Source organism: Phoca vitulina, unplaced genomic scaffold (assembly GCF_004348235.1).
Source record: "Phoca vitulina isolate PV1807 unplaced genomic scaffold, GSC_HSeal_1.0 scaffold20, whole genome shotgun sequence".
Lineage (NCBI taxonomy): Eukaryota > Metazoa > Chordata > Mammalia > Carnivora > Phocidae > Phoca > Phoca vitulina.
Window position 1 is genome coordinate 25,972,090 of NW_022589723.1, and position 72,089 is coordinate 26,044,178.

The following is a 72,089-nucleotide window of genomic DNA, read 5'->3' on the forward strand; positions in this document are numbered from 1 at the left end:
GAAATGCCTTGTCCCAAACCCCATGCAAACCCTATCTATGTACTAGGAAATTAAGATCCTATTACTATCACAGCATGTAAAAATAAATAATAATAAAATAGCTGGGTGAATTTTCACCAAATTAGAGGGCATTTTTAGAATGGATTGACAAAACAAAGGCTTTAAAATTTACTGGAGGGTCCTGAAAGGCTCCATATGCCATGATAGTAAGAAAAAGTGGACACAGAAAACAAGGGTAAAAAGCCCTAAATATAATACTTTAGGCCAAATTCTACACATTACAAGCATTGACTTTAGGGGAAAAAATCCTTTAAGAAATTTTCTAACATATATTCAACTAGATGAGTATAATGAATCCCATTTGTTTATTACTAAATTTTAACAACTATCATTGCATGGTTAATTTTATTAATATCCCCCCCACCCATCACTTCCCTCATTTGTTTTTGAAGTAAGTGCCAGGCATCATGTAATTTCATTCAAAAATATTTAGTAGCAAGCATGGATTTTGATTGAGTTCTCACTTGGATACTTCCATGTAATATGCTCCTACATGAGTAGCAGCAAGGACTTTTTAAAAACTTAAAATTTTTTAAATTTAAATTCAATTAACATATAGTGTATTATTAGTTTCAGAGGCAGAGTTCAGTGACTCATCAGTCTTATGTAATACCCAGTGCTCATTACATCCCATGCCCTCCTTAATGTCCATCACCCATTTATGTCATCCCCCCTCCAGCAACCCTCAGTTTGTTTCCTACGATTAAGAATCTCTTATGGTTTATCTCCCTCTCTGATTTCACCTTTATTTTTTTTTTTAAGATTTTAAAAAATTTATTTGAGAATGAGCACAAGAGGGGGTAGGGTCAGAGGGAGAAGCAGACTCCCTGCTGAGCGGGGAGCCCAACGTGGGGCTTGATTCCAGGACTCCGGGATCATGATCTGAGCCGAAGGCAGATGTTTAACTGACTGAGCCACCCAGGAGCCCCTGATTTCAACTTTTTATTTTTCCTTCCCTTCCCCTATGATCCTGTTTTGTTTCTGAAATTCCACAAGAGTGAGATTGTATGATAATTATCTTTCTCTGACTTATTTCGCTTCGCATAATACCCTCTAATTCCATCCATGTCATTGCAAATGGCAAGACAGGTTTTTTTTATGGCTGCGTAGTATTCCATTGTATATACATACCACATCTTCTTTATCCATCAGCAAGGACTTATGTAAAGATGTTTAAATAATAAGCGATGCTGTGAAGGACAGCTTGTATTTTCATGCACTCTAGTTTTATAGCTTTTGGGGTTTTACACTCAGCTCTCCTGACTGGCTCTTTGGGCTTGGAGAAGTGGACCCCCTCTAGACCTTAACTTTCTAGTGCACCGAATGAGGCTGGATTCATTGGTTGATCTTTGAGGTTCCATCAGCTTTGAAGTCTCTGATCTGTGAACCTCATCATATCGTGGCCAGCAGGTCCGGACAGATGTCTATATATTTGTTAACACCCTGAACTCCCAGCTCTGTTGACTTTTTTTTTTTTAAGTGAAATTTCCGTTCTGGAGGTCTTGAATTCCCACAATTATTTCTCTAGGCCAAATTTTAACTCCTGCATGGATACTCTCCTATCTTTCCTGCATTATTTCAGCTTTGTTTCATGTGTCTCCCCTCCCCAAAGACCACTAAAGGCTCTAAGAATTTCTCTGCCCAGCTTTCAAGACCTCTGGTAATCTCTCATTCTCATGTTAACTCTATCTTCCACTTTCCCTTACTCTGTGCTCTATTTTATTGAGTCCAAATTTCATAACAAGGCTACAAATAATGGCTTCTCCAATTGAGAAATATACATGTTAATAATACATGTATAGAAACTTTCAAAATTTTACTATTAGTAGGAATCTAATTATAACCCACTCAAAACTGAAGGCAACCTACCTTCACATTGTAATTGATGTCTACCAAGAAAGAAACTATTCACTTTTTTTTTCAAAATTAGCTGAAGATAGATCAAAATAAGCCAAACAATGACCAATCCAATAAAGTCAGAGGGTACTCTTTGCCTACTATTTGGGTGTTAAAGTAGCATTAGTAATGCATCTGCAGTGGACTGACTCTACATTACCACAAAAGCCCAGCTTTTACTTAGTCCTAACAGTAGAAAAACTAATGGATTTTTTCTTCTGCCGCATTAACAGGCAAGTAAACTTACTATCATTGGAGCCCGTGGCTGGCTGGGAAAGCACAAAGTGGAGTGAGTTCTTGCTGAGACCCTTTTGTAACTCCAGTAAAGTGTGAGTACCACTATGGGACCATTAGAACACCTACTGCAATTAAGGGTCAGCTATGCAAGTAATGAGAACTGACAGGAGGAAATGTGAGGTAGGATTACTGCACTCCTGCCCAGGCGAAAGAAGGTGTATATGGTGACTAACCTAAGTACAAGAACAGACTTCAACTGATGGAAGGAAGTTCCAATAAAGTCACCTGGATTGAGCACCTGAGTGAGTAGTGAAACGGACCATGTTCTTCCAATCTCTTGTGTCTTTTCATGTATTTAAAGGACTCCTTTGTAAGAGGAGATCAATATTAGTTACACTCAGAGACAAAACTGGGTTTAAGTTTTGAAGGCTGGGTAGGATGTTGATTTTTAAAAGGAAAGCCATGAGATATGGAGGAAACAACATAACCAAGCTTGACTGGAGCAGATTATGTGCTGGGTGGTAGGGAAGGCTAGGAAGAGAACCCTGGAGTCGATTACTAGAATGGACTGCAAATATAAAAGTTAAGTGTTAACGTGAGAGACAAGGATTACACTAACATGCTGAGGAAATGCTACAGAAGCACCCAGAGCATGACATAAGTCACTATTACTCCAGTTAGTAGGTCAGGCCAGCCAACCATGTCTTACAACAAACCCCTCACCCAGGGAGGAGAAATGCTTCTGCATTTCTTGGAAACACAATCTATTGATAGGCTTTACAGGATTTTAAATTCCCAAACAAGTATACAACTCCAGCCCTGTTGTTCCTTCTGTAAGAGCTCAGTGACTACTACAAGCAAAAAAAGAAAAGTTTAAATCATGACTTACTCTTTAAGAACCAGAAATTTCAACAACTACTGTTCACTATCAACATACCTGTCCCCTAACCATTATGTTGAACCTCCAAAGTAAAAAGGTTTCGGTTTTGATTAATTACAATTAAGAAAAGTCCTAGTTATGTACACTTTGGTAATACAGAGAGGTTGAGTTTGTTTCTTAATTTGTAAAAAGGGAACAAAGGTCTTCTGAGGTTGTTAAGATCATCCAGGAGAATCTATGTAACACATATAGCACTTGGTCTCACTCATAATAGTCAGTTATGCTTGCTATTATTTTACAAAGTCTGTGCTGCTAACTCGATCAGACTTGAGCACTGGTTGCTTAAAAATGACACTTGTTATATAATGTGCTTCTACAAATGAAAAAACGGGGACTATGTGTAATACAAAGACCTATTTAACATTTTAATAGGTTTATAAAAAGCTATTTTGCTAAAGATTACTGACAACTCTATTATCTCTCAGCAGCATTATCTTTCAGATAGAGAAAAAGGTAATTTTTCATCCCATTGTAGCTTTGGCACACTAACTGCAGGTGACCACAGGATGGGACTGTCAAGAGCCTACCCTCACTAAATGATAAACAGTGTCAGATCCTTATTAAAAATAGTTGGTCTTGACTCCTCTATAGTCAGCTGCTGAATTTCAGTTACTTAACTACCCGGTGCCCGATAGTCTCCCTCTGATATTTTAGAAAAGCCACATTCTTCATTAGATATACCCAGACTGACAAACAAGGAAAACTTTTTTCCTTCAAGTACACAAAGATATGGCATATATTCAGTAGGACTTTTTATTGGAAATGTAGTAACTGTTAAGATGTAGATAATTTTTAAAATGTATGAAATATGACCAAGAGGGCCAGCTTAAGAAATTATTTACATGTCATGTGGAGACTATTTTATGTTGCTAGGTTTTTTTAAAAAGTTTTATGGAAGCTGTGTAAAGATTGTCTTAACTTTTCCTAATTGAGTTGTACTTAGGTTTTCACACCAATGATTGGTTTTATATTTTTAAAAAAGACATATCCCAATCCAGAATTTGGTTTTTGCCCTAATGATGAAACTAATTTCCCTTTACTGAAAAGAATGCATTTCCTAATTCCCTTTGTAAGGAAGATGGTGCGCTTTCAAAATGCTTATCTAATCTCTTCATATTGCTAGCTTAATAGCTCTACCATTTACTACTCACACTGAGTTTTAAAATGAGTTTATTCAAGAATGTTCTTAGGAAGGCAACAATGTTTGTTATTAAAAAAAACTTCTGTTTCTTCATGCTGAAAAGGTAATGTAAGAGGCTAGAGTTGTAAGCTTCTTTCTATTGGAATTCTGATAGTATATATAGCACAGTGTAGTCATTTCTGCGATGCCAGAATAAATAAAAAAAAAAATCTCTTCTATGCTTCTCTTCAAAAAAGCGATGAATAATAACAGAAGATGGCATTAAAAAAAAGCCATTTTTTCAATTCATTCTGTAGTATTGGAGCCAGTATCTAGGAAACAGAGGAGAGAAAGAGTAAATTCAAGGAGCAACTTAAAATTTAAATATTTTTGAGAATATTTTTAAAAAATAAAACAGGAACTAATGGTGGTGTTGGTGTGAAGGATGCGGAAGAAGAGAAGACTGAGGGAAGCTGATCAAGGAACTGCCCTGAGAACTTAAATACCTTTCCCTTTAAGGCACAGGTGAGAAGATAAGATAATTCTTAGCTCTCCATATTTATGCTATTGAAAAACCAAATTGTATTACTTGGTTCATTATATAAGTTATACTGGTTTGGTTCCTAGAGCTACTACATGACCACTTTTTTCGCTTAGGTCTTCTACTGTCCCCAAATTTTAAACCACAAAGGACCATAACATATATAATCAGGAGAAAATTGTATGTTAATTGCTGGTGACATACAGACCAAAATTCTAGCTTCCTATTTCAGAAAGCTGACTTTTAGAAAAAATGGGCTTATTTCATAGTAGCACTCCATTTATCTGGTTACTAAGGAATGGAAGTTTCTCAGTTACTTATATTTTAATTTTGAAAAGAAAATATTCCAAGATTGTATTCTTTTGTGATGACAGAATACATGGAACACAACTTGAATACTCAACAGTTTTTTTCTTCGAGATCAGTTAATACTATGTGAGGGAAGCAGGGCAAACTTCTCAGAAGCTATGGCAATAGGTAAGGCTGATTTGCTACTTTTCATCTACTGAATTTTGAAAAAAAAAAAGATAATCTTGCATGTTTAGGCAAGAGTATCTGTGCTGTCCAACATGGCTAGCTATGTGTGGTTATTTAGTTAACTGATAAATAAAAAATAAAACATTAAATTTCTTAGTTGCCCTAACACATTTATATGTGGCTACTGGAAAGTACAGATAGAGAACATTTCCATAGGTACAGGTTTTACTGAATAGTACTGGTCTACATCATTAACTTACTTTGAAAGATACAGAAGTTATGAATTAATGCCCAAATTCCACAGTCTAGTAAAAACTTAATCTCAGGGTTATGAGGATGCTATTAGCCCAAATTATGAGAAAAATATGAAACAAGTATACATTATCTGACATGCAGAAATGTTATCATCTTGTAATCCAGAACTATAAAATTACATAGATCTTTTCTGTCCTTATAACAAGGAAACAAAGTATTTGATAACTATATTAAAAAGTTATCTTTGCTTAAAGTTCTTAGAATGATTACTCCTAGCTAACCTTCTGAAAAGTACAAGTCATTGAAGTGTTGCTAATTTCAGAGACTTTCTGATCTCCGGAAGAGACTAGTTCTTTAAAAAAAAAAAAAAAAAAAAAAGGGCCAAAAGTATAATTTTATACAGCCGGTGAGAAATGATGTATTTGTAAATGTGTACACATGTAAATGTACATCACTGTAAAAACAGATAAGACTAGAAAGTTATACAATAAAATATAAGTGATGTTATCTCCAGATGGTGTTACAAATTTTCTGTCCTCTCTAAATTTTTTCATTGATTAGCTATTTCTTTTGAAACCCAAAATACATAAAACCAAATAATCTGAGAAATTTAGGGTATTTCCACATTTTCTTTTGCTTTTCAAAACTCCCCTTCTTAGAGAGTAATAGTCTTCTCTATTTAATTTTAGGAACAGCTGTTTAGACACAAATGGTTCAGATCATAAAGAAAATATATTTAAAATATAATTAGCAAAAAGGAAATAACTAATCATGGAAGAGAAAGATGTATAGTTTTTGAAACATTTGACTTAAACAAGGTCCTAGGTCTGCCATGGAAAATATGTCTGCATAGATGTAATAGATCAGGAATGGATATTTACCATTATATCTGATAAGGTTCTTATGGTTATTTTAAAATCTTTTAAATGATTACTTTAAAAATATAAAATGTATAGGTATCCAGCAACACAGAAACTAGGATAAATTTCAAAATTAAACACTTCAAATCTGTGGAAGCAGTCTAAATGTTCACACCTAAAGTCATTAAGAGGACTGTTTGAGAATTGAGATCTGGAATTCAGAATCCAGCTGAGATGGAAGCCATTTCCCCCATAATTTCAGACAAAGATTTTCTAAAGACTCACAAAAAGAAGATTTCAAGTAGCTTTGCTTTCACAGTAATTAGGTAAACACTTACTTTTACCATCACAGGCTACAATTTTCACTTTATCCACTTTAATAAGTTCTGTCACCTCTCTGAATTCAACATCATTCAATACAAAAGTCCACACGTTATCGCAGAATCTGTATGTATTTAGAGAGCCCTTTAAAACAAAACATTTAGACATACCATGAAGTCATTTTTTTCCCCAAAGCAATTTGAGAACTCAGCTACCAACTCCCTAATTCTTAGGAGTTTCCTTAATTTTCATTCTATCACTTAAAAAAACACCCTAGATAAATTTACTAAGAGTTAAATACTGTATACTTTAAGCTCTGTTAAGAGTCTGCAAATTACTTACCTGAAAGGTGAAGAAAAGTTGAAAGGAAATTTGAATTTGTACTTCTACTGCCCTCTTGTGGCAATATGATAAAAGTTCACCTCTCACAGAAAATCCACACAACTTTTGATTCCACCCAAATTTAACGATTAATAGGCTATTATGTGTAATGTTACACCGATAATAACACATTTTGTAACATTCTATGCATTATATTCTGTATTTTTACAATAAAGCTACAGAAAAGAAAGTTAAGAAAATCATGAGAAAATACCTTTTACAGGACTGTATTTATTGAGAAAATCTATATATAAGTGGATCCATGCAGTTCAAACCCATGTTGTTCAAGGGTCAACTGCATTTTATTGTATGTGTTAACTCTCCGAACTTGTACAGAAGCAGGGACTACCCAGAAACATTCAATTTTAACGCTGTGCTTCCCTCAGATCAATTACTGTATTAGCCACAGAAACTACGATATTACTGTCCTGTGCAACTGATAAAAAGTTATTTTGTTTTCTTTTTTTAGGAGCAGGAATAATTGCTTAAACATTAAAAGGAAATTTTTGAAGAATGGGGTGAAAGGTGCAAGGATAGACACCAACTGAATACAATCAAAGCTTGACACATACATACACACAGAATCTTCACAAATGAAATTTAGTGTTTGGTAAGAGATTTATATGCCCCAAACCTTCAATTCAGAAAAACATTCTCTGCAGTGTTACCCATAATAGTAAAAACTACAGCCTATCTAAATGTTCTATCAAGTGAGAATGATCAGGGAAACTATGATGCTATGAATGACTTAACACAATTTTAAAAATATGAGTAATTACTATTTGTTGGACTATGCTAGGCTCTGAGGATACAAAATATGATTCCTGTCATCAACAACAAGCTTCAGGAAGCAGGGGAGAGCATTAAAACAACAGCAGTATTATGAAAGAGTAATAAGCTAGGGGCACCCAAGGGTACGGAACACATGGGGCACAGAAGGCTTCTCTCACAAAGTGAAGTTTGAGTTTTGAAAAATGAGTAAAAGTCAACTGTGTCAGGAGGTCCCAACGGGAAGGAGATCCTGGAGAACCTTAGAAAGCTTTTGCTGTATCCTCAATGTCTTAGGTCAATGAAGGATTTTGAGCAGAGTAGTAACATCAGATTTGCACTTCTCATGCTAACATGAAGAACTGATGGGCGGGGGTGCTGAATGAGAGGTGAGAGTGCCTTTACTATAGCAGCAAAGAGGTCAATAGAAGTGGAGAGAGGGGCGCAGCTGGTTGAGCGTCTGACTCTTGAGTTCTGCTCAGGTCATGATCTCAGGGTCATGGGATTCAGCCCTGTGTCTGGCTCCAGGCTGGGTGTGGAGTCTGCTTGTCCCTCTCCCTCTGCTCCTCTCCCACTCTCTCTAAAATAAGTAAGTAAAATCTTAAAAAAAAAAAAAAAAAATTTCCTGTTAGGACCTGACAACCAACTGGCTATGGTGGGGAGACAAAATTTGTTCTCTCTCAAGATTCTGGCTCCATAACAGTGCAATCATAGGAAAAGACAGTTTGATAAATTGGAAACTTGTTGAGTTTGAGATCTAAATCACCATGTGCAATAAGCAGCTGGTGTGTGGAAGAAAGCCTAGGAGCATAGGCCTATTGACTTTAGAGCCACAGGGTTGGATTCATTCATTCAAGGAGAATATGTGGATCCCTAGCTAAACCTAAGGAATACCAACAATTAAACTACAAAGGGTCTGAGAAAGAGAGGGGTCAGAGAATGGAAGCTAGGACAGTATGGTTTCAAGGGAAGTATGGGTTTCAACAGAGACTAATCAATAGTATCACAAATTATGCATTAGGTTTAGCAATAATAGGGCAAGAAAAGTTTCAGTGGAGTGGTAAGATTAATGCATGGAAAACCACATAAGACATGTTGGGTTAACAAAGAATTATTAAAAAAAAAATAGATCTCATTAGCTACAGCCTGAGCCTTTGGAAGGCTACACAGCCAAATGCCAATAATCATTGGGATTTATGCTTAGTGTGGGAACATTCACTTTCAAATATAAGTATGTTTCACTTATTTTATTGCTATATTAAATGCTTTCTAATATTTAGATTAAAATAGACAACATAATTAAGAGAGCTCATTGGCTAGATAACTTTTGAGCCAACAAAAGCTTAATAAAATGTGAACACAAGAAGAAATTAGATGATGATATAATCTTTTAAGAATTTTTTTTTTTTTTTAATTTGAATGAGCACAGTGGGGGCAGAGGGGAGAGGAAGAGAAAGAGGGACGAGCACGCTCCGAGGTGGGGCTCATCCCAGGGACCATGACCTGAGCTGAAGGCAGAGGCTTAACTGACTGAGTCACCCCTCTCTTTAGAATTGTTTTGCGAGCTAGAATCCCTAATAAATATAAAATATTACAACATGTTTAGTTATTTAAATATCTTCTTCACTGTGTTCATGAGAAAGTCATAATCTAGTATCTCAAGAATCAAAAATTTTATTTAAAAGAAGTATTGGAAGGAACTTTTTAAATATTAAAAAATATGATATTTGGCTTTGGTCAAGTAACTGATTATCTTAAATGCACCTTTAATAAATACATGTGTTTTTTTAACATTAATCTACAACTGGGCAACATTGTTGTAGTTAAAATATCATAATGCATGTTAATTGTAGAAATGGAACAGATAGGGATTTCAGAAGGGTGATTTTTCTTGACCATTAAATCTTTTAATACTTCCTTAATTACTATCTGAAGTTTAGTATTTTAACATTAATTGTAAACTCTCACCTGCCAGCATACATTCTATCAAAAGCATACGCTGACTCTTTAAACGACTAGTTCAATATGAATGTTCTCCCTAAAAATTAGTTCAAGGTTCTCGGTAAACATATATTTTGACTTTTTTTGCTAATAAATTTTAACATAGAAATTAAAATCTTAATTCCCATACTCAAGGAGATTTTTTCCCCTGTAAGATTCTACTAAATGATCTCAGTTATATGAAATTCATATGAGGATTTAAAGCAAACTTTACAATGTTACCTAAGATTGCTTCAATGGGCCGTCAGGCCAGTAAAATATAGATTTAAACGTTATCTAGCAAAATGTCTTTGAAAATTAGAAATTACCAATGTGTGATCTCTTCTGCCTTTGTCATATGTCCCACCAAACAAAACAAGTTATTTGCAAACATTTTGGACTTAAAATTGATCAAGTCTGCTGTAATGGGAGAGGTAGGTAATGAAAGCCTAGGCTTAAAACAGTAGGAAAAGAAAAAAAACAAGAATGGGAAAGTCAGATCTGCTCAAAAACTAATTATTTCTAGCTTTTGGAAAACAGACAAACTTACAAAACACTACGCAAGAGAAATGCAATGTCCAATTATGTTTAACTTTAGCTAAATAGATCCAAACTGGAAACCGACAATAATATAATTAGAAAACTATTAGGTATCAACATGGATCGGTTTCAAATTAAAGCATCTTGGCAGATTTGCACACATAGTTAAACAAAACAGCAAACAACTTTTGCCAGAATAGTTACTGTTAAAAATTCAAGAATCTATTGATAAAATTTTATAAAGATACATTTTACCCAGATAACTTTTAAGCATGTGAAATTAGTAAGAGACTTATTATACAACATACATGCAGACTTTATCCCTTCACTAAATTCGTTCTCTGCCAACCCAATATTCACAGCAATGCCTGGTTTGTAACAGGCACTGAAATGTTTGTTGAATAAATTTTAAATAAATTTAAAATTTTTTTAAGAAACCCCCAAACACTATGCTCTTAAAAGCAAATTAACCTCTATGTTCTTTTAATATACTGTAACCTTTTAATTTCTACTTTATGGTATCCCTTAAAACAACATAAGCATAAATATTATATAACAGTGTACAGTGATATTTGATTATATATATCTGACTCCATCAATATCAATGTGGTAAAATTACTTCTATTCACCATGATACTTTCAATGGGCCTTTAATTTGAATTTACCATCTTTTGTTCAGTTTGGGGTTACTGTTCAAATGAGATCAAGCTATCAGAACAGATCATTACCTACCACCAGTTCAGGTCTTCATAAGAGTAGGTGGGAGGCAACATGAATGTACTTCCATGGAATGGGTGAAGATCAGAGTTTGAAAAACATAAGTGAGCTTTAGGGACTACTCTGTCACTTACCTTCAATCCTGCAGGTAATGGTTTGGGCGTTTGAAATCTCAGTAACTCTTCAGGGAAGGCAGCGAAACATACATAGGCTGATTTGTGAAACAATGGAATAAAAATCTAAAAACAATTCTCTCTCACATTAAGTGAATAAACTTAGTATAGAGGTCATTTAAAAGTAAAGTATAATTATAAAACAAACTCCAATATTTGATTAAACCATCGCTTCCTATTATGATTCATAAATATGTAGGGGTCCTCAAAAGCACTGTTGTTAACAACCACTGGTGCAAGCTTCTAGATTTAGGAAAATATCCTTACCCTGAAATTGACTCTGTTCCTGACCCTCTGCGCCAATGCTGAATTTATAGCTTTATCAAACTGAAGTAGAACTTGAAGGGCAAGTTGGGGGGTGATCTGTTGAGACTGAGAAAAAGTAAAGGTCATAAATCCTCTTAGAGAAGGACATTAAAGACAAAATATGTATGAATTATCATCTAACATTTAACTGAGGTTAACAGAGAGCCTCTTAAACTAGACTCCCTTCTTTGCCATACTGACAATTAAGGAGTAAAGCCTGACAATATTTTCTTGCATTGTCTTGACACAAACATAATTTTGAAAAGAAAACATGCAGTGATCTTACACTGCCAGGATAAAACTCTATCACTCCTTTACAGTGTCTGGAAAGAGGCATTTGATAGACTGAAAGAATGCAGTGTCTTTAAAAAAAAAAAAAAAAATGCAGGCCCAGTAATCTATTTTTTTAAAAACCTAATCTCATCAAAGCTCATCAACTGTATGAAAACAAATGGAATACTTAATATGTTCTTAGATGAGCTTTATTTTAAAAGGTTATTTCTCCTAAAACTGAACTATAAATTCAAATTTAAATCTCAAAAGACTTTATCAAATTATCCAAAGTTACCTTAAAGCTACACAGACTATGCCTTATAAATAAAAGAAAACCAATAATCTCAATTTTTATGTTTAGGCATGTTAAACTATGTCATTTGATCTTCATTATATTTTATGCCCTGTAGTCAGGATGGGATAAATACTGACTTGCTGGGTCAAAGATTCTAAGATCCTTTACCTCTTAGCTCTCTGCCTGAGAGAAGAGATCTAACAAAACTTATTATAGACTCCTCTAAATAAAAATTGGTTTTAGTCTCCCACCTGTATGAGCTCATCAAGGCTCTCCTGGAGACTGTTTCCCAAAGTGGTATTTCTGTATAACTGATATGCCATGGCTTAGGAGGAAGAAATTGTTTTTCTTATTCAGGCTTGCATTGATGTCCTAAAAATTTAATATGAAAGTATTAAACATTATAAACCACTAATGTAATATAGTCTACTTCATACATTCTAATATATGATATCACAACTCTTAATAATTGCAAACTGCTATATAATTAACACAAAGAACAGTTAAAAATGATTTTTCTATTTTTTGTTATTCTGACATAGGCATTTATACTCCTTTATACAAAGCACAGATATATCTATTAAAAGGTACATCTTTACCATCTCTTTTAAAAGCCTGCCTTTTGACCTAATCTAGAATCAATTTACTGTGTACTACCATTCCTTTCTCCTGTCAGTCCAGTGATCCAGACAATCTTTTGGCTCACACTTGCATGCCCTCTGCTTCATTTTTTTCCCTTAACATTTGGTATTTATAGAGTGCTTACCAAGAAGATAGCACTGTGATAGGCAGGAGGGAGAGGAAGATGAATAAGGATATGCTCCTGGACTCTAAAAAACATATTCTACAGAGGGTAACAGATATACAAAACAGTATTTAACTCAATAAAGAATAAGCACCGTGACAAATGTACACGTGTATGATGGAGGCTACCTGTGGACTGAGTGAACTCGTTAACAAAGGCTTCCTGATTCTTTAAGCTAGACTTCAGCCAAACAAAGGTGGAAGATCATCTTAGGCTGAAAGAACAGAACGAGTAAAGCCATAGGAGTATGAAATGATACAGTCTGTAGAGAGAACTATAAATTGTTCCGCAGGATTAAGGTGTAATTATGAATAGGAAGTGGTAGGAGATGGAGCTGAAAAAGATGGCATGGTGTATTTGTTCCAACAGGAGGGATGCCAGGGAGAATGTACTGGAAGATGAGAAGGAGATGAGGGCTTGAATAGGGTGGCAGTAGTATAGATTCAACAAATACTGAGCTACAAGTCATACACAAGATCCCTGACCTCATGGCACTTTCAGCTTAGAGATGGACAGGAGACATATTCAGGGAGTTATCAGGAAAAACTCAGCAAAAATAATGGCTAGTTACCAGTCTTCACATTATATACCTGCAAACACTTGAAACCTTTTCTTTGGCTTTTTGGGGCCCCACACTCCGTTCTCTCCTCCCCACTCACTGGATACTACTATATTTGTTTTCTTTGGTCCCTCCGCAGGTACCTGACTTCTACTTGAGTGCCCTAAGGCTTCTTAGGTCTTCTCTAGATGCTTTACTCCCTTAGTATTAGGCTATCTGCTGATGACTCCCAAATGTATATCCCCAGTCCTTCTCCTCTTGTTGCCCTATATAAAATTGCCTCCTTGCCACTGAATGGAAATATCAAGTAGGTAGCTCAAATGAAATGTGTCAAAACCCAAATTCCTGATACCATGTCCTCCAAACCTTTTCTGCCCTCACCTTGCCCACCTTAGTAAACAGTAAATCTGGTCTAGGGTAAGACACCCCCCAAATTTCACATTTGGCATTAGTTTCTCTCTCACTCTGCATCTAATCTGTCGGTCAATCTTTTCAACTCTTCTAAGTATAGCCGGAAGCTGACTTTTACCAACTCTAGTACTACCACCAAATCCCCATCATCTACCAGCAAGAGCACTGTGATAGCCCCGTAAGGGCTATCAGGGCTAAGGGCTAACAGGTCTCCCTGTTTCTACAACTGCCTGTAACACCCTTGCCCCTGCCCCTAGAGCAGCCACACTGAGCCTTTTAAAACATAAATCAAACCACATCACTCATTTATTCAAAACCTCCAATAGCAGCATCCTGTTTCAGAATAAAAAAAGTCCTTCTAATGATTTGCAAGGCCAATATGATCGGGGTTCTCCACTACCTCAAGGAATTTACCTTCTGCCCCTTACTCCTTCATTCCCTCTGCTGCAGTCATACTGGTCCCTTGCTGGTTTTCAATATGGCAAGATAGTCTTGCTTTAAGGTCTTCGCACTGTCTGTCCTTTTTGCTTCAAATGTTCTTCCCAGATCCCTTCATGGTTCACTCTCTGATTTAATTCAGATCTCTGCTCAAATATCACTTCATCAGAAAGAACTTCTGTGACCAACCTATAAAAAGGAACTACCTCCCTTCCCCCTTATACTACTTTATTTTAATTCATACCATTAACTGAAGCTGACATATACATGCTTATTGTTTACATCCACTAAAACAGATGTTCCATAAGGATGGGGGCTTTTGTTCACAGTTATATATTTGCCATCTAGAACAATGCCTAGTATATAGTATGTATTCAATAAGTATTTATTAGTGAATAAGTAACTTGAATAAGAATAAATGCTGTTATCAATTATTGTTAATTTGTCTAAGTGTGATACAAAGTTTTCTACTTTACTGAGGAAAATGAAGCAATGAAAACTTCCAGACTCTCAAAACGGCATCAAACCACCTTCCAATACCTATAACCACATACACTCTGCCTCCCTGCCTGTCACAATAGCCAAACTATCCATGCTGTTATCCAAATACAATCTTTCTACCTCTACATCAAGCCTATTCTCTCTAGTACACTCAAGAATATTGTTCCAACAGCTGAATTAGTCCTCCTCTCCCTCACCATCACATTTCCCATCTCTGTGGATTATTGCCATCAGCAAACAGGTGGCTACTTCTCACATCTTCAAAAAAAAAAAAGTCTCTACTCCCTTTCCTCACTAGCTACACCGTATTCCTTTGTTCCTCTGTGCAGCAACGCTCCTAAGAGTTGTCTGTACTGTCTTCTCATTCCTTTTCTCCCATTTTCTCTTATATTCACTCTTCACTCCTCTTATATACTCCTCACTCACTCACTCATAGGCTTTTGCCTCCAACACTCAAAAGAAACAGATGGTGAAGGTCACCAATGGCACTGGTAAAGCTAATCCAAAATTTTCAGTCCTCACCAGACTTAATCATTTGACACAGCTAATTACTCCCTCCTCTTTAATAAAGGATCTTGGCTTAGCTCCTGGGACCCACACTTTTTGGGTTGTTCTCTTAAACTCACTGGTTCATCCTTTTCCTATACCTTGCCCTTGAACTCACTCCTGGATCCAACTGCTTACTCAACATCTTTATTTTTTGTCTTTCCCATTTCAGTTGATATAACTCCATACTTCTGTGGGCTTACGCAAAAACCTTTGAAATTATCCCCCACTCCCCTCATCTCACCTTCACATCCAATCCCTAGCAAATCCTGTACACTCTATCTTCAAAATGCATTCAGAATTCACCCATTTCTCACCATTTCCATTGTTATCACCCTGGTCTGTGCTATGATCATCTGCCACTGGATTACTGAAATAGCTTCCTAATTGGTTTCCCTGCTTCCACACTGTCCCTACACTTTATTTTATTTTATTTTATTTTAAAGATTTTTTATTTATTTATCTGAGAGAGAGAATGGGAGACAGAGAGCATGAGAGGGAGGAGGGTCAGAGGGAGAAGCAGACTCCCTGCTGAGCAGGGAGCCCGATGCGGGACTCAATCCCGGGACTCCAGGATCATGACCTGAGCCGAAGGCAGTTGCTTAACCAACTGAGCCACCCAGGCGCCCCTGTCCCTACACTTTAATCCCAACCCAGCAGCCCATATCTCTTTTTTGCTCCAAACCTCCCATGGCTTCCATTTCACTCAACCCTTACAAGAATCTGGCTACGTATAATCTCTCCAACCATATCTACCATCTCTCCCTTGCTCTCCCTTCTACAGACACACTGCCTTCCATGTTATTCTTAGAACATGACAGACATGTACCTCCCTATGTAAGCCTTTGTAAAGGCTGATCTTTCTACCTAGAATACTCTTCCTCCAGATATCCACTTGGTTCTTTTAATTCCTTCAAGTAGAATATGTACTTAATGAGGCTTAAACTGATGGCCATACTTAAAACACCAATTTCCACCTCCACCCTGGAACTCCCCAACCCCCCTTTTCCTGCTGTGTTTGTGATGGCACCATCACCTTCTAACACATTATTTATTTATGTTTATTTCCTGCATCCTCCAACAGGGACTTTTGTCTGTTTTGTTCACTGAAGTAAAGCAAGTGTCTAGAACAAACAATAACTGACTCATAATGGAAGCCAAATAAAATATCTGTTCAGTAAATTAATGAGGGCAAAAATTAAGTATGTGGGTAGGTGGGGGAGGGTTAAAAAGGGCAAGAAGAGGTCCCAGTGGAGATACACACTTGTGTCGTACTCACCTGACAACAGTCTAAGAGTTATCTAGACAAGAGCTATAATTTAACAGTGAACTATCAGAGAAATTAAGAAAACAATCCCATTTACAATTGCATCAAAAAGAATAAAATACCTAAAAATAAATTTAACCAAGGTGAAAGCCCTATACACTGACCACTGTAAGATACTAAAGAAAGAAATTGAAGACAACAAAAATGAATGGGAAGATATTCCATGCTCATGGATTGGAAGAATATTGTTAAAATCCCCATACTACCCAAAGCAATCTACATGTTCAATGCAATCCATATCAAAATTCCAATCCCATTTTTCATAGAACTACAACAAACAATCCTAAAATTTGTATGGAACAACAAAAACCCACATAGCCAAAGCAATCCTGACAAAGACAAACAATGCTTCCTGATTTCAAACTACATTACAAAGTTAAAGTAATTAAGACATTATGGTATTGGCAAAAAACAGACAAATCAATGGAATAGAATAGAGAGCACAGAAATAAACCCACATTTATATGGTCAATTAACTTATCACAAAGGAGGCAAGAATATACAATGGGGAAGAGTATCTTCAATAAATGGTGCTGGACCACTTTCTTACACCATACACAAAAATAAACAGAAAATGGATTAAAGACCTAAATGTGAGACCTGAAATCATAAAACTCCTGGAAGAAAACATAGGCAGTCCGACCTCTTGGGACAATACCCCTACCAACTTATTTATGCATAGGTCTCCTCAGGCACAGGGAACAAAAGCAAAAATTAAACTACTGGAACTACACCAAAACAAAGAGCTTTTACAAAGCAAAGGAAACCATTAATAAAACCAAAGGCAACCTCGTGAGTGGGAGAGAATATCTGCAAAGGATATACCTGATAAGGGGTTTATATCCAAAATATATGAAGAACTTCTATTAACACCAACAAATCAAATACTCTGGTTAAAAAATAGGCAGAAGACCTGCATAGACCTCTTTCTAAAGAAGACACACAAGTAAGAGGCCAACAGACACATGAAAAGATACTCAACATCACTAATTGTCAGAGAAATGCAAATCAAAACCACAAGATCTCATTTCACATCTATCAGAATGGCTAGTATCAAAAACACAAGAAATGTCAAATGTTGATGAGGAAGTGGAGAAAAGGGAACCCTCTTGCACTCTTGGCAGGAATGTAAATTGGGACAGCCACTGTGGAAAACAGTATGGAGGTGCCTCAAAAAACAAAAATAGAAATGCCATATAATCCAGTAATTCCACTAGTATATATTTACCCCCCAAAATAGAAAACACTAATTTGAAAAAACATATGCACCCCTATGTTTATTGCAGCATTATTTACAACAGCCAAGATATGGAAGCAACCCATGTGTCTGTCCATAGACAAATGGATAAGGAAAATGTGGTATATATACACAATGGACTATTACTCAGCCATAAAAAGGGATGGCATCATGCCATTTGAGACAACATAGAGGGAGCTAGATTGTATTATGCTAAATGAATTAAGTCAGACTGAGAAAGATAAATGCCATATGATTCTACTCATAAGTGGAACGAAAAAATTAAAAAAAAAAACCACACGCAACCAAATGGATAAACAAAAAGCAAAATCAGATCAATAAGTACAGAGACTGATGGTTGCCAGAGGGAAGAGGGGTGAGGAGTTGGATAAAATGGGTGAAGGGGAGAGGGAGATACAGGCTTCCAGTTATGGAATGAGTAAGTTGTGGGAATAAAAGGCACAACATAAAGAACACAGTCAATGATATTGTAAAAGCAATGTTAACAGGATAGATAGTAGCTACACTTGTGAACACAGCATAATGTGTATCAACTTGTCAAATCACTAAGTTGTACACCTGAAACTAATGTAACATTGTTGTCAACTATACTCAAAACCCCCCACAAAACTGTGGTGTATATATACAAAGAAATATTAATCAGCCATAAAAAAGAATATCTTGCCATTTGTGACAACACTGATGAACCCAGAGGGTATTATGGGAAGTGAAATAAGTCAGACAAAGAAAAATACCATATGATTTCACCTACAGGTGGATTCTAAACAAAACAAAACAAAACAAAACAGCATCTTAAATACAGAGAACTAGTGGTTGCCAGAAGGGAGGCAGGTGGCAGGAATGGGCAAAATAGATAAAGGGGATTAAGTGGTACAAACTTCCAGTTATAAAATAAGTCACAGAGATGAAAAGTACAGCAAAGAAAATATAGTCAACGATACTGTAATAACATCGTATGGTGACAGTAACTATACTTATCATGGTTACTGAGTAATGTATAAAACTGTCAAATTGATATGCTAAGGCTGTATGTTACTTATACTTAAAAATAATAGACTATTATAGACATAAATTGTTATATGTAAGCCTATGGTAATCACAGAGCAAAAACCTATAGTAAAAACACAAGAGATAAAGGATACCACTAAAGAAAGTCATCAAACCACAAAGGAAGAGACCAAGAAAAGAAGGAAGAGAAGAAGTACAAAAACAGCCAATAAACAATTAACAAAATGGCAGTAAGTACATACCTATCAATAATTACTTTAACTGTAAATGCACTACATTCTCCAGTCAAAAGACACACAGTGGCTGAATGCATAAAAAAACAACAACAAAAAAAACCAAGGCCCATCTATATGCTGCCCATAAGAAATTCACTTTCGATTTAAGAACACATCCAGATGAAAAATGAAGAGATGGAAAAAGATATTCCATGCAAATGGAAACCAAAAGAAAGCGAATGTAGCTATACTTATATCAGAAAAAAACAGACTTAAACATAAAAATTATAATAAGAGAAAAGATGGGTGTCACATAATGATAAAGGGGTCCATGCAACACAAAACACAACATTTGGAAATACTTGTGCACTCAGCATAGGAACACCTAAACATATAAAGAAAATATTAACAGACCTAAAGGGATAAATAGACAGCAATACAATAATAGTAGGAGATATCAATATTCCATTTACATCAATGCATAGATCATCCAGACAGAAAATTAGCGAGGGAACATCGGTATCAGAAAAACATGTTAGACCACATGAACTTAACACATATATACAGAACCTTCCATCCAAAAGCAATAGAATATACATTCTTCTCAAGTGCACATGCAACGTTCTCCAGGATAGATCATAGGTTAGGCCACAAAACAAGCCAATGAATTTAGGTGGACTGAAATCATATCAAACATCTTAGACAACCATAATGGTATGAAACTAAAAATTAATTACACAAAGAAACCTAGAAATTTCACAATGTGTGAAGATTATACAACATGTTACTGAATAACCAATAATAGGTCAAAGGAGAAATCGAAGATAAAAAAATGCCTTGAGACAAATGAAAATGGACATTTATCAAAGTTTGTTGGATACATCAAAAGCAGTTTTAAGAGGGAAGTTCATGTTGATAAATGTCTACCTTGAGAAATAAAAAAAGTCTCACAAACAACCTAACTTTACACCTCAAGGAATTAAACACACACACACAAAATAAATGAAGCCCAAAATTAGCTGAAGGAAGAAAATAGAGATGAAATAGAGATTTAAAAGAATTAGCAATTATCAATGAAACAAAGAGCTGGCTCTTTGGAAAGATAAAACTGACAAGTCTTTAGTAAAACTCACCTGGAAAAAATTCAAATAAATAAACCAGAAATGAAAAAGATGTTACAACTGACATCACAGAAATAGAAAGGATCTTAAGAGACTGCTGTGAACAATTACATTCCAACAAACTAGACAAGCTAGAAGAAATTAATTCCTTAAAACACAGAACTGAATAATGATGAAATAGAAAATCTGAATACACCAATTACTCATAAGGAGATTTAATCAGTAAACAAAAACTTCTCAACAAACAGAAGTCCAGGATCAGATGGCTTCACTGATAAATTCTACCTAACATTCAAAGAAGAATTAGTACCAGTCCTCAAACTCTTTCAAAAAATAGAAAAGGAGGGTCATGGGATTGAGCCCTGCACTGGGCTCCTCACTCAGCAGGGAGCCTGCTTGAAGATTCTCTCCCTCTGCCCCTCCCCCAACTTGGGTGCTTAGTCTAATGCTCTCTCTCAAATAAATCTTTAAAATAAAAATAGAAGAATAATAAACTTTTCCAAACTCATTTTAAGAGTCCAGTATTACCCTGAAACCAAAACCAGACAAGAATGCCACAAGAAAAAAAAAACTGCAGACCAACATCCCTGATGAATATACATGCAAAAATCCTCAATAAATATTAGGAAACTGAATTCAACAATACATTAAAAGGATTATACACCATGATCAAGGGGGATTTATTCGAGGGATAGAAGAATGGTTCAACAGCCTCAAATCTGCCAATGTGATACACCATATTAACAAAATGAAGGATAAAAATCGTATAATCATCTCAATACATGCAGAAAAAGCATCTGACGAAATTCAACATTCGTTTATGATAACTCTCAACAAAGTGGATTTAGAGGGAACATACCTCAACATAATAAAGGTCATACAGGACAAGCCCATAGCTAACATCACAGTCAACAGTGATAAGCTGAAAGCCTTTCCTCTGAGATCACAAACAAGACAGGACTCTTTCCCTATTATATTCGACAAAGTACTGGAAGTACTTCCAGAACAATTAGGCAAGAAATAGAAATAAAAGCCATCCAAACTGGAAGGAAAAAAGTAAAATAACAAATTATCAGAGAAATAAAATAATCACATTTGCAACTGCATCAAAAGGAACAAAATACATAGAAATAAATTTAAGCAAGGAGGTGAGAGACCTGTATGTTGAAAACTACAAAACATCAATGAGAAACTGAAGAAGACAAAATAAATGGAAAAACATTCCATGCTCATGAATTAGAAGAATTAATATTATTAACATGTCCTTACTACCCAAAGCAATTTACAGATTCAATGCAATCCCTATCAAAATTCCAACGGCATTTTTCAAAGACACAGAACAATCCTAAAATTTGTATGGAACCACCAAACCTCCAATAGCTAAAGCAATCTTGAGAAAGAACAAAGCTGGAGGAATCATGCTCCCTGATCCCACAATATTACAAAGCTATAGTAATCAAAACAGTATAGTACTAGGCATAAACAGACACACACATCAACAGAACATAATAGCCCATAATGAACCCATGCAGATGCTCAATGAATTTACAACAAAGAAGTCAAGACCATCTGATGGGGGAAAGGACAGTATCTTCAATAAATGATGTTGAGAAAACTGCACAAACACATGCAGAAGAATTAAACTGGACAAACTTACACACTATACACAATAATCAACTCAAAACAGGTCAAAGACTTGAATGTAAGACCTGAAACTATAAAACTCTTAGAAGAAAACACAGCTACAGTAAGTTCCTTGACACGGGTGCTATGATTTTTTGAATTTGACACCAGAAGCAATATAAAAAAAAGCAAAAATACAAAAGTGGGACTATCTCATACTAAAAAGCTTCTGCACAGCAAAGAAAACCAACAAAACAAAAAGGCAACCTACTGAATGGAAGAAAATATTTGCAAATCATGTAAGAAATTAATATCCAAAATATATAATTCACACAACTCAACAGCAAAAGAATAACTCAATTTAAAGATTGGCAGGTCTGAATAGACATTTTTCCAAAGACATACAGATGGCCAACAGACACATGAAAAGATGCTCAACATCACTAATCATCAGGGAAATGCAAATCAAAACCACAATGAGGTATCACCTCACATCTGTTAGGATGGCTATTATCGAAAAGACAAGAAATAACAAGCGCTGGTGAGGATGTGGAGAAAAGGGAACCCTCATGCACTACTGGTGGGAATGTAAATTGGTAAAGCCACTATGGAAAGCAGTGTGGAGGTTCTTCAAAACATTAAAAACATAACTACCATATGATACAGCAATTCCACTACTGAGTAGCCCCCCAAAATTAAAACACTAACTCAAAAGATATGCAACCTAAGTGTCCATCAATGGATAAAGAAAATGGATAAACTATGGTGAATATATTACAATGGAATATTATTCAGCCATAAAAAGAATGAAATCTTGCCATTTATAACAGGAATAGGCACCATGGGCATTATCATTAAATGAAGTTAAGTGAGACAGAGAAAGGCATATACTGTATGATATCGGATACATGTGGAATTGAAAATCAAAAAGAAAAAAAACAAAACAAGCGTGTAGATTCAGAGAACAGACAGGTAGTTGCAGGGGTTGGGGAAACGATATGGTAGAGGGAGTCGATGTAAAACAGACATAGAAGGTTTGAATCATTCAAAATATTGACTTTTAGATATATGCTAAATACACAATATGAGTTAAATATTAAAGTGAGAGATCAGGTGAAACTGGAATGTTGAACACAAGGCATATAGCCAAATAAAGTAAAGAGGTTCAAAGTGATAATAAACATAGCTGTACATAAAAAACAAAAACAAAGGAAACCTGAATGGGAGAAACTATTTGCAAATCATGTATCTAATAAGAAGCTAATATCCAAAATACATAAAGAATTCATACAACTCAACAGCAAACAAGCTGATTAAAAAATGGGCAGAAGATCCAAATGGACATTTTTCCAAAGAACACATACAGATCAACAACAGACATATGAAAAGATGTTTAACACCACGAATCATCAGGGAAAAGCAAATTAAAACCACAATGAGATATCACTTCACACCTGTTATAATGGCTATTATTATCAGATAGAGGACAGGAGATAAGTGCTGGCGAGAAGGTAGAGAAAATGGGACCCTTGTGCACTGTTGGCGGGAATGCAAACTGCTGAAGACACTGTGGAAAACAGTATGGAGGTTCCTCAAAAAATTAAAAATAGAATTACCAAATGATCCAGCAATTCTGCTTCTCCTATTTATCTGAAGAAAACGAAAACACTAACCTGAAACTAATGTTATGTGTCAATTATACCTCAATAAATACTAATTTAAAAAATAGCTCTAAGTTATTTAAGAATTTGTTCAAGTTAACTTGCTTTAATGACCTTAGACCTTAGATTCTTAAAAATTCCTTGTGAAATATTCAAATCTGTTAGATCTGGTATCCGCCGCATCAATTTCGTGCTCGTTCATTCTGCAGTTTAGAAGATTACAAAGGCTCCACATTCGGAATTAACTCAGCAGTCCTAGTCCTGTTTAAATTCACTACCCTGTGGGAGCTGGCTTGAAGTTTAAGGCAGACTTCAAATAAGCGAAGCGGCATAGGAATGAGACACTTACGGAATGCGCTCCCCTGATATTCGGCCCAAACAACACAAACAACACAACCCTGGATGCGTAAAGACATTCACCTGGCTAAAAATACCGCGCTGGGCTGAGGACCTCCCCCAGGACCGTTCGGCTGGCGCCCCGTGGACCACAAACCTCCCGCCAGAGGACGCAACCGCCTCCCACCGCCTCCCGCACTTTTCATTCGCGGGTACCGGCCACGGGGCCATCCCGGCAGCGAAGTCGGTAACGGGCCCACCCTGGGCCCCTGCCCTCTGAGCAGCCCTCGAAGACCCAACCGACCGCAGCTCCACCTCTGGGGGACCGCAGGGAGCGCGGGCCCGGCTCACCAAGTACCTGTGGGGAAGGCGCTTCCCGCCGCGGAGCGGACAGAAGCGGAGGAGCTAGCTGCCCAGCAGGAAGCACCTACTTCCCGACCACCTCTTCGGCCGCCGCAGGAGCCGCAGAGCTGCGCCGACGACCCGGAAGTGCTCGCCGAACCTGGAAGTGACAGTACGCGGGTGGGCCGGGAGGCCCCGCCCAGCCCCTGCTCCCACTCGCCACTCAAGACTTGCCAGGGGAGGGCGGGGTGCGGAGGGGGGAGGGGCGTGGGGCCAGCAGCTTTCAAGCCCTAGACCCGCAGACTGGCTTCCTTTCCGAGTAATTCACCAGGTTTACTAAATCATTCATAAGGGAATTGTAATTTTGAGAGATTAATCTTATCCACTGTTAGATACACAATTAGGAATGTTAGGGCAGTCACATCTTATGCCTAAAGTGTGTTCTGGGTAATACTGTTGAAGACCCTGCAATACTAAATTGAAGACAAATTCTGAAGATTAGAGCAGGATTTCTTTACCATTCAAAGTAGGGCTGCAATTCACTTAGCCCAGCAAGCTCTTGTGATTCCTGAAGAATTTTAATGTGGGAGAATTTGTATTTAAAATTTGTAGCTAATGGAAGACAAACACTTCAATATATATTGAGTTTATATAAATCCAAATGGTATCCTAAATGTGGATTAAAGGCAGCAATATGTGTACAGCTGTTTGCCATTAAGTAGCTGAACAGTGATTAAGGAGTTAATACATAAGTGTTACTAAGTGGAATCTCTGCCACTTATTTTGTTGGATTCCCCACTACTAAAATGATTCTAAACTATGAAATACAAAGTGTGATCATTAAGGTAATGTTTAAAATTAAAGCAGGATGAACACTTCACTCCCTTGAAAAATAGGAAGTAGCACCCGACTACAGAAAGAGAAACAAAAGGTCTAAAACTATTTGAAAGGCTTATGAGATAATTCAGTGTAAAAAGTTAGTGGCATAACGAAGACAAAAAATGTGATAATAATGAGTCAAAAACAAACTTTCCAATTAATTTATTTAAATTCATTAACGTTGCAAAAATATGATGTGCAACAAATCAGGACGCAAGTTACCGTATTCCTAACAAGTCAAAGGAAAATAAAATATTACATCTCCTCAGTAAATCAAGACCAACCCTATTATTTCTTACAGGGATCACATCAACATCTTGCACACACAGTCATCAGAACTCAATTTCTCACACTGTAAAATGACAGCACCAGGCTAGGCAACATCAACTGAATAGTGGTGAAATGATCACAGCACACTGTGTCTAAATGGCAGCAGGTGAACTTACATTAAGAAAAATATTTGAATTTTTGAAATCTGTATCAAAGTGTGTAGGTGTCTAACTCACTCTGAATTGTGTTCTATGTGCATAGTGTCCTATGGACTGTGCAAGTCAGTGGCCCTGAACACACCTCCAACATTTGCTAGCTAGGTTTATGTACATAAACGGTTTAAGGGGCACAACTTTAGAAAGTTCGTATACAAAAAGTGCAGTTGAATAGCTAATTAGTAGTATTTTCCAAGTTCCTCCTTAGCCACACTGATTGTGAAAACACAAAGATTCCAAAATGTAAATGTTTTAACCCCTTGTAGAATGTCTTACAAGATAGAATCAGATAGCTATATGAAGCAAACAGCTCAATATAATTCTTTATCGATCTGAAAGCTTAATTAAACCCTTGATTTTCATCAGGTGTTTGATTTAAGTTGCTTTATGTGAACTTCTCATAGTATTCTTTAAAAGTAATTCTCAAAACACAAGAAATTAAGTAGATCTACCATATGTAGTTGCAACAAAGCAACAGCTATGTTAAAATTTTAGTGTCACTCCTCATGTTCAACACAATACTTATTTTCAAGTGCCATTAGAGCTTTAAAAGAAACTTACTTTACTGGGACTCACCACTGCTCTGATTCTAATTCATTCAGAATCTTGGGACCGCGGAAGAGGTGAGTGAAAGGATCCCTAGGTAATTCTTCTGTACTATGAGAACACTGAGTAGAAAATCTCCCACTTCCCTTACCAGCTGACCTTCCCAGGTGAGTCTAAATTCTTCATGCTTTCTCCCAGTGACTCAAATCACACAATTCCCATTCCCTGTGACAAGGATAAACTCTAACAGAGTAGCTGGTCTAACTAATAAGCACATTAACTCCTCTATTCCTTCCTTTTGAGGTTTGTGATCCATTTCTCAAATATCTAAATATTTGAAAAAATAAGCAAGAAAACATGATGGAATGGATTAGCAAATTTCTATTTTCAGCCTATCTTCTCCCTTCTGATTGAGCAATGTTAGCAATTTTCCACATATAACACAGGAAAAAGGACGAAGCTATTGTCACCTTATGTACACACTTTTACCGATCTCAACAAGAAACTGGCCTGTTCTAACCAATAATATCCTAATGCTAATTTACCTCTTGATTGAAGAAATCTAAAAAAGCCACTTCTGCACTATATCAAACACTTCCAAATTCCCTGAGCACTCACATAAAAACAGCCAAATAGTAACACTGTAGTCATCTACAAGAAGTCTCTATCAAAAAGCAGAACTTTTACCTTTTTAAATTCTGAAACTACAGTTGAAGAAATTCTAGCTACTGATATATACTTTGTCAATCAGCAAATTTCAGTATTCAGTGCAGTTACTAAATAGTGCTGTCCATTTTGGAAGACTAATTAATGTTTACCACGTTTCATAAAATATGAAAAATAACCTGGTCCTAAACTTTAATTTGAGCACTGTAATTGTTGACCCTCTCTGTTCAAACTTGCTTCTGTATGAAGAGACAAAGCAGATGAAAATATAAATTCTCATTATAGGTATTATTAACCTTTGCCCTCTTCACTCCAGTCTTAATTCACATATTCTGTGTGAAGCCTGCAGGTTTTCCTGTTGGATACAAGAAAGCCTGTTATATGGTGCAAAGAGCTGCCATACACAGTACATCCCTTAACAGGGAAACATTCAGTGACATCTGAGATAACACCTACTCTTTACCTCTTCAGAGTTCTTTCTCCTACTTCCTTGTTTTGTTATCTTCCTTTCAAACTACCCCACTAGGCCCTCCTCAGGATCCTATCCTCCCCACACCCCCACCCGAGTTAAAGGCTATTAAGCTTCAAGTGGGAGGCCAATATAGCATTTTCCTTGGTGATACTTAGGAATATGACCAAGCAGAACACAACCAAATTACTTTATATGAGAAACTTTTGATTAAAGAGAGACACTCAGAGCCCAAGTATAATAAAACATAGTGACAAAAATCAAATTAAACCAGTTAAGTTAGATCCATGACCCCAGCAGAAAGATAATACAATTTTATGTACTTTCAATCAGCAATGGAAAATTAAAATTGAATGATATGGGGGGAATGTCACATAGTGACAAATTACAAATAACAAACTGCCTAAGTGCTTTTCCTCTAACCTACTAGTTATAATCTTAAGCCTTATAGTTATGAAACATTTATTACGGGGCATGTCCCTATACCAGATTCCATTAAGGTGTAGGTTAGAGCAGGTGTCGTTTAATCCAACGATTCACAGCACATCACTCTCGTTATATCCCAAGTGTTAACACTGTTCCTTCTGAATTTTAATGTTCTAATAAAGTTTACCTGTACTTTAAAAAAATATTTAGGAAAATGCATCACTTTTGCAACAAGTTGTATCTATAGTTAGGAACAATGCAAGTTGTATCTATAGTTAGGAACAATGCTTGCAAAAGCAAAAGTGAATAAACACAATAAACTGTTGAACCTGAAGAACTGTGTACTTTATGTGGAGGAAAACCACCTATTTAAAAAGTTCAGCAAATTTTGAACAGGATAAAGACTTACAGATGAAAGACTACTTAAAGAGCTCTATAAATATAGACTCTAATCACAATTAAATTAAATGATCCTTTATTCGTAATTCTCGTATGGTAAATTCAGAAGGAATGCCTAAGTTGTTATTGTTAGTTTGCTTTTTCAACACAAACTGTTTCTAAGGTTTGAGCAAGCAAAAATGGTTTTGGCTTTATTTGCTATAATGACATTAGTTTAGGATCTGCCCACGGCTGCTGGATCCAAGTTAAGTCAGAAGGCTGCTGAGGAACATCTCATCCTGGGAATCCTCCAGCATCTCCCATAATTGGACTTAGGGTAGCATGCCAAGTTTATAACTGAGGAGGACAAAAAGTAAAGGAAAATTCTCCTTTTTAACAGAAACTTTATACGAAAAATGGCAATGTTTGTAAAAGCCACATGTGTGTTCAGTCTGGGACAGAATAAATCCTAAAAGCTTAGCTCTCATCAGCTTCAATTTTGCTATTCTAGGACATTCTTTTGTAAATTACCTTATAGGAAGGGCTGGGGTGTGGTAGTATCCTCAAATTTGGAGGATACTAATTTTTCCACATGTGTATGAGTCACACAAGCATATGACACAGTATCAGACCAATCTGTTGTTTTAGGATGATTTTGTGGGTAATTAAGTTGTTTGGGCACCTCAGTACAATGTATTTCAGTGTAGAGTCAAGGTACTTACCAAATTAAACAAAAAATTTATATGCTTATATCAAATGTCGTCCCAAACAGCATAATGTAATGATGCTCTAAGACTTACAAAATAACTTAATTTACAGTACTGTCAACATGATTCAACAGAAAATGTGAATATACACAAATCTGATTAGGTCAAACACCTATCTCCTACCAAGTTTAAGTAACTGATACAGAAGTATTTTGGTGAAGTGCCCACATTGAGAGCAGTTAAAAAAGCAGCCCCTATTTTCTACAGAAAAATAGGGACAGTGAATAACTCATCACATTCTCTGAATACTACACTGCACTCACAAATTCTGGAGAGTGATACCCTGGACACACAGCTTATTTCACATTAGTGAACAGACCTAAAATTTTTATAAAGTTCTGACTTCTGGCCAGAAAATAAAATGTCCCATATATACATGTATACAAACCCCATTTCTTAGCCTAAGTTCTCTAGTTCTAAAAATGGCTTTTTGACTTGTCTTTAAAGTTTAAAAAGGAGAAAGTGTGCAATACATTTGTATTGGCGCTTCTGAATTAAGAAACAGTATTAAATGAGAAAAAAAAGCTTAGGACAGTATTAATCTACTTAGATTATGTACATGACCTTTGGGTATTCATGAGAACCAGTTTAACTGTCCCTCACCTTATGAGTTTTCTAAGTTATCCAGGAAATGTATCTAACCATTTACAAAAACAAAAATTCGAACATGCACTTTACAAATCATGGTCTTATTTACCTGTACATTCTTCCACAAGACAGGTATACATTAAAAAATATTGCTCAGAAACATAAAAATATATATTATCTCTTTCCTTTACCATTTAGGCATATAAATAGTTTACTGAAGATGATGCATCATTCAACAAACAAATGCAAAAACTGCTTTATATAAAGTGTGGTTCTCTGCTATTTAGCAATATAAAATATAAAATGATTACAATATAATTAGCTAATAAAGAGCTAAATTCAAGAGATTTGCAAACCAATACAGCAGTGAACAGTCCCTTACACAAAAGTCCATTAAGGAAGAGTCAAGTCCATTTTGTAACAGGTTACATAAAAATCAGGGCCAATAAATGCATTATAAATGCAAAAAAGAGCACTGCTTCATCAGCACATTCTTCAGTCTTGTTTGGACTAGACGCCAAACTTACTGTTCACTTTTCGGTTCATCTTGTTTTCCATTAAGCTCTTGATCAACTCTGTTTAATGAAAAACAATATAGATAATAAGACACTAGCAACTAAACAATTTTCTTTCTAAAAATTGTGACTACTTTTAGCATAGAATATTATTCTGTTAAAAACAAAGCTTTGCAAAGAAGCAGACATAGTAAAAAGGTTACCAAACATTTCCCCAACCAGGAAAGATAATTTTTAAAGATAAGAGGACACTGACAAGAAATGTGACTGTTGTTTCTTTAAAGATTATAAAATACTTTACATACAAATGCCCATAAGCTTTATTAAAAGTTCAAATTAGGGCGCCTGGGTGGCTCAGTTGGTTGGGTGACTGCCTTTGGCTCAGGTCATGATCCTGGAGTCCCGGGATCAAGTCCCGCATCGGGCTCCCTGCTCTCCCTCTGACTGTACCCCCTCTTGTGCTCTCTCTCTCTCTCTCAAATAAATAAAAGAAAATCTTAAAAAAAAGTTCAAATTATAACAGGTATATTAAAATCTTAAACTGTAGCATGGCTGGAATCTAAGTGATGAGAGAGTGGCAGGAAAAATAACTCCCTAAAAAACGAGTCTGTTAACTGAAATACTAAAATGCCACTAATGCCACCAACTGACCAATGTTTTTAAATTCAGTGATAAAAATGCATATTTATAGAAACTATTCTCCAAAATTTATTGGTATACATAGACTATAAATGCCTTCCACTTATTTTGATAGTAAGAGGCCATCAAATTTAATAATTGGAAATATCTAGATGTGGTTAAAAATCGAACTGGATTAGTAGTGGGCTGCATAGAGATATCAAAATTTAGGCAAGTGGGGATTAGAAGAATTATGTAATTACAACACAATTATAAACAACCCCTTAAAGATAATGTACAACAGTCTATTACTATTATATTTGTACCAGTTTGAATTACTGATGGAGGGGAGTTTAAAACAATTTGGTATAATATATGAAGATACTTTTCACACTTGTTTCCATTACTATGATCATCACCACCCATTACTAGGATCCCCTGAACAGTAGTGAATGAGACCTAAAAGTCTTGGTCTGTGGTAAAGCCAGATTAATAACATTTAAAAACATTTTTTATGCTGGTATCAAAAATATGAGAGGTATATAGTCTCGATAAGGCATGCAATATACATCCAGTCTTTTCAACATCTGAAATATGTTGAATTAGTTCTTATGAACTAATTTCACAATTACTTTAGTTTTAAACTACATTCAAACATTTTAACAACTGCTATCTCTCTGGCCACACTTGCACTGAGCTGCTTGAAAGAAACATCTACAACATTTAAAACTACTATGCTTGCACACTCAGTTTTGAATCCTCCTTATTCTCGGTATTCATCATAAGAGATTGCACCTTAAGTAAGCTCCTCCACATAGAGCCTCTGTTACATTTTTAAAAAAATATGCTCCTTTATTTTTAAAACTTGAATGTTACCATTTTCAAGCTGACAAGGATTTATTATTTTTTTAAGACTAACAAACTTTGTGCAAAAACTAAGAAGTACCTGAAAGATGTATGTAATGATTCTATTATGGTTAAACAAAAGTAAAAAAAGAAGAAAAAAATCAAGATAAAATAGTATTGGTAGGTATCAAACAATATATTTAAATAAAAAGTATAGTTCCACTATTTTTCTGATCCCTAAATTCCAGGTAATTAAATACTAAGAACTTTGTAAAAAGGCACAATTCAGCAGATTTTATCAACAAAGGCAATTCATTTTGAAATCCATGAAGCAGCGGGCTTCATTATACAATTACAGATTATATTTTTAATTTCAGTTATCCGTCTGGCAAGTGTACACCAGTGCCTAGAAAGGAAAAAAAATTAGCAATACCTAAAATTACAGTCCACATCTCTACGTTAAAATGTCTGTCAAACTGTTAAGTGTCACATGAAAATGTAAAGCTATGATTCCATCACATCATCAACTGAATTCTTGCTCAACAGACCCAAAATGTGTCAAGAATGTTTCAGTTCCTTGTAACTGTTTCCTTAGAATGGTCAAAGTGATAATAACTACATACAAATCTCTCACCTTAAGAGACTGTATTAAAGCTGTTTTGCTAATTTGTCATTAAAAAAACAAAAACCATTAACAAGTCAGCTCCAAATCCTACACCGTTCTAAACTGCTATATAAAATGGTAACTATTTTATACCTTGCCTTTCATCTTCTAAGCCGAGATATTAATAGCTAATAGTTTGTTATGCTCAAAGCAGAAGTATTCAGAATTAAAGATGGAAAGCAGAGTGTTTAACTATTTAATGGTATACTGAATTTTAGGTATTTTATCATATGTAGAATTTGACTGGTTAGCAGGCCATTTAAGCGTATAGGGAAATCAATGTTGGTTAGCCAAAGAATACGTGCATTGCAAATATACTCATAAACCCCAGGGAAATAAACTGTTACCTTAAAAAAGTACATATATATTTATCAAGAGCACTAGTTGGACATTTAAACAATATGGTGAAACAGATAAAGGCTTAGAGGTAATTGGTTTTCCAAATAGTATTCTTAGCAATTTCTTTGGTTTTGCTATCAGTATGTATAACATGAAGGGGTGAGGAGGGCCTATGGCCTTTAATTCTTAATTGGCATTATACATGGTGTTAGAACAGGGTGAATCCAAGCCATATTCAGCATCAGGAATTTCGGATTCACTCTATATTTGGATTCTGGGGTATGTTTATATTTACAAATGCTATTATCTTTGTCTACAAGCTAACCAACCAATAAGGAAGAGTTAGTCTGTGCAATGCAAATGGACTAGTCTAGATGCAACCCAGTCAAGGTGTGCATATACCTTTTTTGTTTCTTTTTTAACTTTTCTTCTTCATACCTTGGTAGGGAAGAGTTATTTCAGTAAATATACATGTTATGAAGATGAACAAAACTTGAAAAAAGGCACTGACAATAAACTCATATAAGTCTATAGGCAAAACCAAAAATACTTAACACACTACGTAGAAAGTCAAAACTGACCTAAGAAATCTGGCTTTGACACATTCAACAGACTAAACCTCAGATTAGTAGACCAAAAAACTTTTTCTACATTATAGCAGTGTGATACTCAAGGATTTATGTTAACAGCCTTCTACCAAATCCTTTTAAAAAATTAGATGGAGGTGAATTTGGTAAACAGAACATATTCCAGCCACTGAATAAACCAAGGTTAGGCTGATATAAATAATATTGTATTTCTCCAGTAATAGGATTATTCAATGCCAGGATGAATTTACTCAAATTTGGCGAGCAGCATATTCAAGTTTGGAGAATGTTCTTTAGTACTGACTGATCAGGAAATCACCTCTTAAGACTGTAAACAGTCTTTAAAAATAAACAGTCTTGGGGCGGCTGGGTGGCTCAGTCGTTAAGCGTCTGCCTTCGGCTCAGGTCGCGGTCCCAGGGTCCTGGGATCGAGCCCCACATCGGGCTCCCTGCTTGGCGGGAAGCCTGCTTCTCCCTCTCCCACTCCCTCTGCTTGTGTTCCCTCTCTCGCTATGTGTCTCCCTGTCAAATGAATAAAATCTTTGGAAAAAAAAAATAAATAAATAAACAGTCTTTAGGGCGCCTGGGTGGCTCAGTTGGTTGGGCGACTGCCTTCGGCTCAGATCATGATCTTGGAGTCCTGGGATCGAGTCCCACATCAGGCTCCCTGCTCAGCAGGGAGTCTGCTTCTCCCTCTGACCCTCCCCCCTCTCATGTTCTCTCTCCCAAATAAATAAATAAATCTTTAAAAAAAAATAAACAGTCTTTAAAAATAAAAATTAATCACAACCAGAAATAATCCTTGCTTCTTCAGCTGATAACCTGAAGAAAATGGTGACTTGTGGGGAAGGTGCTGGAAAATCGCTTCTTTCCCTTTTCCTTAGTTATAAAAACAAGAGCAGTTACAAAATATTTATCATATAGGAAGTGTAACAGAATGACTATTGAAAAATATTTACCTCTTGCACATCAATATATAAAGATCCAATATAATTAAAGAAATAAAACAAAACATACTGTTTTATGCATTCTGGTATGCCAACATATTCCATGGGGACAAGTTCCGCTAGTTCTGCCAAATTAAAGACGTATCTAATTTTTTGGCTGAATTTTGAGCTATGGAAGAAAATAAAGATAATTACCTCAATATTCTGACCAACAGAACTGACAAGAAATTCACATAAGGAGTTTGTGTTTTTGTTTCTGTTTTTTTTTTTTTTTAAGTCAATGACTCTCAGAAAATTACCTAATAAAGGGTCTTGTGACAGCTAGAAGTGTTCTGATAAACCATGAGGGATGTACAATGATTAGTGATTTTAGGTTTTTCCGTAACCTGGAATAAAAAAAAAAAGAAAAAGAAAAAGAAAAAAAGAAAAATTTTTAAGCTCTATAAATTCTAATGCTAGAAGGAAAGGTAAGGCATCAATAAGTATGTGCAACTTTATACACACACACAAATCTGTCATCCAAAAGTTCATTTAGTTGTGATATTCCTAAAGACAAGAAAATACATTCTTGAATTCTGTTTCTCCTCCTGTTACAAGATGAACTCTACTTCATTTGGCTAAATTTATGTCCACAGTATAGCTTGTTATTAAATGTCTCCTAAATACATTCACTTGTCTTTAGAATTCTGTCAACCGGGGTAGAGATCAATACTAAATACGAAATTTCATTTTTCAGGACGAGAGGGGAACTGGTACTCATTTCTTCAACACCACGAAAGGCACTGTGCCGGCAGAAAGATGGGAGTCAAGTTCACCACAGGAACAGGAAATGTAAATCAGATCTAACACATTCTTATGGAGTCCAAAATTCTGAGTAAAAATTAACGGTATTACCCTGGACGACTTAAAATGACCAAATAAAAACTGCTGTTTTATCATGTATATTCCACACTTAAGTGATCATTAAGGATTTTTTTTTTTAAATCATAAAAACTAGCCCATGCCATGTTTAGGTATTTAGAGAAACCTATTAATGAGTCTGAGTTCATTAAACTAGTTCGATGTGGCTATAGTCTAATCAAACCAATTGGAGATTCAAAGTTCCTTCCATTAGCATGGATGACTAACTCCCAGGAGAATACACTCCCTAGAGCTCATTCCAAAATAAGATTATAGCTAAGCATCTTAAACACCATAAAATATGCTAAGCACTGTGAGCTAGCAAAATTCAGAATGTATTAAAATAGGAAATGTACTAAATTCTCCATCCTTTCCCAAAACGTAAATTATAGGAAACTGTTCAATGTGGTATAAATAAGGAGAGATAAAGAACTATTTTATAGGTTTTAAGGAATTATTCTTTATAAACAGATCAAAACTAATTTCTTTCATGATATTCTAAAATACTGAATTGAGAAAATAGAAACATGTTATGAAATTAACAAATATAATTTATGGTGTCCTTAAGTGACAACAGGAAATAAAACTGAACAAAGCTATTATAAAAATTATTCAGACTAGCTTTCAATGTGTATTTACAATACCTTCTATCAATTTGCTGGTAGCATTTCCTGAGCCATCCCAGACTGGGCATTTTTCTTCGAGTTGTAGCACCATTTAAATAAACTATCATGTAGTTTTCTGCTACTAACAGCTCCAAAGTGCCAATAACATACCTGTAAAAACAAATTAAGTTTAAGCCTTAAATATTGCTTTGCAGAACCAAACAAAATTATGCAAATGATATAATGCCGTTCCCTTCCGTTCAATGACAGCAAAACCAATTAAAATTTCAAAACTGCATTAGTTGGTATTATGATTGTGTATCAGAAAGAGTTATCTTCTAGAAATACACATTTAAAAGTCTGCAGATGAACTGACATGATTTCTGGGACTTGCTTCAAAGTTATACAATGGGAAGAGCATACATTTTGGGAATGAAGTATAAACTAATTGTGGGAGCGGGGGATTCATACACAAAGATTCAATACACTTCTCTCTACCTTTATATAAGTTTGAAATTTTCCATAATAAGTTTTTTTAAAACACCACTAACTTAAGAAATAGAATGACTCTGTGGAAATAGAACTGAGTCAGTTCAGTTATATTTGGCTTTTTGGGAGTAAATGCAGTTTAGCCATATGATTTTGAGATAGAAGAATTTCTTTACATTTAATGTAAAATAAAGAAGTTGGAACAGATAATCTGAAATAGCCCTTCCAGTTTTAAACTGACAATTTTCCTGTTGAGTTGGAAAATGAAGAGTTTTATAATGCCAAAGAATAAGGACTTAAAGGACTGGAATGGAGATAATTATAATCTTCTCCCAGGTAAAGTTCACGTCTTAAATTGGAGATCTAATTAACTCAGAATTCTGTCCAAATTTTTTTATGAAGGTATACTTACTTAAAGAGATTGTCCATCAGGTATCTATAGTTAGGTTGACCACTTTCAGGCATAAAACAGACAGCAAACACAACAATGGCATTTAATCCATCCCCATAATATCCTGAAAAAGAAATCAAAGATAAAATCACCAGCATGATTTTACTTTTTCAGAGGAAATCTGTATGTACAGTTGATAGATTATATAGTGGTTCATGTTCCCCCACAATTTTTTTGATCAAAAAACATGGTTTCTTTTTTAACCTTATATAGCCTTATAAAGATCTTAAAATCCCCTCTTCTCAAAATGAGAATAAAATCTGAAGAGGAAACAGTGGGCATAAAAACCAGAAACCCATTTAAAGTGGCATAATCAGAAAGCCAGTCCTACTTTAGTAAAGAGACAAATGAAATGATATAATCCAAGCAGGCATAATATGAAAACATCTACAATAAAACAATCTTATGCAAGTTATGGTTAAAGTGGGTGCTTTTTAAAAAATACTTTTACACTCAGCAATGCCTAGCATTTTGTAGATTTAGAGTATTAAAAACTACATCTCTGACAATTTTAACTGAAGAAAAAGTGTTAAAATGCGTATGTTTATTATAATCTCTAGATATTAAGCTGTATCCAGTAACACTGGTTTAACTTTCATTTTTGTTGTTTACAAACATGCACTGAAAAGGTTTAAACAGTTCAAGTACATTAGCATCTTCAATACCTTTCTCAATCTCTTAGTCACAAAACACACTGGGATAATTCAATAGGATAAAATGGTCCTAATTATTTCCCCCTAATCCAAATAAAGCACTCTTTCTGAAAGATACTTCAAGATAGTCTGAACCATGAGGCAGGTCTCACAACTTGTTTCCTATGAACTGGCTGAATTAATGCAAGTCTGTGGACTTCCTGATCCAGATTATCCTGTTTTCTTCATCTGAATAGGATTAAATTAGGCAGAATAATGTAACTGCAAATATTCAAGTGATCTGGTTTCAGATGAATGAAGACTATAGAAATACAGAGGGAAATGCATTTGGCAGAAAGTAAATTAAGTAGAAAGGACTCTACATAAAAAAACCCAATCTGTTTAACCTACCCCTTTCCTGCATTAGGATTTCAGGTAATAAGAAATGTTCTAGGGGCGCCTGGGTGGCTCAGTTGGTTAAGCGACTGCCTTCGGCTCAGGTCATGATCCTGGAGTCCCGGGATCGAGTCCCGCATCGGGCTCCCTGCTCGGCAGGGAGTCTGCTTCTCCCTCTGACCCTCCTCCCTCTCATGCTCTCTGTCTCTCATTCTCTCTCTCTCAAATAAATAAATAAAATCTTTTCCGATCTAAAAAAAAAAAAAGAAATGTTCTAGAGAGTGGCTTGCATTTTGACTACCATTAACATTCTGACACTATTTACGGTGTCTAGGTAAACTTCTATACATGGCACAGTCAGATGGATAGAAGTTATAATCATACTCCCATAGCTTTTCCTATTTGACTTGCGATTTCTTAAGAAATGAAGTCTTATATTTTTGGATATTCCACAAATATGCAAAGTTGGTGCTCCATAAAAATGTGGAATGAACTAGTACTGTACTTTATGGTAAAACTAAATTATTTTTTCAGGGTTTTAAGGTAAATTAAGAGTCACAGTTTAAAATGCCAAGTTTTACTTATATCCACAAAGACTAGTACAAGAATGTTCACAGCAGTTTTAATCATAATGGCCCAAACTGGAAACAACTCACATGTTCATCAAAAGAAAAATGAATAAGCCAATTGTAGTTTATCCATGCAATGAAATACTACTTAGCAATGAAAAGGAATGAGCAACAGACATGTGCAACAGGGATGAATGTCAAAAACATGCTGAGCAAAAGAAGTCAACAAAAGAAGGTACACTATATGATTCCAGTTACATGAAATTCTAGAACAGGCAAAAGTAATCATGGGAGTAGACATGAGAATAGTGGTTACTGGAGAGGGGGGTATTCATTGGGAAGGAGTTTGAGAGAATTTTTTGGGGCAATGAAAATGTTCTATATGTCTAGGTGTAGGTGATATGGGTATATATGGTAATATGGGCATTTGTCAAAACTCACTGAATACTACATTTCAGATTAGAGCGCTTCCAAGTGAAAAAGTGAGAAGAAAAAAAATATTGTATGATATCACTTATATGTGGAATCTAAAAATGCCAAACTTAGAAACATAGACTAAAATGGTGTTTGCCAGGGGTTAGGGGGAAAGAGGAGATGTTGGTCAAAGGGTACAAACTTCCAGTTATACGATGAATAAGTTCTAGGGATCTAATGTACAGCATAGTGACTAGTTAGTAATACTGTATTATGTACTCAAAAGTTGCTAAGAGAGTAGATCCTAAATGTTCACACCACAAAAAAGAAATGGTAATCATTATGTGATATGTATTGCATTAGATCAACACGTTTTACACCTTAAACTTACACAATATGTCACTTATATCTCATGAAGCTGGGGAAAAAATTGCAAGTACTACAAAAAAGGATTATAGCATTTCACTATATATAAATTATAAATGGATAAAAAGGGGAGAAAGTCTCAGTTTTGGGGGGAGGTGTCTGGAGTCAGGGTGGAAAAGTTTCCACTGTATACTCTTGTACCTTTTGAATATACTGTGTGCATGTACTAACGATTTTTATTTGGTTTTATCCTTTTACTTCAAAACTGTTGTTTCTAAAATGACATAAATGTTTATTATATCTATTTTTTTACTCAAGATAGAGTAAAAAAGATATGAACAATCTTTAATCGCTCTTACCTCCATGGCTGATAACTTTTTTATAGGGTTCAATTGCCTTCATATCGACCCTGTGGTCCTGTTCTCCAATTCTGAACATACGCCAGCGTCGTCCATCTTCTTTTTCCTCTGCTGCTGTGTATTCAGTAATTGAGCCCTTCCTAATAATTTCAGTAGTTTTGGGTTTTGGAAGATCATCTGTCAAAATAAAAGGTTTTTGAATCACAAATTGTTATTTATACAATAAAAATCAAATTACATGTTAACCACTTTACTATCTAATTAGATTGTTCAGAGATTTTTTCATTATATCTTCTGTGGAATTTTAAGTATTTCTTCTGTAACAGAGGAAAAGGCTTGTTATGTTTTGGAACATAAACAAATGGAGGCCATTTTGTTTTGGAAATCATGGTTAACTTTTTTTGTATGGGCTAATTCACAAAGCACCTATCACAGTGCAATGTATGTTCATGAGCTCAAAAAAGATAATTCATACAGCCCTCAAAATCTTAGTACATTGGCCTTACAATGCCGTTCAGATTTTATTTACAACACTGTTCTTGGTAGTTACCACTATAGGTTATTTAAAGTAACTGAGAACAAATTGTTTTTTGTTATTGAGCACATAAATTATTCCCCAAACACTGTAATACCAGATAGAAAGTGGTTAACCAGCCAATGATTATTTCTCATTTGATCAGTTTTATTGAGCAGAAATTTACTGATAACATTCTGACATGTACATGCAAAAGTCTATTTTAAATTGACATTAGCCAAAGCAGAAGCACCAATGATTAGGTGTAATTTATATTTCAAGATTGCATTTTAGAGGATTTTAAATGAAGTAATGATTTTCAAAATTTTAGTATCAGAGTCCTTACCAAAAGATGGGGGGGAAGGGGGACCTACGGCATGTTAGTTGTTTGTTTCCAAGATAAAGCTGTTAACGGAAAATATCCTTCCAGGAAATGACTACAGCAGCATTAAAGAAAGAAGAGACAAAACACATAGGCAGAAAACTATTTCAGTATCTTTTTAAAATATTGCTTATTACTGGACTGCTTATTGAACCAGTAAAACAGGGAAGAAAAAAGGAACAAAGATATAGCATATCAAAGATCTTACTCTTTACTGCTGATAAAACACAGAGTGTTAAACACTGCTTTGAAGTAAACATCATTTTAAAGATGGAATATATAAACAACTATATAAAGATACTGTACATAGAAATTATCTAATTAAAGAAAACATGCAAAGCAAAACACATGCCAATTCCTTTGACTTCTAAGTAACTTAATAATAAGGAATATGAAGTTTGGGGACTAAGAGTATACATTAATTCAAGTTGGTTGTTTACATAGTGCAGCACTATCAGGCAAACCAAATTAAAAAATCACCCTCAAAAAACTCCCTTCAAAGCTCCCTCTCTGTAAACCCTTAACTACTTTTAGCATATTCCCTATGTTACATGTCTCGTCAAAGCTTTTTTCCTTAGCTGACTGACTAAAGAAAAGAACATGCTATACTTATCAAGCAGTATTTTGGAAGCAACATGAAAAAACATAATTTCACAATCCTGAGCAATTAAGAAAGAAAATAAAGCCACCTGTGTAATCTACTAAAAACTGTTTTTGAAAGCCATGAGAATACTGTGTTAGCAGAATTTCCTCTTAGTAACAAAATATAGTAGGAACTTTAGAAAGAATAACTTCATATTTCAACAAAATCCCTTAATCATTGATTTTAAGTTCAAGATCAAGTTTTAAGTTTTTCAATTATCCTAACAGGAGACTCCTATTCAAAAAACACATATGTATATAGAGACAAACATTAATAAAGGTCAGATAAAAACAATGAAGCATTTACCTTCCCACTCAAATTCATTACTGTTTTCTGATGGCGTGTCTAAGCCATCTAAGTCAATCTCCCCACTTTCATCCAAATCATCTGACAGCACAGAGCCATCGCTAGGATCCAGGGTCAGGCTAATGTCTGGAGCCATGAGTTTCTTTCTTACTTTATTTCCATTAACTTCTAGTGAGCATGGAATGGGTTTAAAAAAAAAAAAAAGTGAAAAATAGATTAGAAGGAATGTTTACATGCTCAAGTTGAAAAAGAGAAAAAAATTTTTTTTAATATTTATTTGTTTTTTAGGGCGCCTGGATGGCTTGGTCAGTTAAGCATCTGTCTTCGACTCAGGTCATGATCTCAGGGTCCTGGGATCAAGCCCTGCATCAGGCTCCCTGCTCAGTGGGGAGTCTGCTTTTCCCTCTCCCTCTGCCCCTCCCCCCTGCTCATTTGCTCTCTCTCCCTCTTTCACGATCTTGGCCTCTCTCTCAAGTAAATAAATAAAATCTTTAAAAATATATTTATTTTTTTAGAGAGTGAGAGTATGAGCATGTGAACGGGGGGAGGGGTAGAGTGAAAGGGAGAATCTTAGGCAGGCTCCACGCCCAGCGCTGAGCCCAACGTGGGGCTCGAGCTCATGACCTTGAGATCATGACCTGGGTCGAAATTAAGAGTAGGATGCTTAACTGACTGAGCCACCAAGGTGCCCCAAAAAGAGAAAAATTCTAACCACTTCATTCTTGAGAAAAATAACATTAATCAAACACAATCCCAAAGCATTAATTTATAAACCTTGGATTTTGATCATTATTGCTTCTACATCATGGCAAGACAACACATGCCAGCAAGGATAAGTCTTTTTTTTTTTTTTTTTTTTTTTAAAGATTTTATTTATTTGACAGAGAGATTGACAGCGAGAGAGGGAACACTAGCAGGGGGAAAGGGAGAAGCAGGCTTCCCGCTGAGCGGGGAGCCCGATGCGGGGCTCGATCCCAGGACCCCAGGATCATGACCTGAGCCGAAGGCAGACGCTTAACGACTGAGCCACCCAGGCGCCCCAAGGATAAGTCTTTTTAAGTAACAGAGGCAAACATTATAGTCAGTTCTTACAATTAAAAATGAGCTCCTCTCAACCTTTTATTGTAGAAATTTCCAAAACCCAAGGGTATGTTTTTACAAAGTTAAATTTCCAAAGCACTCAAAAAATGCTTTCTTAAACATTCAACTTATCCTTTGGCTCTGTATAATAGAACAAAAAATGAGAATACTTTTTTCCCTTGACAAAGAAATGTGTTAAAAAATAGCACAAAGTCTACCATTTCATTGAAACCAAAGTGCCAAGTTCTTACCAGGCTGGCTCTCTGGTCCAGTTACAGCTAGTATATCTGCTTCCATACTATCATCCTCTGGTAAAGGTCTAGAAGATACAGACATAATTTTTAATTCACAAATTAAAAAAAAATTTTAATATTAAAATTAAAATATTAAAATTTAAAATATAGAATTACGTGGAAAACTGAATAAAGCAGTTTCTTAAGCTTCAATAATTTACAAACGACTTTTAAAGACAAAATTTTCAGACTGTCAGAGATGATTTGTATATCTATATAAATAACACATAAAAGTAGATATAAATTCCTTATGTAACTACTCTTAAATACAACTACAAAACAAACCTAAAAATTATAAACAACCTAAAAAACATATAACTCAAATGCACGAGCTTAACATGAAAAACAATACAATGTGTGGCGAAGGTAAACTGTCCCTCGCATGCGAGTATGGTCATGATGGCTACAATTCTTTTGAGCTCAGCATTTCTATATCATTACTATTATCACCATGTGCTATGCAGTGACTTAGTACTCCCACAAGCTGTCCATATTCCCACTGTTAAGGGACCTTCCTATGCACTGGGATGGTCTTCTGACCAAGATGGTATGGAAGCACCATTTAAATATAAGGTCTGCCTTTGCCCTTTTTCTCTTAACCCAGCTCCTGCCAATACAACCGTAAATACAAATGCAAACGTGTCAAAGTAGCTGGCCAGATGATCTAAAAAACCCTTATCTAATAAGTTTTTTTCTTAAAATAGAAGCACAAAATTTAACAATTCTTACAGACATCTAAAGACTCCCTTCTCCCAGGAACCCCTCAGATTCCAGTTTAAGAAATACCATATTTAAGCATTTTTTGCTTAAATTTCAACGTTTTGAAATTTAAATGTTGAAAACAAAAACAGAAGATTATAGAAGATCACATATATATTTACTGGAAAATAAGATATAAGAGAATTCATCTCACTGTTGGAAAGGAACTTTCATTTTCTAGTATCAAATCAACACCTTTGACATTGGGTTTCTATAAGAAGCTCAATATTCATTTAATAAGTGACATCTCAATAAAGACATTTTGAAGTTTTATTTTAAATTTGTTTTCATTTGAAAGTATTGCTCACATTGGAAAATCTTCATCTTGCCATTCTTCTTTAAGTTCCACACCTTCCATCCTCAGCTTAGATTCAATATCAGCCACAAACTCCTGATAATCCAGAGAGCCAATGTCCTGTGAAAAGAGAAAAATTTATAACAACATATTTTCCATGTTACTTTTTATCTGCTAAAAAGGTTCAATAATCTTATACCTTAGTTCACACTTCCACCCTGGTCATGAAATCAATTTATTGGGCTGCAACTACCATTAAAAAAACAAACAAAGAAAAAAGAATTAGAATGAAAATCAGAGTCTATATATTCTAGTAATGTGAGTACTATTTGCAGTAAGGGTTTTGGGCAGTGAAAATATTTGTTTTCAGTTACATATATGCATGTGTGTCCCAGGTTGTGATTTAAGTTTTATTAAGTTTTGTGAATTATGTAAAAACAATCTGGGGGGGAGGCACAAGGAATAAAAGTAAATATATTCTCTACTCTAGATCCATAATTAATTTTCTGTCCTCCGGATAGAGGCTGATCCTAGAAATTGAACACTAGTAAATTGCATTTACATTCATGGTTCAGTAAAGTGTGCTGTATCTTTTTAAAACTGATGTATAATTAACATTTTAAAAAAATATTTTATTTATTTGACACAGAGAGAGAGAGCGTGCGCACGAGCACAAGCAGGGGAAAGGCAGAGGGAGAGGGAGAAGCAGGCTCCCTAGTGAGCAGGGAGCCTGACATGGGGCTTGATCCCAGGACCCTGGGATCAGGACCTGAGCTGAAAGCAGACGCTTAACCGACTGAGCCACCCAGGCACCCCTATAATTAATATTTTTAAATTGAAGTATAATTAATATGTGTGCTGTTTTCTATACTTCCATCTCTTTAGTTTCAATGCCATCACTCCAGAGCCATTTAAAGAAGGCTACTTAGTAACTATCCAGTAAATGAATGCTACATTTTGATTTGCTTCGTATCTACACTAAACTTTTCTCATGCAGTTCAGCATAAGTTTTCAGACACTGAACTTAGTGACTATTTCTTTTTTATTTATTTTTTAAAAGATTTTATTTATTTATTTGACAGAGAGATAGAGAGCACAAGCAGGGGGAGTGGCAGGCAGAGGGAGAAGCAGGCTCCCCGCTGAGCAGGGAGCCGGATGTGGGGCTCGATCCCAGGACTCTGGGATCATGACCCGAGCCGAAGGCAGCCACTTAGCTGACTGAGCCACCCAGGCACCCCGTGAATATTTCTATTCATGCAACTACATATGCTAACCTAGGCCATTCAGTTTTAGTTTTAGTCTGTCCAAGGAAGGGTGTGGGTGCCTACATCCTCACTTTACAAGGTGAAGAACGCAGAGATTGGTTTGGTTGATGGAATAAGAACTGGAGGTTTAAGTATATTATTTAAGAAGTCATAAAGATCAACTGGTTAATGAGTACAACAAAAACTGTGACAACTTTTAGTGACAACTGTGACAAGCGCAAGAGGTATAGATGAGCTAATATTTAGTTCAATTGCATTAGAGCAAGTCAATAGATGACTAAAGTTATTATTTTTTTTAAAAGCAGTAAAACATGTATTTCTTAAGAGACAGAAAGTATCACTACAAGTATTAAAAACAAAGCAAAAAGTGGTTGGCCCCAGTGGAAGAAGAAAGAGGGTGAGATGGGGAAAATGACTGATGCTTTTCATAGTAAATCCTAAACTATTTGACTTTTAAAACCATGTATATATAACTTTAAAAAATACTTATCAAATAAAACAAATGGTGCCAGCCATTCACTTCAATTAGTCTTGTAAAACAAAGACATGATGCCTCCACATACCGGAGTATTACTCAGCCATAAAAAAGAATGAAATCTTGCCTTTTGCAACAACATGGATGGATCTCGAGGATATAATGACAAATACCATATGATTTCACGCATATGTGGGATTTAAGAAACAAAACAAATGAACAAAATAAAAAGAGATAAACAAAAAACAGACTCAAATATACAGAACAAACTGGTGGGGGCATGGGTGGGAAATAAGTGGAAGAGGTGAAGAGGATTAAGAGTACACTTATCATGAGCACTGAGTAACATACAGAATTGCTGAATCATTATACTGTACACCTGAAACTAATATAACATTGTTAATTACATTGGAATAAAAATAAAAATTAAAAAATTAAAAAATAAATAAAACAAAGATGTGGTCATGGTTTATGGTTGTTTTATCTGCTGTCATTACAACACTATAAAGATGTACAAAGCTGTACAGAAAAAGCATTATGTTCCAGAACAACAACAAAATTACACTGGCAATTTTCTGAAGTGTTAGATTTCACATGGTAAACTAAATTTATATCTCTGCCAAGACTGGGAGGCTCTCTTCTCAGTTTGAATTCTTACTTATGCTCAAGGAAAGGGTTCACACATTCTCAAAAGGTTTAAATATTCGAGGACCCACTTTCAAGCACAGGAAAAATACCAAATGCTCTTTTCCTCACCAACATATTTGCTCGGAAAACTCAGTATTTATATACGTAAGTCATTTTTAATTCTCTGGAAAACACTGAGCCAGGCAATGTTGAGAAATTAATGGAAAACACACCTAAACTACAGTAATCTTGACTTATTTACCACATTCTCTGTTTCTAATACATAGTCTACACCTTAACACAGGTCTTCACTGATCACATCATAGATTGTTCTCTGATGGCAACTCTTCCTCTCTGTAGAGAAGAAAATAAACAAAAAAGGGATACCTATCTTGCCAATCTTTTCTATTTAGAACACAGAACTAGTATAAAAGACCCCCAAATTATGGCCAATAAGCCCAAATACTTAATGCTTATTACCTTAGAAATCAATGCCCAAGTGAGACTGAAACACTCTATTACTAAAGGTTTAAAACTGTCTCTTCCAAATTTTTAATTCACTGTACTTCTCAATTTTTTCTGAAGTCTTATAATCACTCTAAAGTGAACTAATATACTTCCTAAATTCAATAATCAGAAAAAGTTTCTGTTATTTTGTCTTACCTTTTTGTAGGTGTTGGAAAAATACCAGGATCTTCTTGTGGTCTTTTTCAAATATCCCACATACTCAGAAAAATATTTAATATCTCAAAAATAAAAGCAGAGACTGAAAGTTGCTATCACTATATTCTCAACACCTCACAGTGCCTGGCACATAAGCCTGTGAACGTCAGTTATATGAATATTGTAAGGTAGGACACTGGATAGCAAGCCTTTATTTTGCTCTACCCCTTAGGCTTATTTTTCTTATTCAACTACATTATTTAACAGGCTTCCTGTTGTTTTACCCTCAAAAAGTGTAATGAAAATATTTAGGGCAACCCACATACATGCAATTAACAATTTCTGTTGGTAAAATCATTCCTTATTTGTAAGTGAAAATATGTAACTTGAGAAATTCTGTAAGACAAACCATGTCCTTTAGTTCCCCTACCACTTGAACAAGGCTATTACTTGAAAATAACTCCTCTAAACATAGAGAGCCTGAGCCCTTCAGGTCTCTCAGCTGATTCACTCAATTTTTACTTCAATCACATTGAAGCATGTGATTTTAAAACACACAGCACATGGACATGGATATTTAGTTTGGGGATAATTATTTAAGCTAGTTAAACAGAACCTAGAGATACAGATAGATTCACTCTTGACCATTTCATCACAGACTGTAGGGAGAAAAGTACACTAGGTAGACAAAAAGTTCAAACAATTGAGAGAGTATTGTTCTTGGAAGCACTTAATCATCAGCAGCTGTAAGAACAGGAAACAAACAAGAAAGGAGCAATATAAGCACAACCACTTTGAAGGAAATCAGGACACTGCTGACTCACAAGTTAACTGTGGCTGTTTCCCATTTTTTGTTCATAAATTTGGTAAATTAGAATGGGGAAATAACACTTTAAGATGCCATTTGTTAAAATAACCTAATGCAACAGCAATAACTTGATTTCCCAACATACTTGTGGTACTGGGGGCACATGATTACTTATGCCAATTAACCACTAGAAGTCATTTAGATAAATTCAGAACACCTGCTGACCTCAGTGAGGTTAAAAATCAAGGAGAATGGATTACCTCCTGACACAACTTCTGAAGGGAGATGTGGTGGTAAATTCAACCAAGATAAAGAAGGGGATTTCCCTATGCAACTCAGCAATATAAGCAAAAATTAAATATTAAAATCTGATTTACAACTGTCTGATTTATAAATTATAATCTCACATGCAACTTTACTATTACGTAGTTTAATAGTGCTGCTGGAATAGGTGCTAGTAACTACCATCTATGCTGAAATCACTTATTATTGGCAGAAGGAAATGTCCAGGCAAGTCTTTCACTTCTTCATTTAAACAAAAGGGCTTCATTCTAAATATTTATGTTCACTTTTCCCTATGCGGCTGGCAACACTGGTAGCGCCACAGGAAAATACGTTAGGCCAGCCTATATGTTTACAATGATCACCAAAACGCCTCCAGAAAAATCTTCTACACTTGTCACTGCTTCCTTGAGAGCAGGGTCATGCAGGTTTTTAAGAATGAAATGACACCGGGCGCCTGGGTGGCTCAGTTGGTTAAGCGACTGCCTTCGGCTCAGGTCATGATCCTGGAGTCCCGGGATCGAGTCCCACATCAGGCTCCCTGCTCGGCAGGGAGTCTGCTTCTCCCTCTGACCCTCCTCCCTCTCATGCTCTCTGTCTCTCATTCTCTCTTTCTCAAATAAATAAATAAATAAATCTTAAAAAAAAAAAAAAAAAAGAATGAAATGACACCATGAGAGGTCACCTTACACCTGTTAGAATGGCCATTCTTGACTAGACAAGAAAGAGCAAGTGTTGTCAAGGGTGTGGAGAAAAAGGAGCCCCTGTGCACTGTTGACAGGAATGTAAACTGGTACAGCCACTATGGAAAACAGTATGGAGGTTCCTCAAAAAATTAAAAATAGAAATACCATTTGATCCAGCAATACCACTTCTGGGTATTTATCTGAAGGAAACAAAATCACTATCTCAAAAAGATATATGCAGCCCCATATTCACTGCAGCATTATTTACAATAGCCAACATATGGAGGCAACCTGTTTCCATTGATAAATGAATGGATAAAGAAATTGTGGTATATATACACAATGGAATATTATTCAGCCATAAAAAGAATGAAATCTTGCCAGTTGGGACAACACGGATAGACCTTGAGGGCATTACGCTATGTAAAGTAAGTGAGACAGAGAAAGATAAATACTATATGGTCTCACTTATATATGGAATCTTAAAACACACACACACACACACACACACACACACACCCCAAGGTCAAAGATGCAGAGAACAGACTGGTGGTTGCCAGAGGGGAGGGAGGTTGGAGGAATGGGCAAAGGGGGTCAAAAGGTACAAACCTCCAGTTATAAAATAAATCCTAAGGATGTAATGTACAGCAGGGTGATTATAGTTAATACCGTATTACATATCTGAAAGGTGCTAAGGAAATTATTCTTAAAAGTTTTCATCACAAAAATATTTTAACAATGTGTGGCAATGAATGCTAAATACACTCATTGTGGTGATCATTTCCCAATATATAAAAATATCGAATCATTATTGTATGTACACCTGAAAGCAATATGTTATATGCCAATTGTACCTCAATTTAAAAAAAGAACAAAATGAGATCCTCTATCTGAAACATTAACACAAAATTCAAGAAAAATTACAATGCTGCTGACTTCTCAAAATTGTGAAAATAAAGCAAAGGATAATTATGCCACCTACAAACAGTACTTTTATGATCAGTATGCAGGACATACTGGAGATGCTCTAAGCCCTTTATAAAGATTAAAGCCTAATATTGATCTCTGACACTTTACTGTAGTTATACATATTTGCTGTAATATAAAATTATAATTGTGGAATATTATTATCATCATATTATACTGGTATTCTGCTTTATACCATCAAAGCTTAACAAGACAACTTTCGATCCACTGTCAGCCAAGGTTAATTTTTCGGAACTGGTTATATATACTTCCTTTTTTAGATGCTGTCCTCCATCGCTGCTCCTACCCGCATTGCTCCAGAGGCAATGAAGAGAACCACTTTCCTTTTCACATTTACTAACCACTTGTACATTCATCATCCCCATATGTTCCAATCAACAACTTCTGTGAGGTATAAAACATTGGTGTTATTATCCCCATTTTATCTTATATATGAGGCAAATGACACTACATCTTGGTTCCCAGGTTAAATGTAGACTGTTTCTAATACAGCACACTGTCTCCAGTTCGTGGCAACTTTATACAGAGCAAGCCTGTAATGCCAGATTTGGTTACATTTATCTTCAAAGGTCCTCTAATACTTAAAGACTACAACAGCACTAACTTATGATGATCTAGTTCAAGACCCATGTTTGCAGAAGAGGATCTGTCATACTTCCTGTATAAGCCCAACAATGTTAGGCTGCAACAGAGGAGATTATGAAGAACAAGAATAGTTTAGAAGAAATGTAAAATGACAAGAACTAAGTAAAAGATGTGCAAATTCATCAAGAAAATAGTATACAAGGTAACTAAATTGGGTAACTTCAGTTATAAACGTTAGACATTTACAAGTTGCAGAAATTCTTATAAAATTTTAGAAAAAGAATATGTTTCGGGGCGCCTGGGTGGCTCAGTCCTAAAGCGTCTGCCTTCGGCTCAGGTCATGATCCCACAGTCCTGGGATCGAGCCCCACGTCGGGCTCCCTGCTCAGCGGGAAGCCTGCTTCTCCCTCTCCCACTCCCCCTGCTTGTGTTCCCTCTCTCGCTGTGTCTCTCTCTGTCAAAATAAATAATTAAAAATCTTTTTAAAAAAAAGGTTTCATTGAAAAAGTTAAGAAACTAGGCATTAAGAGAAATAGAAATCTCTAATCAAAAAAGGTGAGGATTGGGGCGCCTGGGTGGCTCAGTTGGTTAAGCGACTGCCTTCGGCTCAGGTCATGATCCTGGAGTCCCGGGATCGAGTCCCGCATCGCTTCTCCCTCTGACCCTCCTCCCTCTCATGCTCTCTGTCTCTCATTCTCTCTCAAATAAATAAATAAATAATCTTTAAAAAACAAAACAAACAAAAAAGGTGAGGATGAAAAAAAGCAACTCTAAAATGCAATCACACACTTCATTCAACTAACTCTAAGGAAGGCACTATGACTACCAGGATGAACAGGACAAAAGCTGTGCTCTCAAAGGGCTCCCGCAACAGGCAGACAGGGGAAGTTTCAAAGCAACGTAACAGACGCGAATAAATTTAACAGGAGTTGATCTAGCAGAACCACAGCTGCATCAGATATACAGAAGAAACCCAAACCATTAAATAAAAGGTAATGTCTGAATCCACGCAGGAACTCGGCTTTTATAGGAGGAAGGTCTACTAAAGCCCTCATTACAAATGCGCTTCCGTGTCTATTCCCCGAGGGTACAGGGCACATCAGACGTCCGAGTTTCTTTGTTCAGCACCAGGACTGACACTGATCTTAAATACGCGACCAAAGTGGCCCGGGACCAGGGTGTGTGTAGCGGGGCCGAGAGGGGGGCAAGTTCCATCCCGAGCACAACAGCACGAACGGAAAAGGGGTGGCCGGGGGCAAACAGGAGCCGAGCCAAGGGCGGGGGCCTAAGCTGGGCGGGGATCCGGGAAGCGCCTCCCGGGCAGGTTCCCTGGCGCCCCCTACATCGAATAACCGTCCAGGCTTCCTCTCTCGGGCTGTCCGGGGGGCACGCACCCCTCCGACGTCCGCCCCAGGCCTGCTCTCAGCCCAGACCCGCCGTAGCCCAGCCTTCCCCGGCCGCACTCACCCCGGAGGAAGCCTTGGCTCTCTCGTCTTCTTCGCCCCTCCAGGCCGGCGACGTGGGGCTGACGGCCAGGGCGCAGGAGGTAGGGCCGAGAGGAGCCCGCTCCCCTCGGACCGCAGTGGAGACCGGGGCCCAGTCCCCAAGCTATAGCTGCAGCGGCAGCAGCTGACCCGGATGCAGAGAGCGACCCCGGCGGAAGTGACTCTATCCCGACCTTCTTCAGGCGCGACGGCCGGTAGAGACGGAGGCGTGGCGTCTTCTCGGAGCCGCCTACTCCCTGCCCCGCCCCCTCGGCTGTCGCGGACTCACGTGTGCGCATGCGCCTGGCGGCAGCCCTGCACTCAAACCGGGCTAGTGACACTTCCTCTCCTTACACAGGTACTTGGCCCTTGAGTCTCAAAGAGGTATTTTTACATTCTTTATGTTGGCTTTAGTGATCATTACAACAATTTTATAGCATAAGATGGGTGAAAATAGGGGAGGAAAAATACCCGAGGCCTCATTTTGGGAAACTAACCCTCAGAAGAAGCCTTAGAGTTTGGTAAAATTCTCGAGGGTGAACACAACGGTGCTGCCCAGACTATATGTAGGGAGGATCAGATTAGTTTTTTGAATTAACAGTTAGTTGTGGACCATGCTCTGGTAAGATAAGCTAAAATATTAGACACATTTTATCATTAGAGTCAACAGCCATAAAATACCTGTAAAATTACCATAAAGTTTTCCAAACGCCTACTCGCAATTTCTGTTCCTGCCTGGCCGTTGACTGGTAACAGAAGGGCCCAGCTCCGTGGATCATACTTGGAGTAGCAACGCTGCTCCACAGCTTCAAGGAACTAAGATTAGTTTGGAGAATATAATAATCCCTCTCGGAATTCTTATCCACTAATCCCGACAAAGGCAGCAGTCAACTTTTGGGGCAATGCATTTTGAGAATGGGGGGAGGGTGCTTGAGGGGAACTGAAAAGCTCAACAATTTAAATCATTGACCCGAAATGCGGCTCCCAGTTAACACTATTTTGGCAACACTGACTGCTGTTGGCAGGGGGTTCAACTCTCTGTTGTCTCATCTATAAAAACAGGGAAAAATAATATCTACTTCGTGGGGTTTTTGTGAGATAAAGTGCTATTAGAACCGTGCTTGACATATTGTAATCTAGTATGTTTGATACTATTTTCCTCCTATTCTGGCAGTTTTGTTAAATAGCTGGCAGAGAAAACAAAACGGATCAACTGATAAACAGAGCTTTAGCTAAACAACTTCTTGGATCATGCTTACATAAGCGATTTCATCTTCAGTTACAGATGAATTTCATAGTTGCTTATTTTGGTTTCAGTCCTGCAATGAGGAGCATTCCTCACTAGGTGGCAGCAAATCATTTGAAATCATATATAGTTATGTCTTTTTTTTTTTCTTGCGATCTTTAGTTTCTTTTTCATTTCAGTGACTTTATTGTTTAGTAAGTTTGGTCAGTGTTTGCTTTGGTTTTGAATAATCTATTTTATGATTTATCTTTTTATCCCCATCTCATGAATTATCCATACTTATTGTTGAAACATTTGAAACTATAGATAAGACAAAAAAGATAGTTACTAATACATTTATGTATATCCTTTCAGATTTTTGTATACATATAATAATATAAATAGCGCATATATTTTTAAAAGATTTTATTTATTTATTTGACAGAGAGAGAGATAGCGAGAGAGGGAACACAAGCACGAAGCCTGATTCTCCCTCTCTGGGGGAGGCAGGAAGCAGGCTTCCCGCCCAGCAGGGAGCCCCCAGGACCCTGGGATCATGACCTGAGCGGAAGGCAGACGCTTAACGACTGAGCCACCCAGGCGCCCCAATAGCGCATATATTTTTATAAAAATGAAATAATGTACCTAATAGTTTATAATCTTTTTTTTTTTTTTTTCATTTAAAAATATATCTTGGGGGTGCCTGGGTGGCTCAGTTAAACCTCCCACTCTTGATCTCAACTCAGGTCTTGATCTCAGGGTCATGAATTCAAGTCCTGCCTTGGGCTCCACCCTGAGTGTGGAGCCTACTTAAAATAAAATAAAAAAAATATATATCCTGAACTCCTTTTCAGGTCAGTAAAAATATATCCTGAACTCCTTTTCGGGTCAGTAAAAATATATTTTTTTAAAATATTCCTCAACGCCATCATTTTTTTTTTTAATTTTATTTATTTATTTGACAGAGAGAGACACAGCGAGAGAGGGAACACAAGCAGGGGGAGTAGGAGAGGGAGAAGCAGGCTTCCCGCGGAGCAGGGAGCCCGATGTAGGGCTCTATCCCAGGACTGTGGGATCATGACCTGAGCCGAAGGCAGACGCTTAACCAACTGAGCCACCCAGGTGCCCCTACACCATCATTTTTATCGTGGATAATTTATGTATTAACAATTTGTTATTGAACATTTAGGTCGCTCCATTTTTTAATAGTAAAAAACCACACTTCATAGCATCTCCCAAAAGTCAGAAACCTAAGACTGGTTTTTCCAAACAACACAGTAGTTATATTTTCAAATAATATGCTCAATATATTTTCTTTCAGCTTTTAGGTGAAATACCTCTAAGCAATGGATCCATTTGTTAGCCTGAAAAAAGTATAATAAAAAATAAATAAATACAGTATAATAAAAAAGAGTTTTCCCTGTGTTTACAGATTTTTTGGACAATCTTTAGTGTATTTTTACAATCACTTGTTTTCTTCTATGTGTCTCCTTGAATAGGCATATATTTAGAATCTTAAAAATTGGAAAATAATTCAGAAGAAAAAAGTGTGCCTTTAGAACATATCATCTATAAAGTGATACATTTGCTCAGAACCACCATCAACCTTTTCCTTGTGGTTTTGGGCTTTGGTGTTATGTTTAAATAGGCCTCCTCACCCTAAAATTAGACAAATAGTTATAGTTGCTTATAGTTTCATCTTTTTTAAAAATAAGAGCATTAAATCCAATTGGAATTTTGTATATCTGCTTATGATATGAGGTAGGGAATCTGATTTTGCCAAACTGACAAACTAGTTTGCCTAACATCATTCATTGAATAATCCAGTGATTCCTTAACTTGACTAGGACTCAATCAAATGAAAGTTTACCTTCAAAGATATCTTAGGTGACCCATTCAAGTATCCATTCACAAACGTTTCAACAAACATTTGTATTCCTTCACAAACTCATTGAACAAACTTGCATGGAACATATTGTGAGTTAACACTATCGGGCCCTGAGGGTACAGATAATAAAGACACAGCGTCTGCCTTCAAGGAACTCGCAGACTAGTCCAGGAGAAGGGCAAAGGAACATGGTAAAACAATTTGGTGGACTGAGGTGACACTAAATAGAAGGGAGCTAAACAGCTGGGAGGGGAATGGTGGGAGGTCGGGCCAGTCAAGGAAGACTTTCTGAAGGCGGTGATCTCGGGCTTAGGAATACAAGGAGGATCTTCCAACCAAGAGGGAATGGCATATGCAAATGCACAGGGGCTTCTAGGAACTGCCCCTTGTTCTTCATGACTGGAGCCCCAGCAATGGGAGGATATATGAGTGTGAATGGCTAGTATCAAAAATAAGTCATCAAAGGCCACACGAAAGGGGGAGTTTTTTTTAATGCTAAGGATTTATTCAGAGCCAATATAATGAGCAACATGGAAAAGCAATCAATTATTACTTTATAACTGTGCTTCAAAAGAAGAGATAGAAACATGTCCCTCGAAATAACCGCATTATTAGAATAAGTTCTGAGAGAACAACTTGGAAGGAGGCAACACTCATTTGAATATACACTTTGGTATGTGTGTTAAGATCATTCACGTTACTTTGCCATACTTTATACATTAAAACAAAAGCACTTAGCCAAAATAGACTTGAAGATCTGTATCTGCTTCTCACCTACACTGCAACCTTGGATCAGAGAGGTAGGGTGAGAGATGATGAAGACGACATTTCAAGCAACACTAAGAGAATGCTTGTGTAAATTCAAATTTTAGAAGGCGAAATGTACATTAAAGAAAACTCTTGAATAATGCTGCACTCCCCACTGTATAATTTTATAGACAGATTGTTATTCTTGCTTATGAGCATATGAATTCAGTGATGTTTGGCAGCTTGCTCGTAATTTTTGAAAAAAATGTGAAGTATCCTTTTTACATGGGCTGAAGATGTCTTTGCTGGTTGAGCTTGAGGGTAAAACTGGATACAATTATATATTCATTTAATTATTCATAACTTGAGTCTGAAATGCATGTATATATATTTTTCATTTATTCACTTTATAAAATTCGAAACTAAACCCAGCAGCAGTTTTATCTTTGGCATGGTGACAAGTTTCTTTTCAACAATGAACCAGTAAAAGAAATTATTCCAGAGAGAATTTGTGCTTCCCTATTTCAGCAAATCAAATTGGATTGCACACATATATTACACATCACTGTTGCAAGATGCTTCCACATTTCACAGAGCACATAGAGGGAAGCAGCTGCACACATTTTTAAGAAATATTTCCACATGCAGAATTAGATTATGGCCATTCAAGAGGAAAACTAGGCTAATTTGCCAGAGAATCTTAGTCCACGGGACTTTAAGTATTCATCTCATTCAGGGAAATAGGTTATGGGTTGAAGTCATGTGAGAGCAAGAGCTCAGATCTGGAGTGCGCCATGTTTATTGAAGATGAGAGAGGATGTGCATTTCATTCAACATAAGTTAGAAAAGTCTAGAGCTACCTTAGATTACTCATTAAAACTAATAGTGTGAACAAATCTTAGAGTCCATATTCAAGTCTTCTGTGAAGCTGTTTCTGCAATGTCATGAAAGAATTAACAAATATGAGTTTAAAAGTATCTGAGGGTATACATTTTATCATATAAAAGAACAAAATTTGGCCATATCATAGCAACAATAAATTAGGATCATGGCTGACATTTGGAAAGAAGATGGACAGAGATCCATCTACCCTGAATAGGGGTCATTACAAAAAAACACTCCCCTTCTTAATTAATGCTCTTGCAAAAGTACTGAGACATAGTATCCTCTGCTTGGTTTATTGCTAAAACAGAGATTAATTGTGAAGAGGGAAGTAGGCTTCACTCTTCTTTCTCTCAGTATGACATGTATATTTAGAAACATACAAATAAGTAATAACCTCCAGTTAGAAAAAAGCAGTTTGACTGATTGACTGATGATGATGATGGTGATGATTTTTACCAGTGATAATGCTTTTTAAATTCTTCCTGAGCTGGGTAAATAAAAGTGAGAATTTACTAAGGTGAGCTGTTCTGTAGTCAATTATAGCACCTGCAGCCAGATTAATACAAAATTAGATATAACACTGTCACACCAAAGCAGTTATCAATTATTCTGCATCTTTAGAGTCCAAGTACAGTCTTATTTGTTTCAAGAAAACAGGTGTTTTTCAGGGACACTTGGGTGGCTCAGTCAGTTAAGTGGTTAAGTGTCTGCCTTTGGCTCAGGTCATGATCCCAGGGTCCTGGGATCAAGTTCTGCATCGGGCTCCCTGCTCAGTGGGGAGTCTGCTTCTCCCTCTGCCTGCAGCTCTCCCTGTTTGTGCTCTCTCTCTCTCTCTCTCTCTGGCAAATAAATAAGTAAACCTTAAAAAAAAAAAAAGAAAACCAGTGTATTTAAAAATACACAAACAATTGTTGGGTCACTTGGGAATTACATTCTATTTAACAAAGCCAAGTGCTAACAAGGCTCTATGTATGCACTTTAATTTAATACAAATATAAAAATTAAAAGGTGATGTCATCGAATTCACTATTGCAATAGGCTAAATGTTCTACAAATGTATTTCCAAAAATACTTTACTTCCTAAAAGTAACCACCTCAAGTGAAAGAATCTAGATCATTATTTATATTTTAAAATAGCACAGGTAAAAGTGCAGGTAAAATGTACTAACTCAGTTCTTTTTAATGAATGTCAGTACAACTGAGGAGAAAATATTAATATTGTAACATTATTTTTCATTTACATGGTTCCCTTATGGGACTTAAAGACAAATACTTTTTTTCCTTATATAATTGCTAAAGCACCAAATTATACCTTCTAAGAAAAAGAAGAATACTTTCCAGTTTCAGGTATTTATGGAATGGGGAGACATGAAATGACAGAAGTTTACCATGAATTATCATCTTTAAAAGATCCTTAATCTCTCAAATTCTAGATTTTTTTTTTTTGAATGGAGTACTAACTCTTCAGCAGGTCACCCATTAATATGAGGGACTTTCCATATATATAAATGTGAGATGCTATTCCATCTGACAAGCACTATTTACAAAATTTGTATCTAGTATGCTCTGTGTGTAGCTTGGAATATGAGAGAGTGTGGGGCAAATTTGAATCAGTAAGATGACTAATGCCTGAAATTACATTATTAGTCTTTCCTTAATTAGCTTATGACACTGATTCACGTTAAAATGCAATTATTTTTCATAGAGGGTTTAACACATAAACTTTATGCTGCAATGGAAGGCCAGGGACTGGGCCGGGATTGGGAGAGGCATTCTAGTCCTTAGTGGGCTACAATTTCTGTGACCTTGGGCAAGTTTCCTATCTTCTTCAGATCTTCAGTTTCCTTGTCAGTAATTCAGACAGTACAAAAGACTCATATGACCCTGGTTTGAGCATTTTGCCCAAAGCTGGGCTTATCATTTCCTTACATTTTAGAAATTCACTCAAATGTCATGTGGATGTTTAAGTGCAAACACCTGAAAATGAGACATCTTTCATGTTATTGTCTTGCCTTAAAAAAATGGCATAAAAAACCCCAATCCAAATGCATACATCAAATCCATGCCAGGTGATAGGAAAGATACTTTAAAGAATCGGAATATTTACCAGGGATAGGGGTATTTACAGTTTGCAGGTTTGCACAATATAATAGATAGCGCCCTGACCTCAGAGTCAGCAAATTTCCTTTACACTTCCAACCTGACCGTTGAAGATCCCTCCCACACACCCTGTCTGCACTATGTTTTCTCTAAGACTGGGAAAAGGCAAGGGCAAATGAGGAAAGAGATGGTAGTCTCGGGAAATGTCAGGCATTGCCTTGAAGTGATCATTTTTGTTTACGGGCCATTCTGAAAATGAGGGATTCTTTCAGTTTAGTTTATGAGACTGTCTCTTCATACTACTTTTTGCTCAGTTCTTAATCTGACGTGGAGGGAGAGAGGACACCTGCTGAAGTGAAACCATTTGAAACTTGTTCCTCTTTTTCATTGTAATAATTCTTTTTGTGTTTTGACTATTAAAAAAGATGTTCTCTAGCAAGCCAATTTCTTGGCACAGCTATATATTTTAAAAAGTATTAGTAGAAACGGATATATTTTTAGGTTCTTATAGCTAGAGTATGTTTTCTAAAGGTGTCCCAGGGGCCTTAGAAATCAGGGGTTTTTTTTGTTAAATTAATAAATCTATCAAAAAAGTAATCTCATTTCAATTTATTTCAGAACAAAAAGTCACAGGTTGTGGTCTTCACTGCTCATCGTCCCCCACATCCTCATAAATTGCTTTGGTGTTTAATTTTTGATCTAGGAAAGAATAATTCATTTTTATCTTCATTTAATTTTAATAGTCAAGGAGTAGTCTACAGAGATTGAATAAATTTAATCCTTCTGCAATTAGTGTCAAATTAATTCATTCTGGATGTGGATAACTAAAGAAATACAGACCCTCCCACACACTGACAGAAACCTTTATCAGGTTTAATGTTTCATGTAAATGATCCTACTTGAAAGGAAGCTTGTCTTGTTTCTCTCTCCTCCCTTTCTGTCCTTGTTGTTTGTTTTTAAACCTAAACTTTCTCTTGGCTTCTCTGAGGGCTGTAGCCTTCACTGAATCAACTGCATGATCCTACAAAGATAACATTCTGCCACTGACTTGGCTCCTTTGGGTGGAGAAATTAAATTTTTCCCTCAATACAGTTTACAACAACATAACTTCTGTGGGATGCTCCAGAGAGGATGATATGGTCAGACCTCATGAGAATGAACTGGGTATGTATGTTTGGTGTGCAGCAAGCGGATGGGATTTTAAGTAACCACTGGTTTCGCACAACATGATCCATCTGGATCATCCCAGATTTGTCACCCAGAGATGCCTTTTCTGAGCAGGAATGTTGTCCTTTCTATGGGGGAAGCCCAGATACAAGAAGCTATCAAGCAGGTCAGCATCCAAAACATCTAAAATACCCTTCCTTCTTTCTTGCCTTTAAAATCAACATTTGAGGTTATTTGATTGACATCTGTATAGGTTTTATAATTAATCATCTTAACACATGAAGAATAGGACAATCTGACATACTTCTTTTAATTTCTAGTACACCTATGAAAGCATACAGGCTATTACTAAACATGACTCATCAGGAATTTTTTAAAAAGATAATTTAGTTATCTCTTGTCAAGTCACTATTTAATGTTACTTTCTATATTTGCTGTGATAAGCATTAAAATCTGTATATTGGTTGATAAATCATTGTTTAGGAGTGTCTAAAGGGTTCAGTAAATTGTATGAAATTGCCATAGTGTAATAAATGGTTATTTGATAATGAATGAAATTGTTTGAAAATACTGTTAAAATGTCAAGTTTAAACATATAGATCATCACTCAAAAGGAAGGCAAACATGGAACCACAGTGACATCATAAATATACTGCAATAAACACATTTATTTATATCGGGCAAGTTGTAGGTACTTTGTATAAATGTGTACAAATTGATATATGAAGTTAATTTCAATCTGTAAAAGTAATTGCATTGGTTTAACTTATTTAACTCTCCTTACAATAATATTTATTGCAGAAAAAGTAGGTAAAGAAATAAATGATGATAAATAGATAAAATACATAGGAAATGGGAATTGTTTTACAATTTAATTACACTGTCACATAAAATTATCACACAAATACACCAACCCGACAGCAGAAATACATTAAAACTCTATTATCCAATGCAGAGAACAGTTTTTTGCTGGTCTTCATTTCATTCGCACATTTAAAATAATTTTTATTTCTTTCTACTAGCACAAAACGTGAAACAATGTCAGAGCAAAAAGAGTAAGTCAGGAACAAACATTTTCTAAAAGAAATGTTCTGTTTTGTACTATATTGTGAAGATTGACATAAAAATCTAAGAAAAGGGCAGTAAAAGCATTCCCAGTCCCCCATGATAGGTATATTGAAAGAACAAACTCAGGAGCTCAATAGAAAATGAAATTAATTGATTTGTTTTTAAAGATTTTATTTTTTAATTTTTTGAAGTAATCTCTATCCCCACCGTGGGGCTTGAACTCATGACTCCAAGATCAAGAGTCACATGCCCTACCAACTGAGTCAATGAGGTGCCCCTGAAGTCAGTTGATTGGTGAGACTTGTGCAGAAGTCTTAAGATGTGCATGTAACTTAGTAGCTGTACATCTTTAATGGCAGAATATTTCATTCTGGGCTAACTAATATACGTGGCAAAGATTCATTGGTTTTAAAAAACCAACTTAAACATTTATTCCCTAATATTTGGTAGGCATATGCTAGATGCCGGGGGTGTTACTTTGGCTCTGTCCCAGAAAGGCTGGTCATCTCATAGGGGAGATGAGACATGTTCATAAGAAATAAGGCATTTATGTCAGGTTTGGTTACTTATTTGTTGATCTGTATGTCGGGTTATTTTGCTCTAAGTTTCTCAACCATGAATTGGGACTGGAGTATAGTGTCACAAAATTTACGGTAAAATTCTTAAAACTTGGTATCAATTCCTGTCTTTGATATCTAATCCTAAAAATTCTGAAACACATTTAATATCTGCTCTTGTAACATATTTAGGTTATTAGGACAAGAATAATTGTATTTATTCTATGGAAATGCAAAATTTATAATGAAGAGTACACAATTTAGTTTGGGAAAAGTGAACATGCTAATTAAACTAGTCAAAGGGAAAAAAGTCATTGAAGGGATAGGTGGAAATTGAAAAGAATTATGAGAGTAAAAGCTTGAAGGTTTAACGCAATTAATAATAGAAAGTGATTCAAAAGCATATCATGCAATTTCTTTATGAGGGTCAAATATTTAACCATGGGTAATAAACTAACTTTTTAGATGATATTTAGTTTTATATGAAACAAAGCCATATTTCTCTTTCTCATTTTTCTCAATATCCATTTAAATAGAAGGCAAATGTGTGGGTCTTTCAGTCTGGGGGTTAAATAAGACACTGTAAACACAATCCTTGGATCATAACAAATTGGATTTATTCTTCTAATTTGTTATAAAATGGCAAATGCGGCAGCATAAATGATGAATAAAAAACCACAAGAAAGTTTTCGTGGACTAATTGACCAGACAAGGCTTATCTGAAATTAATTATGCTGTTCTCTAAATTAAAAAAAAATCTCTGATAAATTTCTAATCACTGGTATTTGAAGCATCTCTAGTACTATAGGTCTTACAGAGTCATTTTGCGGTTTTGTCTGCTGATATGCATATGTATATATTTTAATTTTATATATATTTATGTATAGGTTCTGTTACATGCACATTTCCAATGGGCATATTTTTTTTTCAAGTAAAACAAGCAGAGGGAATGATGGACATACAGTTGCACCAGCATTCAAATTGTTTAGAAATTTTAAATTGATAAAATAAGAATAGCCCATTTTTAGTATGTTACTTCCATTTTTATTGCTATTAAAAGATTATTTTTAATCAAACTTAATGATGAGAAAAATGTAAACATAATTCTTATCAGAGAGAGCTGTATCTGATTTTTCTTAACAGCATGATGTATGATTATTAAAAGGTATTCTAAATCTTAAGGGTTTCTAGGCTCATTTTGACTTCAGCTGGTGAATTCATTTATAGAAGAAAAGAAGTAGACATTGAAACAGGTAAAATACAATAATAGAAGTAATTCAAACATGACAATGGAAAATGGAGATGTTTAAAAAGAAAATTTAAAGTATCAGATATTGATGAGAGTAGAATCATAAAATGTTATTCCTAGAATGGTTTTCATCTTCCTATAAATTAAATAAATTGACTCACTTTGAAGGTTAGAGTCTTCAAAATGATATGTATATACTGAAAATATGATCTTTTTTACTGGCTATTGCTACAGAAAGGGTCATAAGTAATGCCAGCCATTCGTAGAATTTAGAAGACATCATTTATTACACTTCAGAATGGCCTGTTATATAAAATCGTTATTTAAGAAAATATTGAACATGAGATGTAGTTAATTTTTAACATATTGGAAATATTGTTAATTTTAAATTCAAATTCCTTATTCTCAAAGGGAACAGTGTATAATCATTTTAAAAAATTTATACCCCTGTCTTAAGTTTAAAGACAAAACTCAAGACAACCAACATAGCAGAACAGAAATGCCTGAACATATAAGGTGCCACCATGCTAAAACAGAACTTTTTTGCTTTTATTTTTTTAAAAAAGATTTTATTTTTAAGTAGTCTCTACACCCCACATGGCTCAAACTCACAGCCCCAAGATCAAGAGTCACATGCTCTACTGAGAGGCGGCCAGACACCCCTGCTTTCATTTCTAATATCCTGTTAGCTTTAGTGCTTTTGCCAATACTAGTACTGTTGTTCCTTCCTGCCCCGCCATGACACCAATTTCTCATTTGACATGCTTTCCTACACTGTGTCACTTGGGTACCTGGAGAAGTTTTGTGTGCTTGCATATGAAATGTTAAGAAGAGAATAGGGTAAATCCTCCTTTTTTCCCCTAAGATTCGAGATGAACTTTAGAATAGTCCACTCTCTGTTTATACAGACATTACATTCAAGTCAGGGCAAATAAAAATAGGAAATTACCAGTTGTGTCTGCATTTACATCAGTAGAAGTATGAGAATGCTACATGGGAATGCTACATGGACCTTCCTAAGACTTGACCTGTCATAGATACCTGTGTATGCCTGTAGGTAGCGACCTCTCTAAGATATGGAAAGTAGGGGTAATGTTCCCCAGGGTCCTGTATTTGGAGTGGTTCTAAACTCTGGGTTTAAGCAGCTGTTGCTACATGGCACCAGGGAGAGTAGAGGAGGGAGGAATGCTTCTAGTTGGTGCTAAAAACAGATTGGAAGCCCTGGTATATATTTGCATAAATACGCTCACTGGGTTTGGCAGGCCCTCCTTGCTTTCAGACCTCTTTATCATCTTGAACATGGGCTGTTGAAGTATTTTCTTCTCTTATTTTCCTCTGTAGTACAACCATTGTTGTTGTTTTGGTCAGATTTTTGTGTACAAATCAATTATTTTACTTAATTTAATACATATATATTTCTTGCTGAATTTGAGGGTAAGAGTTCAGAGAAAGAGGATATTACAACCTGCTCTTTGCCTCCGACCTTAAAAAGCTCTAAAGATCTGGACAGGTGCCTATTTCAGCAGACAGATAATAAAGCTATTATAGAGTGCCTGTTGGTGTATTGTAATTTTCTTTTGCTTTTTTTTCTTAAGTTAGACTTATCAAGGTATAATTTACATATATTAAAATCTACCCCATTTAGATGTATAGATCCATAAGTTTTGAAAAATGTATATGGACTTGAAAATACCACCACAGGGGGACCTGGGTGGTACAGTTGGTTGAGTGTCCGACTCTTGGTTTCTGGTCATGATCTCAGGGTTGTGAGATTGAGCCCCACGTTGGGCTCCACACTCAGTGGGAAGTCTGCTTGGGATTCTCCCTCTCTCTGCCTCTGCCCCTCCGCCCCTAAAATAAATAAATAAATCTTAAAAAAAGAAAAGAAAAGAAAATACCACCACAAACAAGACACAGAATATTTGTATTTTCTTGAAAAGTTCCCTTTTACCTGCTCTTACCCTAGCCCCTGGCAATCATTGACCTATTCCTTGTCCCTATAGTTTTGCCATTTGAGAATGTCATATAAATGGAATCAGACAGCATGTTGTCTTGTGAGTTTGGCTTCTTTTAGCATAATGCTTTTTGAGATTTACCCATGTTGTTGCATGTATCAGTAGTTGGTTCTGTTTTATTGCTGAGTAGTATTCCCTTGTATGGATATACCATAATTTATCCATTAATTGATGGGTACTTGAGTTGTTTCCATTTTTTGATGATTTTGAATAAAGCTGCTATCAACATTTACGTACAGGGCTTTGTGTGTATATATGTCTTTATTTTGGGGGGGGGTGGTAAATACCAGAAGTGGTTTCTGGGTTGTATGGTAAGTCTGTTTTTAACTTTATGAGAAACTGCCAAACTGTTTTCCAAAGTAGCTACACCATCTTTCATTCCCTCGTGAGGCATGTCAGTTACAGTTGCTCTTCATCCTTCTTGGTATTGTCAGTCTGTTCTGATTTGAGCCAGTCTAACAGGTATGTAGTGAAGTACCTTGTAATTTAATTAAATCCTTTCATATTTATAACATTTGATCCTATGGGTCAACTCAGTGAAGTTTAAATGATTCTGTCCACAAGGAGCTTGTCTTCTAGTTGAAAACCTAATACAAACACACACAGAAATCAAATGGAATAGTTCAATAGTAATCCAGTATAGTTGCAAGAAAGATATCAGAAGGAAGTTCATGATTGATTTCCAATGAATTGTTTAGTTAATCATCGCTATAGCAGTTTACCATCCCTGAAAGTTTTTGCGGATATCAGGTCTAATGGACTCTTCCTTCACAATCTGTTACTAGTTTTTTCTTCCTGATTTTGACTGTTAACACTTCAGTTCAGGCCTTATCATCTCATCCTAGATTACTATAGCAATTTCTAACTGGTTTTGCGTCCTCTGGATCCTTTCTACTACAATTAGACCTAATTATAGCCATTAAACTAATCTACATAAAACAGTATTCTGTTACTACATAACAAATTACCACAAACTTAGTGGCTTAAAACAATACTCTCTTATTAGTCCACAGCTCTGTAGGTCAGAAGTCTAGACACAGTGTGATTGGGTTCTCTGCTTAGAGTCTCACAAAGTGAAAACCAAGGTGTTGACTGAGCTGCTTTTCCATCTGGGGCCCTCTTCCAAGCTTATGTGGCAGAGGTCAATTCCTTGTGGTTGTAGGACTTAGGTTCCCATTTCTTACTGGCTATCAACTGGGAGATGTTCGCAGTTCCTTGGGGCCACTCTCATTCCTTGACAGGTGGCCTTTATATCTTCAAACGCAACAATGGAAAGTCTCCCTGTCATCAAATCCTTCTCATGCATCAAATTTTTCTTTCTAAGTAGAGTCCAATCCCATTTAAGGGTTTACCAGATTGGGTCATGTCCACCCAGGATAATCTACTTTTCTTAGAGTGAACTCTTCCATAAAACATAACCTAATTATGCTTGTGATAGCCTATCAACTCTCAAGTGTAGGAATTAAATAAGTTAGTATACACCAGGGAAGGGGAATATTAACAAATTACAATATTGGATTAGATCTAGGTCAAGAAATTATGTCTGTGTCCTTTCTCCTCCCTAGAGTCTCATTTTCCCATAAATTGTATCCCTGGGCCAAAGTATCCTTGAGCTTGAGTGGAGGAGCTCCACCCCAGACATGGCTTCAAACAGTGAGAAAGGCTCTAGTCCCCCTTGGGTATTTTATTCCTTGGTATTCCATAGAAGCTAAACTACTGACCTCTTCTATATGCTTCCAGACCCAGAGTGCACTCCATAGATTCAGCTCTAGTCATTGCAAGGTTTTGAGCAGAGGATTGACATGATTTGATGTACATTCTAGAGAATTATTCTGGCTACTGCCTTGAGAAGAGGCTTTGGTGATCAGTGGTGCAGCTGAGGGAACCAGAGTGGAGGCAAGGAGACCAGTGAGGAGGCTGCTGTACTGATCCCAGTCAGAGATGATGGTGGCTTAGACCAACAGGAGGAAAAGCAAAGAATCAAGGATGACTGCTAGAGTTCCGCTATGAACAGCTGGGTGGATGGGGTGTTCTTCACCAAAACTGGGGCAAAGCTATATCTTTTTTCCCAATGAGTGAGGTGGTTGTCCAAACCCAGGTGATTAGGATTTGTTGAAAGCCCCCAACTGCAGATGTGAAGCAAGCATTTAGTTGTAATTTGGCCTCCAACATTGAGGTTAGAGGTCTACTAGACCAAAGGATCAGAGCTCTTGAAAAAGGATGGGCCCCTCTAACATTGGAGTGGATCATCCTGGGTTAGGAGTGATAAAGTGACTCCTTGGTATGGATAGTTGAGGACTGATTTACTCTAGACCCAGCCTAAGCTTCTGTTTCTGAACATTCAGGGCCATATGCTTGCCTGCGTCAGCCTGTGTCCAGTGCTTCTGGGGTGGGGCCCTTTTCTATGGGACATCTCTGGTTTAATCCCGTAACCTTGGCAGTTAGCCTTGGCATCCACACTGCCCACGAGAAATCAAAGGATAATTCAGATTCATAACCAAAGTGTCATTTAGGGCATGTCTCTGTGCGTAGAAAGTGAAATCAAATGTTGAGGCAATTAAGAGAATTATTCAGGCAAAGACATTTCTTCCTCCCTTATATGGATATTTCATGAAAAATTTCTAGGCCTGTCATTAACTAGCTCATTACTTTAATTAACCACTTCATTATGTAAGTGTAGACACAGCCTTAAAATTATTTGTACTGTTTCTTCCTGTGTGTAAATAACTGCGAAGTAAAAATATTAATTTATGAATGTAATTGTGTAGGTGATCACTCCACATTTACTCAGCACTAGCAATTAGTGCATGCAAATCAGCTAAGACAAAAGTCTCTCTGATCCTGTTTGGAATACAGGAAGAGTTAATTTGCAAGAATGCCTGCTTCTCACCCATCTTATTCTCAAAAGTCACGTTCTTTCCTCTGAAAATCAGAAACTGACCATATTTGTTGTGCGCTTTCTGATCACTGTTAATGCCCTTGCAAACACAGGAAATAAAATGCTAACAAATCATCATCCATTACCTAATTATATTTACCTAGACAGATAAAGTTGGGGGAAAAGAGTGGATCATTTTTTTTTTTTTTTTAAAGAAAAGGCGTTTCTCATTTGGCAAACAAAGATGAAATTTATAGCTTAATTATTCCTCATGGTGCCATACAGAGCGTTTTCTGTTAATCATACCCAAGTCCTGAGATTTTTCCTCCCAAAGAGGTGTAAAATGTGTGTTGATTTCCAATTAAATCAGCTCCCCCTCCAGTGGGGATAGTGCTAATGGGATTTAAACGTTCCTGAGGCTTCACCAGGGTCCACATTAGGAAAAATTCTGACGTAGATGGAGTATCACTCCTTCAGCAACACAAATATCAACTCACAGAGAATAGTACAACTAACCGCCTTTGACATCTCACATCGTGGAAGCTGTTAGAATTAATCATCTTCATTAAAAATCATGCTTGTGGCCAAATAGCAGCAGTTGAGTTGCCTCGATCATTGGACAATATTTGGACATTTATTTCTAGGTTATCTATAAAATATACTTTGCTGAAGTTTTATAAGATACATTCACAGGCCTGTGGAAACTGAGCTACATCCCCTGGCCATTGTGACCATCTATATTATTCACTCTTTGTGTGCCATGGGAAGCACTCAGGCGCCAGTCTCCCCAAGTTGAGAGCTACCTTGAAAAGGCATGGACTAGAGAGGTTCAGGGAGATGAAAGTAGGTATACAATCCACTTCTCATTTAATCAGGAGTTCGAGGTTTAAATTTTTCTTCTCCCATTTGTTGTAATTCCTGGCATTTCCACCAGAGGGAGTAACGTTAATGTTTGGAGAAAAAAAGCAAGTAGCCTTATATCACTACTACTCACAGACCTGGTGGGTAGATTATCTATTAGAGGCTGATATCCAAGTGCCAGCCACATGCTAGGTATTTTACAACATTATTTCGTTATTTTTAATCCCTTCAGTTTAAATGTATTCTTTATTTTCGAATAAAAATATATTCACAAATTTCAAAATTTTTAAAGTACGAAAGAGTATACAGTTAAAACCTCTCCCAGCCACATTTGTCCCCCAACCTCTCAGCTACCCTCTCACATGCAACTAATGTTACCAGCCTTTTGTGATATTTCATTTTATAGGTATTTAATGTTATCAGTTTCTTTAGAGCTAATTTATGCATATAAATGTAAATGAATATATTCTTTCCTTTTTATTTTTTAATTTTATATATTCATTTGTTTATCTCATTTATTTTATTTTATTTTTTTAAAGATTTTATCTATTTATTTGAGAGAGAGAGAATGAGAGAGAGCGAGTACATGAGAGGGGGGAGGGTCAGAGGGAGAAGCAGACTCCCCGCCGAGCAGGGAGCCCGATGCGGGACTCAATCCAGGGACTCCAGGATCATGACCTGAGCCGAAGGCAGTCGCTCAACCAACTGAGCCACCCAGGCGCCCTATCTCATTTATTTTAGAGAAAGAGAGGAGAGTAGGGGGGAGGGGGAGAGGGAGAGAGAGAATCTTAAACAGACTCAACACCTGGTGCAGAGCCTGACGCAGGGCTCGATTTCATGACCCCAAGCTCATGACCTGAGCCGAAATCAAGAGTTGGATGCTTAACTAACTGAGCCACCCAGGCGCCCCTCTTTCCTACCCTTTTTTTTTTTTAAGATTTTATTTATTTGACACAGAGAGAGAAAGCACAAGTAGGCAGAGAGGCAGGCAGAGAGAGAGGGAGAAGCAGGCTCTCCACTGAGCAGGGAGCCGGATGTGGGGCTCGATCCCAGGACCCAGGGATCATGACCTGAGCCGAAGGCAGCCGCTTAACCGACTGAGCCACCCAGGTGCCCTCTTTCCTACCCTTTTAAAGATAAATGCTAGTATACCATACACACAGTTCTGCATTTAATGATATACCTTAGAGATTGTTCCCTATCAATACAAAGAGATCTTCTCCAATCCTTTTTATGATGTCATTGTACACATGTACTGTAATTTATCCTATCAGTTCCTTATTGATGGACATTTACGTTATTTAAGAACTTTTGTGATTACAAACAAGGCTACAATGAATAAACCTATAAAGACATTATTTCTTAAGAATGGAAGTTTACCTGTAGGATAAATTCTGAGAACTGGAGTAACTGAGTCAAAGAGTATATGTACCTCTAGGTTATTTCTGACCATAGCACCGTTTCACACACAAGGGCTCAGAGGAGTGGAGTGACTCACTCAGGACACAGTTATTAAACACTGAAGTCAGGATTTAAACATAACTAGTGCTTTTTAAAAAAAAATCTCCACATTGCTCTTTTACTGGCCAGTAAAATTTTTCCTCAATAAAAAATAATAACTAAGTACTTAATATGTATAATGTGTGTGGTGAGTGCTTTGTAGGATTCAAAGGAGTGAGGATACGGCCACTGTCCTCAGGAAGTTTACAATTGAGCAGTTTTAGTAAAACATTGAAAGGAAGTGGATGTAGCTATGGACTGCATCTATCTATCTATCTATCATCTATCTATCATGTCCCCATCCTCATACTATATATATATATATGTATTATATATGTATATACATTTATATACATATACAATATATATAATTTAAAGACAATGGATATGAATTTTTAAACAAAAGAAATTGAGTTATCTATTTAATGAAAAATATGCACATTAAACTAGCTTTTAATAATTTAAAAACAATACAATGGTATTATAGAGATAAGCATTGAAAAGAAAATGAACATTCCTAATTCTATTACCCAGAGATAACTACTATTAATTTTGGGGTATATATCCTTCCATTGTTCTTATTTACAAAATAGGATCCTCTTTTAAATATTGTTTTATAATCTATTTTTTATTTTAATTCTATTTAATAGCTATCTTCTCAGATCATTAAATATTTTTCCTTAACATCATTTTCATAGTTTCAGGGGTTTCTGTTATATAAATTGAACTATAATTTATTTAACTAAATTTCTTATTGTCAGAAAATGTTCTTATGCCTCTCCCCACATTAAGTATGATACACAATACTGTGATGAACATTTTGGACTGGATTTTTTTTTTCAATCCATTAGGCAGCACTCCACCTTCCCCCTTCAGTATCTGTCTGGATCTCCCTTTTGGGCAAATTCAACATTGTAGCTAGTCTTAGTGAGGGGTAAATTCCCATGGTTCCCTCCCCTTTCCCTTTCTCAGCATGAACAGAAATTAAGGGGACCCGGTTCTTCCTCAACTCACTTTCTGGTAGTGCCATGGTAGGCTCAGCCAATCAGACATTTGCTCCCAGGACTTTGGATCCTGACCGAGTGGAAGCATAGGCAAAGGGAACTTTGGAGGCCAAGATCCTTCTTACAGGTGTGGTGGTGAAGGGCCACTGCACCCGTGAGGTGGCCTTGGTTTATCTGGCTCTCTTGTAGCCTAGCTTTCAAGCATGATTCCCTACCGTTCTGTTGAAGGGATCTTGGTGGGCCCCCAAGATCCTTTCAATATAGTCTCTCTTTGCTTAAGATAGCCAGCATTGGTCTTGATTGCTTACGACTGAAAACCCTCATGAATGCAATGGTAATTGTAAGCCCGATCCACGATTATTTTTCTTAGGTAAAGAAATCATTTATGAAAGAAGGGAAAAGAGGATTTCTTTATATAATAAAGTTCTCTCATGCATTTTAGAAAATCATGGATAAAGTAAGGTACACCTGAATAATTTAAAAATTTTATATCCACTAACTTGTCGATAATCTTTTCGCATCTTATTGACATAGAAAACTGTATATTTGTCAAGAAAGCCCTTTGATACTTCCGAGGTGATAATTATCTATCTAAAAATTAGTTGTACGTAGCTTTAAGCAAACTCAGCATATACAAATTCAGATCTATTATTCATATAAATAGGGAGGGAAGAGGGACTCATTAGAAGAGTGAAATATAGAACCTAGAGTTCATGCCCATCACCTCCTAGCACTGTCACCTTGGGCAAGTCACCTGACCTCATGGAATTGCTTCTTGATCTGTAAAATTGGGGTAGTAACAATGCCCACCTCACAAGGTTGCTGCTTGGAGTCTAAACTTCAGGACATGTGAGATACATGTGAAACGTCTGTTATAATCTGTAAAATGTTAAATAGCATTTATTTTATAATTGCAGGAAACCAGAATTTCTGGTCTTTTTAGAGCTTGTTCATTATTTTACACCTGACATGTTTCCATCAAACACCCTTAGAATATTCAAGTTGATTCCATTTATAAAATTCAGCTTGATTACTTAATTACTTTAATTACTAAAAACTATTTCTTTCCTTTCCTTCCTCCCATTTTTCCATTGATATATGGTTAGTATCTAGGGCATAAAAGTGAAAACAAAGGTGATAGTCATTTATAGTTCAATTAAAACAACTTGATTCAATACTGCTTCCAAAAACCTATGCTGTGGATTGAAAACTGAAAAATCTAACCTGTTGCTTAGCTTCCATGGTGCCCTGCCATTGTGTTTTATAATCGGTTATCCTGATACAACGTGAGTTCTTGAAGTCAGTGACCTGGGGCTATACTCCCTAGGTTGCCTTACAGACAAATAATTGGGAAATGATAAAGAAGTGCCCTCAAAGGGGATCAGCCCCACAGAAGCAGACTGCCTGCTGGAGAGAAGGGAGCATCTACTGCCATCCCTTCATATCATCTGCCATGCGGAAGACAGGGAAGTTCTGGGGAGGCCATTCTAAGGACGGTGAGAATGGACAGCAGAGGGGGTGAGGATGTGGGTCTTTAGGTCATCAAAACTGTAACTTTCTCATATTTGTTTTTCTTGTTATCCTTGTAGTGTTACAGTTTTTTTATTGAATTGATTTCT

The 72,089-nt window shown here is 36.3% G+C and overlaps 2 protein-coding genes across 4 annotated transcripts; both read right to left on the reverse strand.

The window, feature by feature from the left end:
- Nucleotides 1-2,220: 2,220 nt before the first annotated feature.
- GTF2A2 (general transcription factor IIA subunit 2) lies at nucleotides 2,221-24,439 on the reverse strand. The gene is made up of 5 exons (XM_032417237.1): nucleotides 24,308-24,439; nucleotides 12,392-12,512; nucleotides 11,534-11,638; nucleotides 6,725-6,851; nucleotides 2,221-4,585 (listed from the first exon to the last, which is right to left on the reverse strand). The coding sequence occupies exons 2-5, from the start codon at nucleotides 12,461-12,463 to the stop codon at nucleotides 4,560-4,562; spliced, it is 330 nt and encodes a 109-aa protein (XP_032273128.1). The 5' UTR covers nucleotides 12,464-12,512; nucleotides 24,308-24,439; the 3' UTR covers nucleotides 2,221-4,559.
- Nucleotides 24,440-25,317: 878 nt separating this feature from the next.
- BNIP2 (BCL2 interacting protein 2) lies at nucleotides 25,318-51,540 on the reverse strand. 3 transcript variants are annotated; one of them, XM_032417238.1, is made up of 11 exons: nucleotides 51,310-51,540; nucleotides 43,478-43,584; nucleotides 42,369-42,436; nucleotides 41,038-41,205; nucleotides 39,193-39,369; nucleotides 36,418-36,520; nucleotides 35,556-35,687; nucleotides 34,311-34,397; nucleotides 34,082-34,180; nucleotides 32,880-32,915; nucleotides 25,318-30,070 (listed from the first exon to the last, which is right to left on the reverse strand). In XM_032417238.1, the coding sequence occupies exons 2-11, from the start codon at nucleotides 43,525-43,527 to the stop codon at nucleotides 30,019-30,021; spliced, it is 972 nt and encodes a 323-aa protein (XP_032273129.1). In that variant the 5' UTR covers nucleotides 43,528-43,584; nucleotides 51,310-51,540; the 3' UTR covers nucleotides 25,318-30,018. The 3 variants fall into 3 exon arrangements, with proteins under 3 accessions (XP_032273129.1, XP_032273130.1, XP_032273131.1); XM_032417239.1 differs by having other exon boundaries at nucleotides 41,038-41,202; nucleotides 51,310-51,496; XM_032417240.1 differs by lacking the exon at nucleotides 32,880-32,915.
- Between the last annotated feature and the right edge of the window lie 20,549 nt (nucleotides 51,541-72,089).

Excerpts from the sequence above, each read along its gene's own strand:
- GTF2A2 (XM_032417237.1), bottom strand. The coding sequence starts at position 12,463 with ATGGCATATCAGTTATACAGAAATACCACTTTGGGAAACAGTCTCCAG. Across the intron at positions 6,852-11,533 it reads GGAACAGAGTCAATTTCAGG|GGCTCTCTAAATACATACAG; the intron begins GTAAGGATATTT and ends TTTGTTTTAAAG. Across the intron at positions 4,586-6,724 it reads TGTAGCCTGTGATGGTAAAA|ATACTGGCTCCAATACTACA; the intron begins GTAAGTGTTTAC and ends TCTGTTTCCTAG.
- BNIP2 (XM_032417238.1), bottom strand. The coding sequence starts at position 43,527 with ATGGAAGGTGTGGAACTTAAAGAAGAATGGCAAGATGAAGATTTTCCA. Across the intron at positions 36,521-39,192 it reads AAAAGTTATCAGCCATGGAG|GATATTATGGGGATGGATTA; the intron begins GTAAGAGCGATT and ends TTTCTTTTTCAG. Across the intron at positions 34,181-34,310 it reads GTCACAAGACCCTTTATTAG|CTCAAAATTCAGCCAAAAAA; the intron begins GTAATTTTCTGA and ends TTTCTTCCATAG.